We start from the raw sequence: 72,089 nt of genomic DNA on the forward strand, positions 1-72,089 counted from the left end.
GTTCATTTAAAAATTCATCAGTTTTTAGCTGATAAAATATTGTAAGTTAATCAGACCGATATTAAACAACATAAATATTTGGTTAAAGACCTTGCCTAATGGTGATTTCATTTATAAAATAAACATGAAATAAAGATGAGGGATAATGCTGGAGTCTTTCCTTCTCTTACAACTAATTCTCTATTACAAGGATATTGCCAAAAAAATGAGGTGTTCCAAACATTCACTCCATCTCACTCTTTTAAGGAAATAAATACACTTTAAAAATAACATGTGTTCCCATTTCAAAAAGCTTAAATAATTCATGAAATGCATGTGAAGCATTCCTTCCTTTAGCTTTCTCATTCCTTTTCTGACGCATTTTTGTAGATAAGTTCTGAATTTAGGTCTATGATACATTTTCCTACATTTCCAGCTGCCCACGTGCCACATCCTGCGGGGGCACAGCAGAGGTCAGCTTCTTTCCAAGGCACACATGTTGGCCTAGGTTTCTATCGTGTTCCCTTACCCCACTATCCAGTCCACTCTGATTCTGATTTCGCAGTGTTTCTCTTCTCTGTCTTCCCTTCACTGTCTGAACACCATGTCCCGGCTGGAGCCCACAGCTGATGTTCTCTTTGGTCCCAGTTACGAGGGGATTTTCCCAAATGGTCTCATTAATCCTGCTCCTCTGCTGTTATCAGTGCAACCTACTTCTCACAGTTCATCTTCAAAGAATGGAGCTCCTGCACATTTCTCTGGTCATTGTAGTCACTGGCCAACTGCTGCTAAGAACCCTGGTCCAACCCACAGCTCCAGAGAGGCTAGCTCGTAAAGAGGACCCTAGGAAAGACACAGGGATAGCCCAGCAATGGAGAAATGGATGAGATCTATGTGAGCAAAGTGGGGGTAAGGGGGGGGGTGATGGAGGGTAAGGGTCGGGGGAAAGAGAGCTTAGGAGAGTGGGAGATCCTAGTTGGATCAGGAACAGAGTGGGAGAACAAGAAAAGAATTACCATGATAAATGAAGACATCATGGAAATAGGAAGAAGCAGAGTGCTAGAGAGGTCCCGGGAACTCACAAAGATGACTCCACTATAGACTACTGGCAAAGGTCAAGAGGGTGCCTGAACTCACCTACTCTGCTGATCGGATGGCCGAACACCCTAACTGTCATGATAGAACCCTCATCCAGTGTCTGATGGAAGCAGATGCAGAGATCCATGGCCAAGCCCCAGGTGGAGCTCCAGGAGTCCAATCGATGAGAGAGAGGAGGGATTCTATGAGCAAGAGTTATCGAGACCATGATTAGAAAAAGTACAGAGACAATTAGCCAAACTAGTGGAAACACATGAACTGTGAACCAATAGCTGAGGAGGCCCCATGGAACTGGACTAGGCCCTCTAGATAGGTGAGACAGTTGTTCAGTTTGAAGTATTTAGAGGGCCCCCAAGCAGTGAGACAGGGACCTGTCCTTAGTGCATGAGCTGGCTTTTCGGAATCTAGGGCCTATGCTGAGACACTTTGCTCAGCCTTGGTGCAGGAAGGAGAGGGTTGGACCTGCCTCAACTGAATGTACCAGGCTCTGCTGACTCCCCAGGGGAGACCTTGCCTTGGAGGGGTTGGGAATGGAGGTTGGGTTGGTGGGGGAGGAAGGCTGGGGGGTGGGAGGAGGGAAGACAAGGGTATCTGTGGTTGACATGTAAAACGAATAGAAAATCTCTTAATTAAAAAAAAATAGCCAGCAAGATTTAAAAAACAAGAACCCTGGTCCACACTGATATCCACTGAGTCTTTACACAGTGGAGCTTTGCTGGTTATTTCCCACGTCTTCTCTTCATGTGAGCAAAGCACCTCCTCTCCAGCAGCTCTATTGTGTTCAGTGTATCCTTGTCATGGGCCACGCTGCCTCTTTCTGCACACCCTTCAGGCCCCACTCAAGAGCTACCCTTCCAATTAACCTTCCAGCCTGGACAAGCTCTTTTCTGACCTGAAATACCAACTCAGTGGCACAACTCAGTGGCCATATCACATTTATCACAGAATGCTATCATTATTTCTGTATGGATTTTATCTCCCTCCCTACATCAAAATCTAAAAACTATGGAAAACAGCATCTTGTTGTCTTTTAGACCTATTGATTTCAGGGACTAAATTTAATGACTTTACACTTATGTTTTTGCATAAACATCATAGATTAGCTATAATTAGTAACTAAAAATGTAATACTATTTTTTATCAAGAAAAAAGTTGACTTCTTCAGTGTTTGTCCATTCATAAATGGTTAGAAAATTAAAATAAAAGTATCTTCTGTACTTCAATGAATCAAGTTAAGTTGTGAAACATAAAAGACCTGTTACTAGTTTCAAATCAAATTCAAAGCATTAGACCTGCCAAAAATGCTGTATGTCCTTCCTACACAAGAACACTGCGTATTTTATAAAAATACAAACTTAAAATTATGACCTTGACCTTACAAATCAATGAAAAATAGGAATCTTTTTTAACAGATGTGTATCCAAAGATAAAATATTGTACCCATTATGATTAAGAGGGTCACAAGAAGAATGAAAAGGTATGTAGAAAGGAACACTGGCCAGATGAAACAGAGTGCTAATAAATATTCATTCAAGTCAATTGGAATGGGCAAGTTGAGTAAACATTGCCTGTTTACTTGTCTCTCACATTATACAGACTTGTGTTTCAATCATACAGACATTTCTGCAATATTTATAATTGTAATGAACCAGCCAACTTGGGAACAGTCCTCTTTGAAAACTATGCAATTCCAACTGTCATATGTGTCATCCTTACATATTTGAAAATTTGTTATATTTTTGTTTCTATTCCTATAGTTCTACAGAAAAGTGCACTTCACATAAAATGTTTTCCAACTCTCCAGACAATGATTATATTGACCCAAATCCCTAGACAAGCACAGAACACACTTCTGTCTCTACTGTCAAGGATAATGCCAGTTCTTCTCCACAAAGTATTCTCTGCATGTCCCTGACCCACACTCCATTCTGTTCTTTTATTTAACAGATGATTTCCAAGATTTCTTTTGCATTTACATGAGAGAGAGAGACAGACAGTGTGTGTGTGTGTGTGTGTGTGTGTGTGTGTGTGTGTGTGTACACGTGAACCTGAGAGAGAGACAGACTGTGTGTGTGTGTGTGTGTGTGTGTGTGTGTGTGTGTACACGTGAACCTATACTACAGCCCACATATGGAGAGAACAGGATCGTAGGAGGTGGCTCTTTCCTTCCACCGCATTGGTGCTAGGGAATGAACTTGGTCCTTCAAGCTTGGTTGAAAGTTCCTTTGTCCAATCAGCGATCTCACCAGCCCAGTTTTTAAGATTTTGAAAGGAGTATAAGTTTCATGCTCCAACCCGAGGCAGACACCAGATGGACAAAGTGCTTGCAAAGCATGCCCCCCCCCACCCCCCATTCCTGTGCCATTTTCTATTGTGTCTGCACTGGGAATCTCAGGTCCTCTGTTTTCCTCTGGACAACTGCAGGTGTGGCCGCCAACTCTGAGTTATGTGGGTTTTAGGATTTCTCCAAAAATGTGCCATTGTCTAAAAGTTCCAAGAAAAACTAATACTCCACTGAAAACCCCAGTGAAAGTTGAAACTTTTTTTTAGATCTATACAGAGAATACATTTCTTGGTGTGTGCATGTGTGGCCTGTATAAAAAGTAAATACACAAAGGCTATCTCCTAATACTAGTCCTTTGCATGATAAGGGATAAAAATGTGTGCCGTATGTTCATTCCTGATTTTGATTTGACCACCTGTACTGGGAGACTGAGTCCAACCACTGGCAAAGAGAGTCAATTTGAGCATAAGAAAACATCCAAGTGTGGCTGGGTTTTGCAGAGGAAGGGATGCTTTCCAAGGATCACGTAATACGATATGTGTGCCCACTCTTGGGGATGGAAACCAGTTATATATTCAAGCTTTTACTATTTTTTTAAGCAGAAACAGAGACGCGATGAGTCCAACTCATAAAAATTCAAGAGAATATATATATTTTTTAACAGATGTGGTGGCCTGCTATTTCAAACAGCTGAATGAGAGCAACTTGGCGCACAAACCCAGCTCCCCAACTGCCTCTCTGAAGCCAATCATATAAATGATTTTAATTGCCACTGCGTAAGTGGGAACTATTGAACAATTATTTGGATGTTACCGCGCTCTTGCTGCTACTGCTGGCCCCACACACAAAGGCTATTATGAGCACAGTACTGCCCTCCACATTCACATTGGCATGACAGTCAGCCCTGTGGGGTCAGCCACACAGGTCCAACTTTAAGGCACTCTCATTGTGCCCGCCACACCCTGGGCCACACGCTTGCATTCTCCACTCATCCCCACCCTTCTCACTGTGCTGGATAGAAAGGAGGGAATCTGATAAACTCACAGAGAGGTTTGCATGATTTATGGCCCCTCCCCCCCACGGTGTTTGCATTTTATAGGGGTCAAGTGTGTAAAGCCTTCATCTCTCGGGGTTGGAATTTCAGGCATGACTGGCAGAGCAGAGTTGGAGAGTGAAATCGCAGCCGCTCCCAGTCCTACCCTGCAGTCAGCTCTCTCTTGGCTGGGCTTGCAGGTGAGAACCGCTCTGCGGGTTGCCCTGAGAGGGGCGGCAGTAGGAGAGGCCATTTTGTGCGCTTCTTTAATAAAGACACGTGGGCAAATGCATACACGCAATTGCTCCATGGACTCCTTATCAATAAAAGGTCCCCCTCTCCTTCCTTTTTTTCTAATCCCTCAAAAACACACCGTCAGTCATCATACGCTGACACTGCATGGAGGCTCTTCCTGTCATAGACAGAGCTTTGGGCCTGAGTCGACACACAAGTCTCTGTATCACTAAGGGTACAGAAGGCTTGATCCACAGAGGAACTGGGAGCCATTCTTGAGGAAGTCATATCCACTGCTCTCACCGGCCGTGGTAAGTCATGAGTGGCTGAACTTCACCCATAAATGAGACTCTTTCTGCCAGATCAACTATCTACTCAGCACCTAACCCCCCTAGACTGACAAGCTTCCCTCTCTGTCTCACAGTGCGGGTTTCCAGGCATCTCACCGAAACCATATGGCTTTTGAAATCATAATCCATATAGCAGAAATATGTTGAACTTAATATTTAGAAAGAAAATGTTAAGAACAACTATAATTTAAGGGGAGGGTCTACATTTTTTAAAAAAAGACATAAGAAAATAATAGATATAAAATTAACATTGCCTCAAGATTGTAAACTAAGTTATCTGCTAATAAAATCAAGTCAGTCATACTAAGAATAAACTATTATCTTCCAGAGATGAAGGCTGTAGGTGTTTGTTTCACCCATCTGTTAGGAGAAGAGTTTGTTCCTGGCTTCTTGTCATTCTCCCCTTATAGACTCATCTCCAGATGAAAACAAAGTAATATTTTCCACATGTATTATACCATGGCTCCCTATTTCCCTCAGTGAGTCATCTTAATATCCTCTACACACTTTGTTCAAACCAGACTTCTCCCCATGTGTACCTCCTCACTCTAGACAGCCAGGGTCTGGAAGAATATCTCTTACCACACTGCTCTGCCCACTCAAAGTTTCTGCCCTTCCCAACTCTCTGCTCAAAATGGTTTGCCACAGGTAACTTCATGGCTCACTCAGATACTGAGTCTTCTGGTCAAATGTCACTTTCTCCCAGGACCTTTTCCTGGCCAGTCTATTTGAAATGGCACACTGCTCTGCCCAACCTCTTTCACCCTGCTCTGTGTTTCCCTGCTGACATGGGTCTATTAGTGTACAGAACTGGAGCAGAGGAACTACGAGTGTTCGTTTTCTCTACCTTTAATGCCCATGCATAACACACAGTGGACGTTCCATAAGAGTCGATGAGTGAACTAATGAACAAGTTGCCATTGCTGCATGCACCACTCCTGCAGAAGCTGATTTTGAACCCTTACCATGGTCTGGAGAGGTGGCCTCTGACAGCTTAGGGCATTTTCCAGAGGAATAAAACAATCAAAGGGTTAGGCAGTGATAGAGTAGATTTGCTGGGCTCTGGCATTTATACTCCTAACCACTAAACAAGACTGACAAAAACAGAGAAGAGACAAATCACAGGATGTGATACACACACACACACACACACACACACACACACACACACACACACACACACGTCTGGTCAGACGCCTTGTTTGGCAGAATTTGGTTTCAACCCTCCAAAGAAAAGTAGAAAACAACTTGAAATTGTGAATTTTCTCCAAACCATCTACAGAATATTAGGTCTAAATGCAGTTACAGGTTTCTGGGGGAAAGAAAGATAGCCTTGCGCAGGGGCCTGTGCGAGTGGATGCTTGTAGAGGTGGGGAAGTGTGGAGCAAGGGAAGAAAAGAGAGAAAACGAGAAAATGAAAAGAAGAAAAGAAACAGCCTCCCATGCCAGATGCACAGAACTGTCAAATATGGCAAAGCCTGTAAAATGGTCCTCTGCTGTAGGCCATAGAATAGAACTGTAATAAACTGACCCATAAAAAGTCATGTAAACATTATAACCTGTTTTTACTAGGCCTTTAAGCATGGGGAGCAATTGATCTAAACCAGCTTGGCTCTCCTTGGTTCCTGAGTCTCCGTGAGAATCCAGCCTCCAACATGGGTGTTCAAATGCCTCTGGCACTACAAGTCAAAAATAGGAATGAGCTAGAAAATTGCAGCTATTTAGCTATTTGCCTTGGGTGGAGGGTTGATTTTTTTCCTAAGAGCAAAACACCTAAAAGGAAAAGTCTAGAGCCATAGTTTTTGTTTTTTGTTTTTTCCAGTAGTTATCTGCATGGGCTACTTTAATTCTCAGTGTCTCTACCTAAAATAAATATCTTTGTGTTCCCGAGATGCCACTGTGAGCTGTCCCCAACAATCAGACGGAGAATGTCAGTCTTCCGCGAGTATTGGCACATCTGTGCCTCAGGAAAGATCAGCGCCGACTGTCTCTCTGTAACCCTAACACTTTAAATATGAAATGTAAATGTGGAAATTTCAAGTAAGATTTTTACAGGTGTCAACATGAACAGTCATTCCATTACCTCCTTGTGGAATGCTCGTTAAGCCACTCTTGAAAATATCCCTTTCTCTTTCTAAATTCCTACCATCTAAATGCAGGGAAGGCTAGGGGCAATTAGGCATGAAGCCTACAGCTACATTCACAGACTGTAAATTTTCAGTCTTGTTTTTGATTGAGTTCATCTCAGTTCAAAAGGAGATGGTCAGGTGGCCAACAACAGAGTTTTGGGGGTTCTTGGTGATACAGTTGTCAAACATGGGAACTCTGAGGGGATATACCCAAGCAGAACCAACCGTCTTAATCTCACTTTGAACTTGACAGCCCCTGCTGGGTAACTAGTGGCCTTGTAGGCAGTCACTCTGTAGCATCCTATCATGGATGAACTGATTGATTCTGGCCAACATTTCAGATTCATGCATCAAACACAGCTCTATAGCTTCCCATGAAAAGCCAAGATCTACCATCTGCTGCTAAACTGATGAATGATGAGGTCTATGCTCAAAAAACTTACACAACTTGGGAACATCTAGAGGAGGACAGGAGTCAGCTGCTAGTGAGAGACTCCCATGAGTGCCCTAGACAAGAGGTTTCTATGTTCTTGACATCTGATACATGAAGGAACAATGTTGAGAATGCTTGCTAAGTAGTCAGAGAAAACTGATATTAAATACAAAAAGTAAAGCAAAATTTGAAGTAAGATTTTTCTTATTTAAAATTATAATTTGCAATAATTTTCTCAAATTTGAAGACACTGAAGTTTGCCTAAATGCATGTGTTTTACATAAATACGTTATTAATTAAGATGGCAACTGTCCCTAAGGAGGACTTATGTTAGAAAAAAGTTTTTAAGTCATAGAAACTAAATGCATCTCTATATTTTTAAGCATCCCAAGAATTTAACAACACACTCACTAAATTTAAAGAGAGGAAATAAATTCCTTCCATCTTCTGGGGGTAGAAATGGAATGCCACATGCAACTCTTCAAAGCCTGAATAGAAATACAGAAAGAACAATCAGATATTACATATGTCTGGTGTCTGCAGATCATGCAAATAAATGATGCATCCGATCTCCATCATAATCCCTGGAAGTTGGCTCATCCTGGCATTTTCTCCATTTGAGGATATGCAAAGCTGAGGGAGAGTTATTTTTACCACAACTGTGTAGTACAGTCGGGTTCTCAAACCCTTCATTTCCTTGCAATATGAAAAATTGCATGACATCCTTCACTCCCTTTCCTGGTTCCCTTTCCTAGTCCTGTGGCCCTCCCTTCATTTCTCCATCCTTCTCGAGAGACACAAGTTGAGAGCGGAAAGCTACCTCTCTCATCGTGATAACCAAATGCCTCATAGAAACAATTTAAGGGAGAGACTTTTACTCTGGCTGAGAGTTTCAAACGGTGTCATGGCTTTGTTTGTGTTGCTGTGATAAAACACTCGGATCAAAAACAACTAAGGGAGGAAAGATCTCATTTGGCTTACACTTCCAGGTCATAATCCATCACTGAGGTAAGTCAGCGCAGGAACTCAAGGCAAGTGAGCTAGTTGCTGGCTGGTTGCCAAGCCCATGCTTAGCTGGTCTTCTTACACACCCCAGGACAACCTGACCCAGGATGAGCCGCCCGCAGTGGGCTGGGCTCAGTCACATCAATTAAAAATCAAGACCATTCTCCATAGACATGGCACAGGTCGGTCTGGTCTGGGCAATCCTTCAGTTGTGATTACCTTCTCAGATGACTCTAGACTGTGTCATGTTGATATTACTCACTAGGGTGGAGGGAATAGACCATCATGAGGGAGACATCAGAGCAGTAGGATCAGGGGAAGGTGTTCTCAGGAAGCAGAGAAAGTTATGCCCAACCAGATATGGGTATAACTTTTAGAAGTCTACCCCCAGGGACTCACCTACAGCCAGATCCTGTAACCTCCCAAAGCAGAGCTAGTCACTGTGGACTAAGTATTCAGACACAAGAGCCTGTAGTATTTCACATTCAGACTGCAATAGAAGGGCCCCTTGCCTTTCATTGAGTATTCCTCCCCACTCCACACATGGTATCATTAAAAACCCTAAAGAGAACAGTATTCCTTCTGGGCAGGTTTGCAGTCTTAGGAAGAAAGAAGTGTGTCGTTATCCTTATCAAACAGAAAGACATGGCCACAAGGCTGGAGAGCAAACAACACAAGCATTTATGACCCCAGATATGACACTCCAAATTGCCTCCCTGTACACCTCCCCTCCTTGAGGGCATAAACACAGTGTATCCTAAAGTGAAGTCACAGTTCTTTCTGCTTTTGTAATCTTGTAAGATCACTCTCTCTCTCTCCCAATGACCAGAGACAGTGAGATCGAGAGTGATGGCTAGCAAAGGCAAGGTGGGCATTCTGCAGCAGCAACCTGAAAACACTCCTTATGGGCAGGAGGGTTGTGACAGCAGACAGGCAGGCACACACTGACAAATGACAGTTATAGTCTCACTTAGGAGGGAGGCTATGGCCGACTTTTTTTGGTTGTAACACTCAGTCATCGTCTTGTCTGGAATCTAGTAGGTACACTTGTGAAAGGCTTGCTGATTAAGTCATCTGAAGTGGAAAGAATGATCCTAAATGCAGGCACCATCATCCAGTAGAAGGAGGAGGAAGAAAAAAGGTTAGCCTTTGCCTACGTTCCTTCACTCTTGCTGGCAAGTTCATCTACTCTGATGTTGACTCTGCTTCATTCCTTCACTGATATTGGAAACCAGCCTATTTAGTTTTCCAATGTGAACTGAAGATCAGTTGTTTTCCAGGAAACCTCCAGACCTTTAGTAATAAACTGGATATGCTAAGACAGTCTTTGACAGACAGCAATTTCTAAGCTTTCTTCAGTATGAGACATCCATAATAAAATTAACTAGACTATAGTATGGAGTAGAATCTAATAAATCCCCTTTAATATATATTCATTTTGTCAGTTCTGTACTTTTAGAGAAATCTGACCAATATAACAATATGCCTGAAGCCTGACAATTTATTTCTTTAAAATGTTAGTTTGCTTAGCTCACGGCTCTGTAGGCTGTGAATTCTGAGATGATGGTGCCCACAACTTTACATGGCCATAACTTTCTTACGATGCCATTTCATGGCAGGGTCTGCTGCAAGGCGAGACAGAGGAAAGATGCAAGTTAGGTCTCCCTATTCTTATAAGACCACTAATGCCACCGTGGGATCTTCACCTTCTAGACCACATCTCATCCGAGTAAACCCCGACCCAACCCACAAACAACACTGAGGGATTCCATTTCCGTAACTAATCCCTCGATTGAATTGAGGGATTAGGTTACCAGAACAGCTTTGTAAGGGACAAATTTGGATGCTAGCACTTGTACCCTGAAGGAATCCAGCCACAGTTTATTTGCCATGTTACTGAAGAGAGCCTTGGAGAAGAGAAACAGGGGACATGCAGACAAGGCTGGTCTACAGCTCAAAACCCAGTGCCCTCTGGCTCAATGGCACCCAATAGACCAAAGACTGCTATGTCACCATTAAAAATACGTTCACAAGGGGGTGAAGAGATGGCTCCACTGCAAGCATGAGGGCCTGAGTTCAATCCCCGGACTCCCTCATCCCCAACACACACACACAAGACAAGAATGGAAGCATGTTTTGTAGTCACAACTCTGGGGAGGTAGAGACCAAGGAATCTGGAAGAGTCCCTGGTAATCCAGCCTCATCCACTTGGTGAGTTCCAGGCCAGTAAGAGACTCTGTCTCACTAAATAACAGTAGACATTATCAGAGAAAAGATAGGTGTGGTTGATCTCTGACCTCTCCACCTAGGTATACACACCTGCCCACAGAGATGTACATGCACAAAAAGAGCAATCTTCAACAAAGCGTGCAGCTGGATATGTCTGATGCCTGGCCGGAATCACAATTTGCATTCTTCCGCATTTTCATCGTGTTTTACAAGAGTTTTTATTTATTTGTTTTATTAGCATGTATATATAACATTTATGAGAGTGTGGGCATTCAGGTGCCACACCACTTATACAGAGATCAGAGAACAACTTTCGGGTGTCGGCTCTTTCCTTACAAATGGGTCTCAGGGGTTAAACTTGGGTCGCGAGGCTTGGGTGGACGGCCCTTTCACCTGCTGGGCCATCTCACTGCCCTGATACACTTTTAGTTTTTGCTCCCAGTACTTTCTGTAGCCTGTGTGGTTTTTCAAGTTAACCTTCCTCTTCCTGCTGGCTGGAAAGGAAGTCTTGATGAGGCATCCTTGCTGCATATATCATGAATCATAACACTAAGAAAACTACAATATTCACACACTGGAGTTGTCAACCATCCAGGGCTGGAAACTTGCAGTCAGAACCACCTGAGCAAGAAACAACTGCAGTTCCTCCTGTGGACTGGAACCGGTGGACTTGGAGCTGTAGGTGGAGTCATCATCCCATTGGTTGGATGGTAAGGGTCAAAGGATAGGTGGCTTTGTCATTACTTCCCAGCAAAGTGAAGAGACAGTGATGCTGACATTTGTGGTGTTGGTTAAGTGACAGACACAAGTATGCAAACATCACATGTATTAACAGCTACCACCTCCAAAGGGAGCCAAGACTTGGGGAAGAGTTCTAATTCGTGTGCAGTCCACCGTGTGTCATCTGGTGGTGCATCCTGGGATGTCAGCTGCCCTACACTGCCATCGTTTCATACCCTTTAGAGAAAAGTTCTAGGAATTTGTTTGTAATTAGACATTCGTCAAATTTAGATGTCTAGCTAGGTTTTTAATGTGCTAACTTCAATAATGAAAACTTCAAGCACTGTCTACAGAGTCGAATAACAAACACCCTTGACAGACAAGACAGTTAGTTACTTTGCTGTTGCTGTGATAAGACACCGTGACTAAGGTAACTTATGGAAGAGTGTATTAGGGGCTTATCATTTCGGTGTTTGAGTACACGACCATCAAGGCACGGAGCATGGCAGCAAGCAGGCATCACTCTGGAGAAGTAGTGGAGAGGTCACATCTTAAGACACAACCACGAGACTGAGAGACGGTCTCAGAATGGTGTGAGTCATTTGAAATCTCAAAATCTTCCCCAGGTGTGGTGGTATTGTGTTCCCCAAAATATTGTGCATGCTAATAAACTTATCTGGGGTCAGAGAAGAGAACAGCCACAATATTAAACAGAGAGGATAGGCAGTGGTGGTAGCACATGCCTTTAATCCTAGCATTTCAGAGGCAGAAATCCCTCTGGACCTCTGTGAGTTCAAGGCCACACTGGAAACAGCCAGGCATGGTGACTCATGCCTTTAATCCCAGAAAGTGAGCCTTTAATCCCAGGGAGTGATAGCAGAAAGCAGAAAGATATGTAAGGTGTGAGGACAAGAAACTAGCAGCTTTTAGCTGGTTAAGCTTTCAGGCTTTGGAGCAGCAGTTCAGCTGAGATTCATTCTGGATGAGGACTCAAAACCTTCCAGTCTGAGGAAACAGGATCAGCTGAGGAACTGGTGAGGTGAGGTAGCTGTGGCTTGTTCTGCTTCTCTGATCTTCCAGCATTCACCACAATAACTGGCCTTAGGTTTGATTTAATTAACAAGACTCTTTAAAATTCATGCTACATCCAAGTGACACACCTCCTCCAATGAGGCCACACCTCCTGATCCTTCCCAAATATTTCCACCAACTGAGGACCAAGCATGGACTGGCAGCCATTCTCATTCAAACCACCACAGCAAGTGTTCCACATGAACAGAGACCCACAGTCAGGGGTGATCCCGGCAGGACATTCACCAGGGGGAATGAGGCCCCATGGTGGAAGTCCTGACAGTCCCAGGACCTGGTCTCACCAGAGATGAGCATGCAGTGACTCTGCCACGTTGTCCAGCATCAGCTGCACCTGCCTTTGCGCTGGCAGAGGGACACACTGGATCCCAAATCTTTTTAGCGTCAATGCATTTATTCCACCTAGAATTCCTGGGCTGTTGTGATTAGACAGTGAGTCTGGGAACACTGGCTAGGCTCCAGTCCCGTGGGAAGGAGTCACAGATCGTAGTGAAAGGGGCACTCTCCTACTACCTTTGTATCTCTAGAGAGGAGCACTAGAAATGAATCAGAGGAACCGCAGGAAACTGAAAGCATTCTTTCTGATCTCAACCCAGGCTGGAATGTACTCCCCCAGCCTTACTCACCTGCAGGAACTGCCTGTAATCACAGTCTTTAGCACTGCCTGTCTGCACCAACATGAACCTGCAGCCCATGCCCAGAGGCTCCCACCCTCAATAGTCCCAGCCTCACATCCTGGCTCATTCATCTCTCTTCCATTATCTCTCCCTTAGTTTCAGCAGCTTAGCAAGCTGGGTTCATGAGGCATGGAAGAGGCTTTATCAGAGTAACTCCCAGTGTTGTGAGAAAGACAAGAGACACAAAGAATGCCTCCCTGACTTACAGGTTTCCTCCCTGGATTTGCCTGACTTTAATTACTGGATGACGTCCAAGGCAGAGACTGTCTGGGCTTGTCAGAGGATTCCTTGTATATCAGAGGTGCCACCATCCACACACTGAGCCAGAGGAGCCCTCACGGAAAGAAATCAGGAACAAAAGGATGTGCTCAGAAAACTTCATTGCAGTCTGGGCTCTGGGAGAAAGCCATTGCTCACTAGAACGAAAGTCCACGGACCAAGCATGCAGCCAGGTTTTGTTTTCCACGTTCCCATCCCTGTCAGCAGAAACAGCTCCTCTTGCTGCTCTGCAGCTGCTTCCTCGTGTCTCTCTCTGCATGCGCCTGTGCCCTTGGGCTGTTGTTTGTGGTGCAGGGGGAGGTTCTAAACAACGCTCTGTAGAAAATCAGACAGAAAGTAGAAAGCATTGGGGGCTAGAGAAATGGTTCAGCAGGTAAGAGCATTCTAGCTGCTCTTCCAGAAGATCCAAGCTCAACTCCTGGCACCCACATTGTGACCCACAATCCTCTGTAACTCCAGTTCCAGAGGATCGGATACAGTCTTCTGGTCTTCTGGCCTCTGTGGGCACCAGGCATGCATGTGGTGCACAGACACACATGCAGGCAAATACACCCACACACATAAAACAAAAATAAATTCTAAAAAAAAAAAAAGTATAAAATTCTGGCATACGAGATACAAATGCCTTTAGGTACTGCTATATGTTCTCTGGTTTTCATGGTGCCTTCACCTGGATGTTCATTTATGTGGAGTTATTAGTCTGTGGCCAGGACGTTAAATTAAATTGATTTATCTGAGGGAAAAAAAATAATACATAATCTCAGTGTTGAGCTCACACCAGAGGTATCTGTATAATTACAAGACACCATGTGTATCAACCTAGATGTTGACAGTGAACTTACCATATCTTCCTGGAGGCTTGTGGAAAGGCCTTGTTCCTACACAAGCCACATTAAAGGACATCAGTGATGCCTTTCTCAACAGTCTAAAGACTTATTCCCGCAAGATGTCTTATATCCCAGGCCAACAAAAATGTCACTGGAATTTTCACAAAGCCTAAGCTCTAATTCTGGCTCTGTGGATCTGAAGACTTTATTAACTCCTCTCCCTTCACAGTAGCTGATTAACGTCGTATAAAAAGTCTTTATGAAAACAGCATGCAAGCCTTCGAGTCAAATAGCAGCATTTATACCTGTTTCACATCTTTTTAAATATTTCATTCCCACACTATTGCTTTTCAAGCTGTATAATTCAGCAGTAAAGTACAATTGGCCTACAGAACACTCTCCATATAGATACGTCCCTGACACGCTGTACCAAAAGGAGTCTATAAAATAGACGGTATTTTAGGCTCTTATTATTAACTTGAATTAAGTTTTCTTTGGCTGTCATATGAAAGATATTTTTAAGTATTAACTGCATTTATCTTGCATTTTTCTCATTAAATACTATTTCATAAGAAAAATGCCACACTAGGGGAAAGGGGGTTTTGCTAAACTGCTATTCTATTTGGGCAGGCATTGCAAGTATTTACAGTCTAACAGAGGATAACATAGCAGGCCTTGAAAAACCCACACAGTATCACAGACTCCATCTCTGCTAGCACCTTGGGTGGGCTTGCATGAAATACAAATTGTACTATTAAATCCGGAAAAGCTTGGGAAAAAATCCGGAATAAATTCTGGTTATTCAAGACTTGCTTTAAGCCATTTTTTAAGATGAAGAATCAAATATCCCTCTTTTAATGAATTGATGTCCTGTCATTACATTAAAAACTATAACTAGTAGGAGCCTAAGATTTATTTCCATGCAAAGTGAGTCATGTGCATATGAAATTTTGATGGTGTGAGGGCCTAGATGAGAAAAAACAAGCACCAATAGGTCTGCTTTCCTCAGCAATTTTTATTTTCACTGGGGAGGGTGCGGGTGGGGGCAAAAAGAAAAGAACAAAATGTATTTTGTTTATTTGTCTTAGGATTTTATCATGAAGGTATCAGTTTATTAAAGTAGCAAAACCATGTAATTATTTTGTAAAATAAGTTTGTTTGTAATTATTTTCAACTATCCCAAGTCTCCAAAAGTTGTGGTTTTACCAGCTCCTTCTTTGGCCTGGTGAATTGGTCTATATCACAATAAAAACAAAACAAACAACAAAAGAAAAGAAAATAGCCAAAACCTCATCTAGCTTTGACTTCCAGCCAGAGGCTTGAGACAGCATGAGAGAAAGTTTCAGTCCCTCATGGTGCCTTCCTGACTGCTTCTGACCTTTTCCTGCTCCAGCTATCCATCCCATTTTATACTGTTGAAGTCCTTCCTGCTAAGCAAGGCTTATGTATAAACTAAGGCTGGTGAATTTATCATCAAAGTTCAGGAAACCTTTCCTAGTGCCAGTGTTTGCACAAGCAGAAGAATTGAACTGAAGTCCAGAAAAGGGTGCCAGCCCCAGCCCCAATGGGTGGGTTACAAAAAGTACTTCCAGGGCACCAGCTCCTATCTTAATAACATGAACATCACCTTGCATATTCCCTATGCAGCTACACTCAGAAAGTTCCTGCCCAAATCATCCGCAGAAGCAAATGAATAGAGACACCTAGATGGCTAGGCTTCAAGGAGTTGGCCTCTGTGTCAGGCAATTTTCAATTGCTCTCAGTTTGTCAACTCAGACAAATCTGAGGAGAAAAGGTGTGTCCTGGTCCACCTTAAGTGCATGGTTGCTTGGCCCAGTAACTTTTGAATCCAGGTTAAAGCACAGAAGATAATGAAAAGGTGACAAGGAGGAAATCTGATCACTTCATGGCAGCCAGAGAACAGAGCTGGAGTGAAAGCAAGAGGAAGAGGAAGAGAAAGGGAAGAAGAAAAGGAGTCGGTAAAGGAGATGAAGAGGAGTAGATAAGTGTTCCCTCAGAGGTATGCCCTTGATGACCCCCTTAAAACTAAGCACCGTCCCTTGGAGTTACCACTACCTCACAATAACCCATCAACCTATAAATCCATCAGTTGATCAATGCACTATGTGGTTCAGAACCCTCAGGATATTGCCACCCCCTTGGGATCTAGCCTTCAACAAATGAGATTTGGGGGAACATTTCAGATCTAAGCCAAAGCAGGATCCAACCCCCGAAATGCAGACAATTTCTCCTCTTCCTCCTCCTCCTTGCTTTTTTTAATCTTTTTTTTGACCTCTTAAACTTTATTCAGAAATGTCCTTTGACTCAGTCAAGACTACCACAATGAAGAACAGCTGAAAACGTCAAGTCTTTCAAAATTCTCAGAGAACAATGGAAGGAACCAAGGTGAAACTACAGTCAGACTTGATTCTTCCCTGTGTGAGCTGTGGATTATGGATGTCATTTCCAAACCAGTCCCTCACTAACTGCCTATCTGTCAATCAGAAAGACAGTAAATATGACCACAGACAGGGATGTGCTACATATGTTCTCCAGAATAAGAGGTGAGACATTTTTGGACTGGATATTTGGTTGGTACTGATCTCAGCACTACTGCAAAGTACCAGGGAGAATGACCAGGATGAGCCCAGGTCCACATCCAGGTGCCATGGGTCCCATATCTTGTAAGAAGCTACAAGCCCTTTACCCCAATATTCTGTATCTGAGTAAATACTACTGTTTTCCTGTTGGCCAACTCACAATGAGAAAAATCAACCTGAAGATTCCACAGGGGTGGAAATAATCAAAATGGTAACTCTAAAATGTAAACCCTTAGCCAATTGAGGGTGAAGAAAGAAAATGTTGGCACTGAATGGAAACATAAACATGGGTTCCTAAATGGACACAGAAATTGACCAGCATGAGTAGTTTGTCTAGTAAGAGGTCATCATTGGCAGTCATTAGAGATGGATGACCCTATGTCACAGTAGATAGACATGTACATAAGTTCTATCAGTAGTATTAAACTTACCAGAGCAGAAACATGTTCAAACAAGCCATAGTCTATAAACCAATGCAACTTGCTACAATAAAAATGATCATAAGGCTGATGTTTATTTAAAAGAAGACTCTGCATTGTATACCATGCTAGAAGTCAAGAATCATTAAGTCTGCCCAAACACACTTTGTATATAGGACACATCTGTATTTCACTACAAGTTAATAGTGGAGGCTTTTAAATATAAGCACAGAATAGCTTTGAGTCCTCAGTAGAAAAGTAAATGGTTCCAATATGGGCATTGAAGACAAAGAGTAAAAGAGGAACTCACAGTGCCAAAGATGAGGATTCAATAAAACCACCAACCACCACTTATCAGGAATAGCCTGGCATTAACATTTGGATCTGTCCACATGAGCCTGACATGTTTTATTCATATCAAGCATTGAGATATTGTTCTCTTTCAACAACTGGACTACCCTTGCCAGTTCATTTCTTAGCTGCAGTTAACTATGATTCTCCAATTTGTAGAATTTGGGTTTGCCTGTAGTTCTACAAGCTAATCAAGCAAATGGCTTTTAGAAATTTTTATTTTAGCTATTACCTAAAGCTTCAAGCATTTTAAATACTCTGGTAGAAGCGTAAAGCAGTTAGGTTTTCAATAATTGCTAAATGGGTTCTGAAACACAGACATCTTACCCATGACTTATTAATCTTATCAAAGAAAAAACCTTTTGTGAATGCACTGTTAACACCATGCAAATAATAGGGTGGATAAAATCTGCTTATAATTTGTCACACGGGCTCAAGTAGTTTAGATGTGGGTATAAAAAGATGAATGGGTGTGGATATGTGGGTGTGCATGCTCACATAGGTACACACATATGTATGTGAGTGTACAACTTTGGGTGTTGTTCCTCAGGGATCATCCACCTTGTCTTCTAAGACAAGGTCTCTTATGGCTGGAGAGATGGCTCAGGGGTTAAGAGCACTGTCTGCTCTTCCAGAGAACACAGATTCTCACAACTGTCTGTAACTCCAGTTTGATAGGATCTGACACCTTCACATAGATAATACATGCTGACAAAACCTGAATGCACATGAAATAAAAATAATAAATAAATTATTTTTAAAAAGACAAGGTCTCTTGTTGGCCTGGAACATATCATGTCAGCTCTGCACCCCCAACATTTAGGTTACAAACAGGTACAGCCATGCCCGGCTTTTTATGTGGTTCCGGGTATCGAACTCAGTTCCTCAAGCTTGCACTTATGTGAGTGATTTATAGGGTGAGCCTTGTCCCTAGCCCTCAGATAGATTTTGAAATAGGTGAGTTTGTTTCTTTTTTCTCTTATGGAGGAGTTCTCTCAATCTAAATTCCTTGGCTTTGACATAAGAGGACTCCAGAGCCAAAATAAATACATTTCTGATAATGGAGGAACGCTCTTTTCTCTCAAATGGAAATTTCAAAATATTTGAGCCAAAGGTCCCAACCCTTTCTGCAGGCAGTTGAACAGGGCATCATTAAACCTTGAAACAAGCCCCAACAGAAGCAACATGGTATTTTTCTTTCCTTGCCCGATAATTCATTGCACTCCACTGGGCTTCAGTTTCAGTAGCTGAGGTATGCTGACTCCAGAGGTGTATCTTGTCCTTTGACACAGCCACCTCTCAGTCACACATCTTCTTTATTGAAGAGTCCAAGAATCCTGCCCACCCACTGTCAGTGCATGTCAAACATCACTATGGACACGTAGAGTATTTTAGGACTAACCATTTAGCAGCTCTACGCTTGTCATTCAGAAGCTGACCTCTAAGGAGAGGCAGTGGGCTTGTTCACAGTGTAATTAAGTGTCAGGGCCAGGAGGTCAGACGGCTGTATTTTCTCCAGCCAAAATAATTTGGAACCTTCATGTGGAGATTTATGATTGTGCTGCCTAGCCAAGCATCAGGACCATAGCTATCTTAACTCATCCAAGACCTGAACGGAAGAGCTAACGTCTGCCTTTGATGGAAGTCCCTTTATTTGTAGAGTATCACACATTCCCAGACTGTCCCTCACCAATTACCTTGGTTGGAATTACTCATACTGGCTTGGTTGAGATGTGTGACTTTTACAGCAGCCTAAGGCAGAGTTATTGTTGAGAACACAGCCTTACAATGCTCCATTTACACTATCAATGTGTTCTTTACAGGTGCCTTACAGCCATTGACACCTTCTTGTTAAACCAAGCCACACACTGGCTTTGCCTGGGCACTACAAGGCAAGCCTTTTCCCTAGCCTGCAGATTTCTCTCTGAAAGGGAGATGATGCAAACCTCTTTTGTTCTGACAAGCAACAAATTGAAAAATCCTTCATTTGTGTATCTGTGTAACAATCAAAATAACATCACAGGCGCTGGAGAGATTGCTCAGTGGTTAGGCGTCACATTGCTCTTACAGAGGCTCCTAGTTTGGTTCCAAGCACCTGTGATAAGCAGTCCACAACTGCCTATAACTCCAGCCTTAGGGGATCCAGCACCCTCTTCTGTTCTCCAGTGGCACGTCTACGTGCCCATGCCCCCACACAAACATACACACATGTACATATGATTTACTTATTTTTCTTTAATTAAAATTAGGTATTCTTTTCTCACATACTATATCCTGATTATGGATTACCCTCCCTCTACCCCTCCCAGTTCCTCCACACTTCCTCTCCTTTTCTGATCCACTCCTTTCATTCTCTCATTAGAATACAAACAGACCCTTTAGTAATAATAACAAAATAAAATAAAACTAAAACAAACATATCAGAATTGGACAAAAACAAACAAGAAAAAGAGCTAAAGAGAAGGCACAAGAAACAGATACCCACTCATTCACATACTCAGGAATAAACAATTTTTAATTAAACCAGAAGCCATTATATTTATACAACAGACATGTTACAGATCTGTGAAGACCCTAGGCACGTTGCTTCAGTCTCTGAGTTCAAATGAGCCTTGATCACATTGATTTAGAGGACCTTGTTTTCTTGGTGTCCTCCATCCCCTCTGGCTTTTACACTCTTTCTACCTCCTCTTCTACAGGGTTTTCTGAGCTCTGAGGGGAAGGATTTGATGTAGATATCCCCTTTAGGGATGAGTCTTTCCTAGGTCTCCATTTTCTGCAAAATGTCTGGCTGTGGGGTCTCTCTATTTTGTCCTACCTGCTGAAGGAGAAACTTCTCTGATAATGACTGAGCAATACACTGATCTGTGAATATAGGAGAATGTCCTTAGGAGTCATTGTATTGCTTCTTCTTTTTCTTTTCTTTTTTTTAAAAAAGTAGCATTTAGTTCTACCCTGGATCCCTGAACTATCTAGTGTCAGGTTATTGATCACCCAAGCAGTGTGAGGCATAGAGAGGGACTCACATCCAATCAGATGTTGGTTCCTTCCACAAGCTTTGTGCTACCACTGTACTAGCATAGCTTACAGACTGGACAGCATTGTAGATTAAAGGATTTGTGGCTGGGTTGGTGTTTACTTTCCTCTTTTGGTAGCCTGCAAAGTACCTTTCTATAGCAGAGCTGTTAGAATGTAGGGGTGAAGTCTCTATGTAGACACCAGTTCCACTTCTCAATGTTCAATGAGTTATGTAGGGGTTGATGACTTCAGCAGTGGGGCCTTGCCATCAGTTCGTGGAGAGAAACCTATTGTCTTGGCAACAGCCTGAGTTATTTGGAGATTCCCATGGAATCCCATTGGCCAATAACCCAATTGGATGTAACATAATCCCAGTGCTAGAAGCTTCATGGCCAGATGGGGCTCTGTATATCCCATTATTTGGTGATTTCATTTAGATCACCTTCATATATGTATATATTTTAGGAAGCTTCTACTGCATTAACTTTTCATACTACCCCTTTAAATGGCCCTTAATTTTGGCTCTTTCTGTATTTCCTCATTTGTCCCCTATTCTACTCACTCTCCCCATGTGATCCTACCTTCTAGTCCCCTCATCCGTCCATAACTATTTCTCTTTCCTAATGAGACCTATCTTAATTACTGTATATCTAACCTCTGTGGGTCTATGAATTACAGCTTGCTTATCACTGACTTACCACCTAATAGCCACATATAAGTAAATTCACACCATATTTGCCTTTCTTGGATACATCAGGATGATTTTTTATAGTTCCCACCATTTACCTGCATATTTCATGATATCATTTTTTTAACAGCTGAGTAATAATACTCCATTGTCTAAAAGTACCACATATTCATTACCCATTTTTCTGTCAAGGGACATATAAGTTGTTTCCAATTTAAGGCTATTATGAATATAGCAGAAATAGACATGGTTGAGCAAGTATCTCTTTGGTAGAATAAAGCATCCTTTGGATATATGACCAAGAGTGGTATAGTTAGGTCTTGAGGTAAATCAATCCTTATCTTACTGAGAAACCATCACACTGATTCCCATAGTGAGTGTACAAGTTTGTACTCTCATCAGCAATGGATAAGTGTTCCCCTTACTCCACATCCTCAACAGCATGAGCTGGCACTTGTCTTACTGATGTTAACCATTCTGACAGGTGTAAGATGGAATCTCAAAAGTAGTTTTGATTTGCATTTCCCTGATGGCTAAGGATGTTGAGTATTTCTTTAAGTGTTTCTCAGCCATTTGAGTTTCCTCTTTTGAAAGTTCTCTGTGTAGATCTGTACCCCATTTTAATTAGATTATTTGGTTTTTTTTCATACCTAGTTTCTTTAGTTCTTTATATATTTTGAATATTAATTTCTGATCAGGTGTGAAGTTGTTCAAAATCTTTTCCTATTATGTAGGCTGCTGCTTTGTCTGAATGACAGTGTCCTTAGCCTTCAGAACATCAGTTCTCAGCCTGTGGGTTGAGTGCCTTTGGGGGTCAGATGACGTTCACAGGAGTGGCCTAAGACCATCAGAAAACAAAGATATTAACATTAATATACTTAACAGTAGCAAAATTACAGTTATGAAGTAGCAACAAGAATGATTTTATGGTTGGGGGTCACCACATGAGGAACTTTATCAAACGGTCACAGCATTAACAAAGTTGAGGACCACTGCTTGAGAAGCTTCCCAGTATCATAAGGTCTCATTTATTAATTGTTGATCTTAGTGCCTGTGCTAACAGTGTTCTGTTCAGAAAGTATTCTCCTGTATCAATGAGTTCAAGGCTATTCTCAGCTTTCTGTTATCAGGTTCAATGTATCTGGTTTTATGTTGAAGTCTATGATCCATTTGGAGTTGAGTTTTGGGCAGGGTGATAAGTCTCTATTTGGATTCTTCTAAATGCAGCAATACAGTTTGACAGCACCATTTGTGGAAGATGCTATCTTTTTTTCCAGTGTGTATTTCTAGGTTGCTTTTTTTATTATTATTATTACCAAATATCAGGTGTCCATAGGTGTGTGGATTTATGTCTGGACCTTCAATTTGATTCCATTGATCAGTGTTGGTTTTGGTTTGGTTTGGTTTTTGTTTGTGTTTTTTGAGACAGGGCTTCTCTGTGTAGCCCTGGTTGTCCTGGAACTCGCTCTATAGACCAGGCTGGTCTTGAACTCACAGAGATCCACCTGCCTCTCCTTCCCTAGAGCTGGGATTAAAGACATGTGTCACCACCACTGGGCACAATGTGTCTTTTTATATACCAATATAATGTAATAATGAAGTTTTTATCACTATAGCTCTGTAGTACAACTTAAAATTGAGTGTAGTGATGTCTCCAGCAGTTCTTTTATTTTTCAAAATTGTTTTATGCTATCCTGGGTTTTGTGTGTGTGTGTGTGTTTTCACACAAAGTGGAAATTATTCTTTCCAAGATCTGTGAAATACTCTATTGGAATGTTGATGGAGATTGTGTTGAATCTGTAGATTGTTTTTGGTAGGATGGCCATTCTTACTATATTAACTGTGCCAATACATGAGAATGGGAAATCTTTCGATCTTCTGATATATTCTTTCATTTCTTTCTCTGATGTCTTAAAGTCTTATCATACAAGTCTTTCACTTGCTTGATTAGAGTTTCTCCCAAGGTATTTTATATTATTTGAATATACTGTGAAAGATGTTGTTTCCCTGATTTCTTTTTCAGTCTGTTTGTCATTTGTATATAGGAAGGTTGCTGATTTTAATGAGTTAATTTTGTATCCAGCTCTTTGCTGAAAGTGTTTATCAGCTATAGGAGTTTCCCAGTGTAATTTTTTGGGTCGCTTACATATACTATCATGTCATCTGCAAATAATGATGTTTTGGACTTCTTCCTTTCCAATTTGTATCCCCTTGATCTCCTTCAGCTGTATTATTGGTGTAGTTAAAACTACAAATACCATATTGAATTGACAGGTAAAGAGTAGACAACCTTGTACTGATTTTGGTAGAATTTTTGAGAGTTTTTCTCCACTTAAGTTGGTGTTGGCTGTGGGCTTGCTGTAAATTGTCTTTATTTCATTGAGGTATGTCTCCTGTATCCTTAATTTCTCCAGAACTTTTATCATAAAAGGGCATTGGATTTTATCAAAGGCCTTTTCTCAATCAAATGAGATAATCATGTCTTTTTTGTCTTTCAGTTTTTTATATGGTGGATTGATTATATTTATTGATTTCATATGTTGAACTATCCCTTCATCTCTAGGATAAAGCTTACTTGATCATGGGGGATGATGTTTTTGAAGTGTTGTTGGATTGAATTTGTATTTTGAAAATTTCTGCATCAGTGTTCATAAAGGAAGCTGATCTGTAATTCTCTTTGCATCTTTATGTGGTTTGGATATCAGAGTAACTGTGACCTTGGGAAAAGAATTGAGCAATATTCCTCCTGTTTCTGTTTTGTGGAATAATTTGAAGAGTATTGGCATTTAATCTCCCTTGAAAGACTGGCAGAATTCTGCATTAAAACCATCTTTTTGTTGTTGTTGTTGTTATTGGCTTGGGATGCTTTTAATTGTTTTTTTTTTTTTTTTCTGTTTCATGAGGGCTTAATAGTCTGTTTAAATTGCTTATCTAATCTTGATTTAATTTTGGTAAGTGGTATGTATTAAGGAAATTATTCATTTCTTTTAAATTTTCCAATGTGGTGAAATAAATATTTTTAAAGTTTGCCCTTCCGATTCTCTGAATTTCCTGAGTTATGGATTTCCTATTGTTATGTCCTACTTTTAATTTCTTTTTGTTTTATTTAAAAAAAATTTATTCACCTTACATACCAACCACAGATCCCCCTCTTGCCCCTCCTCCTGCTCCCCCCTCAACTTCGCCCCCAACCCACGCTCCCATCCTCTCCTTCAAAAAGTCCTTCCATGGGGGAGTCAGCAAAACCTGGTACATTCAGTTGAGGCAGGTCCAAGTCCCTCCCCCCTGCATCAAGTCTGTGCATTTGTTAGTCTAAATACTTTCTCTCTGCCTTTTAGTGAATTTGGATAAGGGTTTGTCAATCTTACTGTTTTTCTCAAAGAACCAATTCTTTGTTTCATTGGTTCTCTCTCTCTCTCTCTGTCTCTCTGTCTCTGTCTCTCTCTCTCTCCATCAGGTTTGATTATAGCTTTTGGGGTTTTCTGCTTCTATTGATTTCAGCCCTGAGTTTGATAATGTGTTGCCAATCTACTCCTTTTAGGTGTGATTTCTTTTTTTTTACTCTAGAGCTTCCAGGTGTCCTGTTAAGTTACTAGTATGTGGTCTCTCCAATTTTTTATAGGTACTTAATGCTTTGAGCTTGCCTCTTAGGACCACCTTATTGTGTCCCGTAGGTTTGGAATTATTGTGTAATTGTTTTCATTCAATTCTAGGAAATCTTTAATTTCTTTTTAAATTTCTATCGAGCCAATTTTCATCCAGTAGTGAGTTGTTCAATTTCCATGTGTTTGTAAAATTTCCGTTGTTTCTGTTGTTGTTGATATCTAGCTTTAATTAGTGGTAGTCTGCTAGGTTGCAAGGAGTCATTTCAATTTTCTTGTTATCTGTTGCGACTTGCTTCGTTTCCAGATATGTGGTCAAGTTTGCAGAAAGTTCCATGAGGTACTAAGAAGAATGAATATTCTTTTCTGTTTGGGTGAAGTGTTCTGTAAATATCTGTTGGGTCCATTGGCTTCCAACGTGAGTCAGCTTCAGCATTTCTGTTTAGTTTTTGTTTAGATCACCTATCTATTGGCAAGAGTGGGTATTGAAGTCTCCTACTATCAGTATGTTAGGGTTAATATGTGTTTTAAACTGTAGTAGTGTTTCTTTTACAAACTTGGGTGCTCTTGTGTTTGGGTAAGAATTGCAATGTCCTCTTGGTGGATTTCCTTTTGATGAATATGTAGTGTCCTTCCCTATCTCTTCTGATTACTTTTGGGTTGAAGTCTAGAAATCTATTTTGTCAGATATTAAAAGAGCTATACCAGCTTGCTTCTTAAGTCCATTTTCTTGGAATATCTTTTTCCTTCCTTTAACTGTGAAGTAATGCCTATCCTTGATGTTAAGGTGTATTTCTTGGATGCAGCAGAGGATGGGTTCTGTTATCACAACTATTCTGTTAATATATGTCTGTTCATGGGGGAACCGAGACCAATGATGTTGAAAGATATCAATGAACAGTATTTGTTGATTACTCTTATTTTCTTATTGTTGTTGTTGTTGTGGTGGTGGTGGTGTGTGTGTATGTTTCCCCTCTTTTGATTTTACAGTTTGGGATTATTTATTCCCTGTGTTCCTTTGGTGTGGTTAACCTCTTTAGGTTGGAATGTTCCTTCTAGTGCCTTCTGTAGGGCATGAATTGTTTTATCATGAAGTCTCATAATCTCCATAGATTGTGATTGAACACAGTCTGGGCTGGCATCTGTAGCCTCTTAGCTTCTATAGAACATCTGTCTAGGACTTTCCAGCTTCTAGAGTCTCCATTGAGAAATCAAGTATTATTCTAACAAGTCCGTCTTCATATGTTACTTGGCCTTGGATGTCAGATACAGAGGTAGGCTTGGATATGCTACCAATAAGGTTGTAGACTCATTTCTCTTCATACATATAATTCCTTCACTCACAGGTTTTTCTTTTAATGAACAGAATGTCTTAAACTTGATGCAATGTTTTTTTTTAATCATTCTGTAATAAATAATGACATTAAGGAAAGCATACCTGTCTAGAGACCAGAAAGAGATGCTTCTAGGTTCTATTCTGAAAGTTTAATAGTTTTGTTGTTTATACGTTAATATATCTGGGATTGAGCTTGGCCAAATTGCAAGATGATTGTCAGTTTTGCTTTCTTCCACAGGACTGTTCTGTGCATGCATGCTTATGAACTTTATTTCCGTCGGCTTGTTCCTATGTTCCTATGTTTTCTGTGTCACTTCCTTTTTATGGAACATTTTTATATCGGTCTGATTGGATAGTCCCACTTGATACAAACACCTGCTTGTTCCTGTGCACATGCACACATACTCCACATATATGCACCACACGTCATATACATATACCATACATGTACACAACTACAAGCAGAGAGAGAGAAAGAGGGGTGAAGGAGAAAGGAGAGACAGACAGACAGACAGACAGACAGAGGTGGGGAGAACGGGGGGAGAGAGAGAATTGATTTTTTTCATTAAATTAGACTATAAAAATTTATTTGGAAAAGTATGTCTTCAAAGTAGTAAATCTATCCTATTTAAATAAATATGGGATATCTGTCCAATTACTTAAGCCACACCAAAGCTGTACAATTTCTTTTGTGAAGTATTTCTTGGTGTGAGGGAGATGGCTCAGTTGGGAAGAGCGTTTGCGCTGCAAACGTGAGGCCTGAGTTTCGATCCCCAGCACCTATATAAAAAGCTGCACATTGCTATGAATGCCTGGTGGGCATTAACGATGGAGACAAGTAGATTCTAAGAGCTTGCTAACCAGCTTGCCTACAGTGAGCTGCTGGTTTGGAGAGATGCTATCTCATGGGCGTGAGGTAGGGAGCAAAAAAGGAAGATACCTGACTTCGTGTTCCTGCCTCTGCAAACTGGTGCATAAGTACATGCACCCACACATACCACACCCCATATACACACTTTTTTTTTCAATTTTTAGTTCTGTATTCAGGTTTATTCAGATATGTGGATTTGACATGCTACAGCAAATGGTCCTCTTTCTATAAAAACAAATAAGTAATGGTCATTAAAATTTTAAATACTTTAATAAATTTATATGCCCATTTCTTTTAAGTTTCAACAATAAATTCCCAAGACAATATTCTAAATGCCCTTTAAAATGCAGTCACATCAAGTATAAAGCCATGTTACCAGTGACTGCCAGAGCCCCTGAGACCAGCCTTTCTGGAGGTCGGGGGCTAGAAATCAATTGCCTACTGTGTTAGAGGCCAAACTGCATTGGCAATGTGGCTCGATCTATCTTCAAAACACCACTGTGTGTTTCTGCAGAAAAAATGACACACAGACACCAAATTACAGTAACTCAGACAAAATGAACTGGTGATTTTAAATTCTAATTTTAACATAGTTTAAAAACTGTATGTTGCAAGAACAAAAGAAGTCTATTTTTCACCTGACAATGATAAACGATGGTGAGTATAGAAAAACAACCCATCTCATATACTGGTGCCAGTTTTGTAAATTGCTACAAATTTTTTTGGAGAGCAATTCAGCAATTTCTATAAAAACATAATATGCTTATACCCATTGTCCCAGTAATTCCACTGTTGGAAACACATACCACGGATATGATGCCACACCGCATAAAGAGAAAGAATGAGGATGCTCAACGTAGCTTAAATGTTCAATCCACCAATATGAACATGAGCCACATCCCATGTGTCCATATGCAGCATGCTCAGATAAGTAAAAATAATGAGGGGGAATCCTGTTTGAGAATAGTAAAAGAATAAAAACAGTTAAAACCAATGAGTATAACTTTGCTCCTGTGAGATCACTGTTTAAAGATTAACTACATAATAGATAATCATGGGTAAACAGAGACTTTCTAGAGAAATGAAGCCAAAATCATACAATGGCATAGAAAAAGATAAAGAAGGTAGACAGACCGGAAGAAAGTCACACAAAGAGAGACCCAGTCTTTGCTTATGAATGCCTTCAACTGATTTGAAAAGACCCACTCTCACTGTGGCATATAAACCTGTTTTAAAAAAAAGTTTACTGAATTAAATGTTAGTAACAGCCATAGCATCTAGTCCAGGGTTGAACAAATCAACTGAGAACCATGGTCTAGCATGTTAACGTAAACTATCAGAAACAGAAACACATATGTGGATAGCCAGATATGCAGCTAGAAGAGAAACATATGCATGAATAAATTATATGAGTAGAAGTATCTGTACCTTCATGGAAAATTCTTGTCATGAAACCATTAGCCATAGGCCCAGGTGAAGCAGTATAGTGAATATGAAGGAGTGGATTTCATCATCATTTCTGGTGCCTTGTTTTTGTTTTGTTCTCTCTCTCTCTCTCTCTCTCTCTCTCTCTCTCTCTCTCTCTCTCTCTCTCTCTCTCTCTCTCTTCTCTCTCTCTCTCTCTCTCCCTCCCTCCCTCCCTCCCTTTCTCTCTCTCTCTCTCTCTCTCTCTCTCCCTCTCTCTCTCTCTCTCAACACACACATGCACACATTGGATCTTAACAACTACTTAACATACCAAATAGCATAAAAGTAATTAACATGAAAATACATGGAATTACTCCTGACTTGTGAGTCCTTTCACTCCATCCTCCACCACTTCCTTTAAGACTTCCCTGCACCTGTTTCCTCTGAGCTTTAAAATGCTGCAGCTTGGGGCTGGCAGACAGCTCAGTGGGGAAAGGTTCTTAGAGTGCAGACATGAGGACCCAGGTTTGAATCTCCAGCACACATGCAAAAAGCAGGCATGGCTGTGCGTGTCTGTGACCCAAACACTGAGGGGACAAGACAGGTGAATCCAAAGAACTTGCTGGCCAGCCAGCTTATCCCAAATAGTGGGATTCCCAATCAGTGAGAGACAATAAGGCAGAGAGTGATAGAGAGATACTTGAGCCCTCAACCCTTTGCATGTGCACACACTGGCCACCACACCTGTACACTCACTTGCATGTCCCACACATGCTCCTTCCCCCACACATCATTTCCTCATAGCCTTCCTGTGACTTCCCCAAGTCTGCATTTCACCTCTGTCCTTGCTACCTTCCCTGTGTGGACTTCTGAGTATGTTATGTTCTTTCTTGTCCTGATGGGCACATGCATGGCTTCCATTAGGGTATGAAAGTGTTGGCTATTTGTCTATACCACCTGAACCCTTTGCATTGGGTTTCCTCCAGTGGGAGCCACTGGGGATAGCAATTTCTTATTTATACCTGGGTCTTTCTGTTGCCATCCAAAGGCACGCATTATGCCTTATCGTTACCACATCTGCTGCAGCATCTGGAAATGTATTTGAGGTGGCTGTTTGAACATCACAGTTCTATGTACTCAATTCTGGAGGTTCTGTAGCCCACAAATTGGCACATTCCAAAATAGCCACAGGTGGCAACTAAGCTCCTGAAGATTGAGGGTGCTTAGATCAGCTAGTGCCTGAGCATTCAGCGTCCCATCCAGGTGTGTTGATCACATGTTCTCTGCAACAGGTCTTCTCTGTGCACACCAGCTGTCTTTGTTTTCCCCTTTTCTGAATCTACCATTTGTTAAGTGTCTACTTAGCTGTATTGGACCCACTTAAAAAACACATATTAAATAGCCTTGAACACTCACAACCCTTCCAGGTGAGTATTGCTTTTGCTGCTTTGAGATGGAGATACTAAGAGCAAGAGAGAAGATTCAAGCATGTGCACCGATGGTAACATTAGTAGAAGCTATGGTAGACCCCACTGAAACTCAGCCCATGGGTTCTTTCTGCTGCTGCCTGTACCCTCTGCTGAGACTCTCTCCCCACCAAGTCCTGCCTCACCACCACAGCGGGATGTATTCAGATTTCTTTCAGGAATTCATCACTCCCACCCACTCAGTTCCTTCTTGCCTCTTACATCCATAGGAGGTAGAGATCTAAAGGGCAGCATCCTTCAGAGGCAAATTCATCTTCCTGCCTTCAGTCACCACAGTGAGGTGAGTAAGTCTGGCATCGACACTGAAAATCCAATGCCTTCTTTGCAACAGATGATTTGGGAGAGCTCCCCTTTCTTGAGTATGATTATCATTTTTCTTCTAGAAATATATAGGTCAGGGCATCTCAGTTCTAGTACTACTGACCCTTGGGCCAGATAGGTCTTCTCTTGAGTAGTGTTCCTGACCTCTAAGCCCATCCAAGTGTGACATGCACAATATTCCCAGATCTCGATAAATAATTTCTCTGTGGGAAGGATGGTTGGCACAATTGCCTCATTTGCAAAATGTAGAATGCCACCTGGATGTCCTACCAACCCTTGATACTCACTTGGCTTAAACTAACACAATGATCTTCTCCCAACCATCTTTGTATTCATCTCCTAATTCCTACTAGTGAAACTGTATATTTGCAACTTTGCCCTTGCTATGACAAAAAAAAACTGATCAGAACAATTTAAAGAGGGCTGGAGAGATTGCTCAGTGGTTGAAGACCATGTACTGCTTTAATTAAGTTTCTAGTACCCATGTGGGGCCACTCAGAACTACCTGTAGCTCCAGGTTCCACCCTCTTCTGATCTCTGTGGTTACTAAATTCACACACACACACACACACACACACACACACACACACACACACACACTAAAGAAGAAAATACTTTGGCTCACAGTTTGAGATGATAAAGTCCATTGCAGTAGAGAAGACAGGTTGGCAGGAGCATGGGGTAGCTGGTCATATCCAAGCCATAGTCAGGAAGCAGGGCAAAATGAATGCTGGTACTTAGGTCACTTTCTCCTTGTTGTTCAGTTGGGGACTCCAGCCCATGGGATGGTACTCCACACATTCAGGATAAATCATCTTTCCTTAGTGAGGCCTCTCTGGAACCATGCTCAGAGACACAGCCAGGAATATCTCCTAAGTGACTTTGACTCCATCAAGTTGACAGTCAAGATGGATGGTCGGGAGAAATCACTTTCCTGTAGTCATTCAAACTTAGCAACTCTGGGCTGTGACATACTCAGTCTCTCCCCACCATGTCCCACCAATTACAAGTGCACAGGATGTTGACTTTAATCCCCAAGTCTGTCTGAGTCTGGCCACCATGAGCACCCACTAAGGCCTACAATCTTCATACAACCTCACTGGATCAGTCTATTCTGTGCAATGATATCAAGAAAAGATTTCTCTAAGACATCTTGAAGGACACGCCTTCTCTTCCAGGCTGTTCAGTGCTTCCCTGCCATAGACCAGATGAGGTCCACATTGCTTGACCACACATTTTGAAGTCTCCAGCATATGGCACCCCTGGGTCTCCAGCCTTGGTTCAAAACTCATTGCAAGGACCAACAGGGCAGGTTGTTGCTAGTCAACACTGGGCTGTGCATGTGGCCTGATGCCTTGTCCTCACGCTGTCACCTTTTTGGGAAAATTTTCCCTTATGGCAGTCTTTAAGGAAAGACTCTTTCCTTTTGAGATCAAACTGAAACCTACACTGCTCACAAATGTTCACTTCCCTGGCTAACCTGGAATATGATGCTTTCCCTGTTGAAGCAATATGGATGTTTACACAACCCCCCCCCCCTTCATCTTCTGGATAGACTGTGTGGGCTAACAGCATCTTCCTTGTTGGACTGCAAACTTAATGATGGAAGACATTTAATCATAATAATCATATTCTTCTTTATCCACCTGACAGAACCTCCCACATCCATTTGCATTTGGGTGCTCTTGTTTGTCTAAATATACAATAAAAGCCAAGTTATTCCCTGCTGTCTTAAATCAGTTACTGCAATTGCTCTCTTAATTGAGCTCCTGACTCCTCTCATCTCAGCCCATCCTTTGCTGCTACAAAAAGGAACTTTCCAAACCCAAGACTGATCATACTGATTCTGACTTAGAACATGGAATGCCTCCTGTTGCTGTAGGATGGGAGCAAATTCTTTTGTAGGGCATAGAAAACCCTTTGTGTTCTGATTATCCTGATGTGTCCCGGGGGTCCAACTTCATCATCTTCTGTGGCATGTTGACTAGTTTCCAGAGATAGCTGTCCTACCAGTCTTCTGTCTTCAAGCCTTCCATACCTCTGATAGCTCTGTTCCTTTACCTAGAAATGGCTTTGCCCAGCTATATGTATGTACCTGCATCATTAGTTCATCTGCCACCATTGTGCAAGGACAGCCTCCAGTGCTAAGTGGTTGTAGTTCTTGTAATGTTTTGGTGAGCTGACCTTTCACACAATGGAATACATCACTACTTGATAGATACATAGACAACATGAGCTATGCTAAATGGTAGTCTTTCTGATGCCTGGAATAATGCTGAAAAACAAAAGAACTTGAGGGAAACTGGCTTATTGAGGTTCTGGATGGCCAGAGCAATGTATATACATATGTATATAGTGTGCATGAATGTATGGATGTATGGACTTATGGACATATGGAGGAATTCAAATCAATACGTTTGTTTACCAATGAGAAGTGTAAATAGCTTCGAGATTTATCATATCAGTAAGTAAATGTGACCACTGAGATCTGTTTAATCTGAAACATGAACATTTGACACTACTGAGAGAGGGACATCTGAATGAACGGCTAGTCTCTGCATCTGTCCATTTTATATTTAGACAATTCCAAGCTGCCTATGCACTGCCCTTACTCAACCCACTGGATACTCAGGAAGTATCTTTACTCTATGTCATGTCATGCAATGAAAATGCCCCCATGTGAGCTGTGCTGCCTGTCCACAGATGCCTTAATGGAGTCTGTCTGTTGAGAGGCACATTTGCCCTTGCTCTGACTCCAACAGGTGCTACTTCTCAGTGCTGTTTGCATAGCCACTTAAGCATCTCTCCACCTTTCCCCTTCAGCGCTGCTTGACCCCTCACCTCTATCTTGCATCAATCTTATAAATCAAGAGCACTGCCAGGGGGGTCCAGAAAAACCCAGTGTGTTAAATCACACATATGGCCCATTTGATTGCTAAAACAACACATCATAAACTAATGAATTTATAAACAATATATTTACCTCTCACAGTTCTGGAGACTCAGAAATCTGAGACCAAGTTATCTGCAGATTCTGTTCCTGGCAAGGGCCTGTTTCCAGGTCCAAGGATGACACCTCATCATGTCCTCACATAGCAAAAAGAAGGAGCTATAAAGTACTCTGGGGTCTCTTCTATAAGGGCCTGAATCCCATTCAAGAATGCCCTGCAATCACAGTCTCATAACTTCCTAAAATCCAAATATTATACACAGGGGATTAGCTTCTACTGTGCAGCCTCGGTGTGGGGAGGGGACAACACATTGAAACCACCGTATATTCTAATAATGTACTTTTCTTATCGATAGGCACTGCACTGAGATGCTTGCATTTCTGTCCTCTAAATGAACACAAATGGGCTCTTTCCCTCATATCGCAACGACTCTACATATGCATGTCTGTGTTTGAGCTCTCCCAGAATGGTTTTTGTTTGACTTAAAGGCAGAAGGTAGCTCAATATGAGCATCTGTCCCTTGTGGATGCAAAGTAAGCAGCCACCTCAAGCTCCTGTTGCCCTGACTGAACCCTGGAACTGCGAGACAGAAGGAACTTTTCCTTCTCTAGGTTGCTTTTGTCTGAATATTTTATCATAGCAACGAGACCAGTGACTGATACAGAGAATAGAGACAACTGAAAATAGTATGAAAAGACAGTTACTGGCTAAGAGAGGACAAAGAACCTACCAATGACATCGAGTACAATGTAAAGGTAATTCTATATACATTATAGCAGTCAAGGATTGGGTAGAAATGAAGCCTGAACCAGGTGTGTGCTGGCTTATACCTGTAATCTTAGAACTAGGAATCTGGGGCAAGGGGATTGACATGAGTTTGGCCAACCTGGCACCCATAGACAGTACCAGGCCATCCATGACTACTGCCTTTGTTAGGGTTTTTGTTGCTGTGGTAAAACACTATGACCATGAGCCACTTGGGGAGCAAAGGGTTTATTTCATCCTTCAACTCTCAGACAACACTCCATCACTGAAGGAAGCCAGGCCAGGAGCTCAAACAAGAGAGGAACCTAGAGGCAGAAATTGATGCACAGGCCACAGAGGAGCGCTATTTACTGGCTTGCTTCCCCTGGCTTGCTCAGACTGCTTTCTTATAGCATCCAGGACCACTAGCCCAGGGGTGGCATTCCCACAGTGGTATGGGCACTTCCACATTAGTCATCTTTCAAGAAAGTGTGCCATAGGTTGCCCACAGACCAATCTGTTGGGGGCTTTTTTTTCAATTGAGGTTCCCTCTTCCTAAAGAACTCCAGCTTGTGTCAAGTTATAATCTTAGCGAGTACCACCACACAGCAACTCTTTGCTCAAAGTAGGCAAGAAGGAGAAACATAATAAAAAAGAAAGGGGAAGACAGTTGCAGTATAGGTATAACTGTGACACATGGTTAACAGAATAAGTTGCTGGGCCATGAAAGGAAATATAATCTCACAGGAAGAAATCTATCCGAAAGAAAGGACACAAAGAGTCAGTCCAGCCTGGTCTCTGAATGGTAATAATTAATACTTACTGTACATGTGCTTCCCAGCAGGCCCAGACAAGGCACCTTCCGTGTATTATACCATTTAATCTTCACAATAATTTTAAGGTAATTATAAACCCTTTGCCTATTTAAAGGTGAGAGGCCCATGTGATTCAGTTATCTGTTTGCAACAGAATACCACATTCATATAAACAGCCAGGTGACTACAGCTGCCTGCAACAATAGCTGTGGGCCCAGGAAGGGGTCCAGATAAGCCAACTGGGCTCAAGTCCCACACACTGTGCCTGCACCTGGTAAGGTGTATGTGACAAGTGCAGATGATGAGTCCTCTGTGTTTGGGGGGCAAGAGAGATGGCAGCTGTTCTCCAGTGTCCTCAGTTCAGTCTGTATCTATCCTGTGGCAGGCTAGCTCAGTCATGTCCTTCTGCAATGGTGATCAAAGGAAAACTTACAAACAGGAACTTGCAGATGCTGTTGCAAGCCACCACCATCACTCATGGGTCACATGCAGTCAACGTGCCAAGAGCAGAGGCAAAGTGGGCATGTGTGAGAAGGTAACTTTGCCCTGTAGTTTTATGTCAACTTGACACAAGCTAGAGTCATCAAAGATCGTGCAGTAGACAAAACTGCAGGGCATTTTGTTAATTAGTGATTAATGGGGAGAGTCCAGCCTATGGTGGGTGGTGCCATCTCTTGGCTAGTGGCCCTGGGTTCTATAAGAAACCATGCTGAGCAAGTCAAGGGAAGCAAGCCAGGAAGCAGTATTCTTCCATGTCCTCGGTATCAGCTCCTGCCTCCAGGTTCCTGCCCTGACTCCCTTCATTGATAGACTATGAAGTAGAAGTAGAAGCCAATAAACCCTTTGCTGTGGGATGGTCTTTGTGTACGCTGTGAATATGTGTTACCACCATTAGTTAATAAAGAAGCTGCTATGGCCTATGACAAGGCAGAATAGAACCAGGCAGGAAATCCAAGCAAAGATACAGGCTGAAGGAAGACAGAGTCAGGGGAGATGCTGAGCATTGCCAGAGGAGCAAAATGTAATGGAACACAGGTAACGCCACAAAGCCACCTGGAAAAACATAGATTTAAAAAAAAACATAGATTAATAGAAATGGATTGAATTAAGTTGTAAGAGCCAGTTAATGATAAGTTTGATCCATAGGCCAAATAGTTTGTAATTAATATAAAACTCTGTGTATTTACATGGGACCAAGCAGCTGTGGGACACAGGTAAACTTCCAGCTGCAACCCTTTCCTCTCCAAGTTGCTTTTGACTATGGTGTTTCATCATTAGCAATAGTAACCCTAACTAAGACAGTTACCTTCTAATGGTGGTAGTTAAAAATGGAGTAAAGTGTGATCTCCTGCAACAGAGAAGATCTGTCAGGCTAGGTGCCAAGGCCATCAGCAGTTAAGTGTCAGGACTTGGATTCAAATTTGAACAATATGACTTGAGCTCATCCTGTAAAAAGATAACATAATCAAGAGAGGTTTCCATATATGAGATTATGAAAGCCTACAGAGTGGTCATGGACAGCATGCCTGAGAAAGTGTGGGAATAATGTGAACTTAAAAAGCTGTGTTGGGTTCAGATTGTGCCCTGTTACAAGTTCCTCCATATTGTACAAAACAGTGAATTTGCATGCTGTGTCTTACCCCAGGAGATACCCTTCTTCAAGAAGTTTCATTTTGAGGAAGAAGAAGGACCATAGACCCAAAGTAGATCCAGAAACTGTACTACCCATCTAACACAGTTGATAAATGGCTCATTCCTGGGAATAGAAAGTTGGCTACTCTTTAAGCTTATTGGGGTGAATTGAGACTGTGGGGACACACAAGCACATTAAAAGCATATTAAAGAAACCAAGCCAACTTCTCAGAAACACCAGACCAATAAATGTATAATTCCATTAGCTGAACTCCATAAAGGGATGGACAGCTAGCTCTCTGATATAGTGGTGCTGGAGACAGGTGGCTGTAAGGTCATTCATGTTTAGACAACAGGGCATGAATATGGATAATCAGAATGGAACAAGATGGCAAATCTAGACATCCAAAGGCTGTGAGTCAGCACAATGGTTAACACACTGGATATCTGGAGATCTCAAAAAGTGAGCAGTGATGTGTATTATGTAACTATTCCTGCAGAATGCCACTTTAGTGGGTTATATATAAATATGAGGCCTTCCACATCCACTTTAACCAGCCTGCGTGTGTGTGTGTGTGTGTGTGTGTGTGTGTGTGTGTGTGTGTGTGTGTGTGTTAGACCTCTGTGCCTACCTCCATGGACTTATGTGTCTGTTGGTAGCTGCTTACCTAGCCACCTTCACCCAGAGGGAACAAAGTATGTTTTATCTGCCCTCTAGTCCTTGCAATCTCTTCAATCTCCTGGCCTCTTACAACTGCCCCCTGTTCCTTTCCTGGCATTAGAACAGGGACTTTGTACATGCCCCTACCTATCATCTGATACCTGGCATGCACAGGATCAAGGACTCTCCAGCTTGGTCCCCTTCTACTGATGCAGCCCGTTTTATTCTTCTGCTTACCTGTCCACCTGCTCCTCCATCTGGACCTGGACCTGACCGGCTGTTTCCTAACCCTCACTAGCTTTGGCCTTTCACCCCACAGTTGGACTCAGAAGCTTTGCTCCCAAATCTGATTCAAACAGTTCCGACGGGAGCTCCATCCTGACACTGGTCTGGTTTACTCTCTCATCAATACGGACTCCTGGTCTACTTCTAAACCCTCTTGAACTTGGCTGCAGCCTCTTTGGCTTACATTCTTTCTGTAACTCATAAATATGTATAGAGATATAAGGATATGTTTATTAGATACTGTCATGTATGAGAGTTAATATTAGTAATTAAGATTGCAGGAAAGAACATGCATTCACCTTGGTCAAGCTACAGAGGTAGGTGTAATACATGAAAGGTTGCTATCATTGGAACCACATTGTGAATTCATTGTTATCCGATATCATAGGTAGATACAAACATGTTCACCTATATTTCTAACACAGCACACTTATGACACCTTGATTTCAACTTAAACCATCTTATTTTAACTCTTCCCTACAAAAAGCTAGAGTATTTGGGAATGTCCTTCATGTATGGGATTATGAGAACCAACAAGTAAGTCTTGAACTTATCTAATGAAGTATGGGAAGAATATAATCTTTGAGAGATAGAGTCCAAAATCCAATTTTAAGAGAGGAAGAACAATTAAAACCAGATGTCAGATTGTAATGATGGATGAACCAAGGTGGAAGGCTTTGGGACCATTGCTTCTACAGCCACAAGAACATCCCTGTCAAGAGAGGAAAGCATGGAAGAAAGAGAGGACTCTAAGAACATGTTACAGCGTTTATATTCAAATGTTACTCACTTCTTAACTCTATTTTGGTGTTGGTTGTTGTCTTAGGGTTTTATTGCCGTGAAGACACCATGACAATGGCAGCACTTATAAAGGAAAACATTTAACTGGGGCTGCCTTACAGCTCAGAGGGTTAGTCCATTATTGTCATGGTGGGAAGCATGGTGGCGTGCAGGCAGACAAGGAGCTGGGAATTCTACATCTTGATCTTCAGGCAGCAGAAAGTGAACTGGCATGAGCTTCTGAGACCTCAAAGCCCACCCCACTAGTGACACACTTCCTCCAACAAGGCCACGCCTACTCCAACAAGGACATACCACACACTCCAACAAGGACACACTTCCTCCAACAAGGAAATACCTACCCCAACAAGGACACACCTACTCCAACAAGGACATACTACACACTTGTTGGGGAAATACCTACCCCAACAAGGACACACCTACTCCAACATGGACACACCTACTTCAACAAGAACACACCTACTCCAACAAGGACACACCTACTCCAACAAGGACACAACCACTCCAACAAGGACACAACCACTCCAACAAGGACACACCCATTCCCACAGGGACACACCTCCTCCAACAAGGACACACTTCCTCCAACAAGGACACACCTCCTCCAACAAGGACACACCTCCTCCAATATGGACACACCTACTCTAATGAGGACACACCTCCTAATAGTACCACTCCCTATGAGGCAAGTATTCAAACACATTAGTCTCTGGGGGCCATTCCTATTCAAACAACCACAGTTGCTGAACATTCTGCAAATGGATTTTATATTCAAAATGTTGTCTGAGGTTTATTAACAAAAGTGCATCTTACAGAGTGCAACTGGAACAATAGTGATAACAACAAAGACAGACATCACCATCTTTTTTACATTTTGCCTATTTATTTTGCATTGAATAAGATTTCACTATGTAGCCCAAACTGGGGATCCTCCTGCCTCATCCTGTCTAGTGCTATGATTACAGGTATGTACCTGCATGCATAGCCTGAACTGGTTTTTTCCTTCTGTGCTTTTTTATTGCATGTTGTGTGTTTCCATATTCATTTGTGTGTGCACATATGTGGGCAGGTGTATATACACAGGTGAAGTCAGAGAGATCACCTTCAGGTGTCTGCCTTTACTGTTCTCTGTAGCAGGAATCTTAACAGTTCTTATTAATAAAATCAAACCCGAGGCCAGGTATTGGGGTCCATGCTGGAAGATCAGAGAGACAGAACAAGCCACAGCTACCTCACCTCGCCGGATCCTCAGCTGGTCTTGTTTCCTCACCTGGAGGCCTGAGTCCTCATCCAGAATGGGTCTCAGCTGAATTGCTGCTCAAAAGCCTGAATGCTTAACCAGCCAAATGCTTAACCAGCCAAATGCCTTTAGTTTCTGGTCTTCACGCCTTATATACTTTTCTGCTTTCTACCACCACTCCCTGGGATTAAAAGCTCGCTTTCTGGGATTAAAGGTGTGAGTCACCATGCTTGGCTGTATCCTTGAACACGTGGATTTCTGCCTCTGGAATGCTAGGATTAAAGGCGTGTGCTACCACTGCCTATCTTAAGTATCTAGTGGCTTTTCTGCTCTCTGACCCCAGATAAGTTTATTAAGGTACACAATATTTTGGGGAACACAGTACCACCACAGTTCTCCACTTTATTTTTGAGACAAGATCTGTCACTGATCCAGAAGCTCACTGACTGAGCAAGACTACCTAACCAATGAGATCCAGGGATCCTCTTGTTTCTGTCTCCCCCCACACCACTGGGGTTACAGATGCACCCACCACACCTGGCTTTCTACATGAGTGTTTGGCGGTCCAAACACAGGCCCCCATGTTTAAACGCCTGATATTTTGCCCACTCCTCAGCTCCTCCAGCCATCTTCACAAATGCACTAGTCTGGCTGGCTGACCTTAAGCCATCTTCTGTGTTTAGAATTTTATATGCTTTTGAAGAAAATATCGCAGCCACAGTCAACAAATATAACTGATGACAACTTTCTTAACAGTTACCAGGGTGGCCCTTTAGGGTGGCATCAGGTGTGAATAAAAGTAAAAGCAAAGAAAAGCATCGTATGTGTTACTTCATCTGAAAGGAGCGTTTGGTGAAGGCAGCTCTTGGGGTCCTTGCCACCCACACTGAGCTTCAACACTGAATAAAGAAGGACAGGTAACATTTTTTCAGCACCGATGAGTGACAGTGAATTTGATTTTCTCCCGTGGCTAACTTCTAACTCTGTGTCTCTGCTGACAGGACCATTTTCATCGCAAGGCTAATCTGGATGTCACGGTAACACCCGAAAGCATTCATGCTGCCATGATTTGTCCTTTCGCCATTAGCTGTACTGTTCCGACTCCTTGCCTTGAAGTCTATCCCTGTGGGATAGCATGGGATTCTCTCTCTTAGGGATCCTTGCAGAGGCTGGAAAGAGTCAGAGCCAGGTGCTGAGATAAGAGACTGACTGGGAGGGGAATTCCACTTGCTATTGTCTACTAACTCATCCACAGGTGTTTTTGTTAGTCACCCTGACATTGTCAATCAAAATCCTCAGAGTTATCATCAACAACCCTTTGAATGTTGACTTTGGTGGATGTGTTAGTTCCTTTTTTATCATGTTGGCCAAGCAGGACAAAAGCAATTCATTGGAAAAGCAGGTTTAGCCCCCAGTTTCAGGACTCAAAGTTCATGGCAGAGGAGATGGGGGGAGCTGCTGAATGGAGGCAGGAGAGTGTGTCTGAGACTCGTTCACATCTTAGTTGATCAAGAGAGAAGTCAGACAGGAAGGAGCAGTCTGAAGACCTGCTCCAAGTCTCCCATTTCTCCTCACCATGTCCCATGGGCTCCCAAAACAGCACACCATGGGGACGCCAAGTGACCCAAGACAGGATACTGTAAAGGACATTTTACATTTGAATGTAAGATCATGTTATCCACAGCCCACATCTACTTCAACCCGAAAGACGTTTCTGTTTCAGCAGCTCCAGCAGGTCCTATTGATTTTTCACCTGGATAGAACCTAGAAACACCTTGAAGGCAAATTTCTGAGCAAACCTGTGAAGGATTCTCCAGCTTAGGTGGGAAAACCCACCGTACATGTGACTGACTCAGTTACCCAGGTTCAAGTCATAGGCTGAAAAAAAAAGGAAGTCAACTTAGCACCACTGACCTCTGTTTCCTGACTGTGGACAGCAGCCAGCCCTCCCTCCCAAGATGGACTGTGTCCTGGAGCTGAGACAGAATAAGCTTTTCTTTCAGTCATTTTGTGGAGCACTTTGTCACAGCCAACAAAACAGTAAGGAATATGCCATCACCATGCATAATTTAAAAGCAGGGCAGCAGTGGTTTTAAGTGCTGTAATGACTGTTAGGGGCACAGCCCAGGCCTTGGCTCCGTCAGCTCCATTACCATCTATGCATCAGAGTCTGTGGGAGATGGCTTCTTTTTTTTTTTTTTCACTTTTGCTCTTGATTTTGTTCTCACACCTTAGACTTGCAAAGATGCAGCCATTTATCAAGATGATTCTAATATTATAGATTCCCCGTGGTTGTTTTTCACCCTGACAATGCCTGAAGCTGTGAGACAAGCGCTCTGATGTGGGGGGAGGGGTGCAGAAGAACAGAATCCAGGTCTGGCCTTCTGTTAAACTGCCCATGTGACATGAAGCAGGCTATTTCCCCTTCCCAGCTGGGTTCCCTACTTCTAAAAATGAAGTGACTAATCTTTGCCCGGCCTCCCCTCAGGGTGTGTCATGAGGACCAACAAGGACAAAGTAGATGATGTTCTTTGTAAACTGCAGAGCAATGCATGCATGCTATACTGGTTTCTGCCTCATTAATCTCCTACTGTGGTCTTGGAAGAGCTGTGTCCTGTTCTTTTTGCCAACAAGGCTGCACAGCTGGACAGTCAGGCTAATATCATCCCACCTTTAGCTAGGCTCCCCTCCCGCTGACCCTCTGCTCTTTCCCATGCATGCCGATGATTTATCTTTTAGAAGCAAAACAATATATCCTGATGACTTCTCTTCTGCCCCTGCACTTGTTGCTCTGGCCTGCCTGCCGAGTTCTTTCTACAGCGTGCAAGGAGCTGGAACCAAATGCAAACATCACCACCAATTAACACATGCTTACATCTCCTGCAAGAGACACACTCCTCTCTCTCCCCAGAACTCAAACAGTGTGGCTTCCCTCTCTAAGTTTTTTTAAGCGCTATGCAAACACCCAGCTACATGATGCTGAGACTCTGAACTTAGGAGCAAGCTGTGACTCTTGGAACCATGGGGCTTTTTAAAATTATGAGCGCTGTCCCTGGGATCCCAGGGAAGCACGGTGAAATACCTGTTTGTCTTAAAGCGACCGTGTTAGAAGCTGTCTGACCAATCTCAACCCAGTACATAAGCCGCTCTCTGTCCACAGAGAGAAGCAAGGACAGGTGGTGACCTGTGCCTGTCTCGTTGCCAGCACTGAAATTTTACATCCTGGGAAAGTCCACCCATCTTGAACAAACCACACAATTAGTCATTCTAGAAGAACAGTTCTCTATTTAGCACCGACTTGAGGCACAATGAATAATTTTTAGCTACCTTTTACTTGTACAAAGCCATTTTGGGGGAAAAATGTTTAAAAACAAAACAAAAACATGAGCACTTCATTTCAGCTCCTTCACAGACCCCCTCCCTGGTCTTCCTGGGAACAGTGGCTGACCTGGAACACGCACCTAAAGGCCAGCCTGGCTTCTTCCCTGCGTATTCAGTCTCCAATCCTCTCAATAAATTGTCAGCCGGTTTTCATGTTTGCAGATCTCCCAAACAATAAAGCAAGAATGTTTGTCATCCCCAAAGTACAGCTGCAAGAAGAGTGTAGGAGTGACAACTGGCTGACACCCAGGGGTGGAAAAAACAGGGAGAAGATTTCCCCCAAGGAAATGGAGCCTTGGAGAAAGGAGGCCATCAGCTCGGAGGACAAGCTCCTGGCCAGCTGGGGCCCCTCGCCCTTCCTCCTACAATGCCCACCTGGTGCCAGCAATGAGGTTCCCGCTGCAGCATGCTCCCAGGTCCCAAGACGCACATCACCTGCCAACACAATGCTTTCTACACCTGGTGGCGGTGGTGGCGGTGGTGTGGTTGCCGCCGCCGTGGCAGCCTGAGGGGAACTTCACTTCTGTGTCGAAACGGGCCATGGAGCTAGAAAAGGCCAAACACCCTTAGCCCCACAAAGAGGCCCCTTTGACAGGGAGGCTTTGATTCCAGGAGGGGTTGGGGTTCTCGGCGACAGGCAGCTGTCAGACAGGGCCTTTGGCGGAAAGGCCTCGGGAACATGGATTCCCCATGAAAGGAACACTGCGAGTGTTTGATCCTCTTATCCCTGTGCATCCCACTTGGATGCCTCATAGACAATGGTGTAGCTCAGGGGCGGCTTGCACACAAAGAGCCATTTATTCTCCCTGATCTTGGCAGGATCGGTACCGCCTTTGAACATCGTGTTGAGGAAAATCCAAAAGGTTTAAAAATCATCCCACTAGTTTTGACTCTTCCCATGTAGCCTCTGAGACCTGAGATCATTCACATTAAGGTCAAGACAAGTGTATTCATGCTTCTCGTGTAAGGGTGTGTGTGTGTGTGTGTGTGTGTGTGTGTGTGTGTGTGTGTGTGTGTGTACAAACCTGAGAGGGGCGTTGGTTAAGTCCCCTGCGTAGTGAAAAGCTGCACAGCTTTACTCTGGAATGACATGCTATGCGAAGCCTACAGATAGCATCAGTACAAGGCTGAGGGAAAAGGAGGCAGAGGCCACGGGGTTTGAAGGAAGGAGCCACAATGCTATAAAGAGAAGAAATGGGGGACTTGACTCAGGCTCCCTCTGCTTACTTACCCTCTCTAGAGAAGAGAAGATGCTCTCCCAGCCAGAAGGTGGAGCACCATGTTGATATCTTGCATGGTCTCTGAGGCTACAGCTTCCATCATAGAGGTCTGGATTTTACGGACTACAGACATTAGTCAGTGCATAGAACAAATCTACAGCAAGCAAGAACAGAAGAGCCCTCTGAAGCTCAGAGAAGGTTCTGGAAATCCCTGGGATGTGCACCTGGCTGCAGGAATATAAAGTGGACTAAGTGTATATGGTCTCCTCACTACCTGGCATAGGAATTCTTAGTCTTGGCCCCTCCTGGCCACTGAGAATGTACCAGTTAAGACCTGTCTTTGCCAGTTCAGTTGCTATAACAAACTACCAGAAACTGGGGGTAGTACTGGGCTCCCCATAGTACTGCAGGCACAAGATCAAAGTGACAGCAGATTCCATATCTGGTGAGGGCCCAGGTACTAATTGGCAAATGAGCATTTATTTGTGTGTTTCAGCCCGGGGAGTAGAGAAAGAGAGAAAGCGAGCAAACACCTGTGTCTCTCCTCATCCGGACACTAATCCCCTTTCCTAAGGGGTACACCCTCATGAGCTGATCACTTCCGAGAAGCTCCCTCCCAGTGTCATCACAGGGGAGACACAGATTTCAACACAGAAGTATTTCCAGAGGACATGAACTCTCAATCCACACCTGCATCTTCCATGGAAACAGCACCAATCTTATGTGTGTGTGTGTGGTCCCGTGTTTCCACTGTGAAAAGCTTCAGGCTGCACTCTTGACATCTTCAGGAGATTGGATAAGACGCACACACTGAGTAGTCTGCCTCACCAAGTCACCGAAGGAAAGGTATTAACCAAATATATAAAACGCCTTCACAGCAACACCAGCATTAGTGTTTGACCAGAGAAGTGGCTTCTACAGCGTAACCATGTGGACACCTACATTAGGCCTTTTCAGGGATTCACCCAGTCACTCTTTACGGAGTCCAGCTGTCCTGTCCCACCAATTGCAGGGCATTAACAGCATTCTTGGGTTCCACCTGGCACATTCCAGGTAGTACTCATTCCAGTTGTGGCAATCACAACCCCCCACCCACACACGTACACACATTGCCAAAATCTCCAAGGTATGGGAAAATAATCCATTAAGTTGAGAGCTGCTTTCCTAGGACATGTGGTAGAAAACTTGGGTTTTATGTGTCGTACCACAAACAGTTCTGCGCTATTCAAAGAATAATATAAAAAGCCCAATGTTGGGCCAGAAAAATAGCTCAGCAGATAAAATCACTTCCCATGTAAACCCAATGACCTCAATCCAATCCCTGGAATTGGCATCAAGATGAAAAAATGGGAAACACTCCACAAAATTGACCTCCAACTACTACGCTTGCACTGGGACATGCAGAACCATACATGTACATCATGCACACATAATAATAAATAGAAATAAAAATTTTAAGAGTGGTGACATTTCTCTTTTTACATACTTGTCTTTTCACTTGAGCATTGCTTTAGTGCACTGAAGGTTAATCACCTTAATTAATATTAATTATTCTTAATTGATATTCTCTTGTAGGTTCTTAGCCAGCAAAGCCCCATCTCTTGTAGGAGCCACCCAACAGAGAGGAGTGATCCACCTCTGCCTCAGGTGCCATACTGAATGCTCTCACTAGAGTGACAACAGCTTTTCTCCTAAGAGTTATAATTAAAATCAAGTCATATGGCCAAATTGGGAAGGAGGAGCTTCCCAGAAGCTATAGTTAACCCTTACAGGCCAAGCCTTGACTCTCTAGTCAAAACTCTGGAAAGGCTTAATATCCTAATTTTATTTGATATTTCATTAAGATGAACTTTTTTTTTTTACTTTGCAAACACACCTTTGTTTGAAAAATTCCTTTGAGCTTAATGTAGATGAAGGCAAAGTGACAAACTCATCCTAAATTATGGCTCTTTCCTTTTTCATTGTGCTGCTATTAGCAGATTTGTATGTTCCCCTTCTAATATATGTGTATGTATATAAATGTGTCCTGTGCTCTTCCAACCATCTGGAGTGAAATGACACATGGGTGGCAAACTGCTATTTTAAGCACTGAATGCATTATCTACAACTAAGCATGATTATCTCCTGCATTGTTAATTTCCTGCTGGGTCCATGTAATTCTGGTATCTTCATGGTCCATGCACAAGCGTCTTACAAGCATCCATGTACATTAAGGGAGGAAAGCAGAGAGTTCTTTAATAGTATGTTAGCTACATCATTCTGGTGCCAGAGTTGCAAGACAAAGACCCCAGGAGGCTAGTAAACCACTGTTTGCAACTGAAGAATACCTGTTTATTTAGCTGCTTCAATCGAGGCAAAGAAAAGCATCCCATTTGGGTTTTCAACCACTAAGCATTGTAGCAGGATATAGGAATTTCTTCCTGGCATTCCTCTCTGCTGATTTCAATCAAACAAAGAAAGGAACAGAACCTTTTTTTTTTTTTTTACTGGACTCCTAAGTGGCTGCATCTTCTCTTTTACAGTGTGGTCAGCTGAGAACCAGATGCTAAATGTGTGCACCGTGAAGTACATCAGACCCTGCATGTCCAATAAAGTGTTCATTCTGCAAACCTAGCAGGAATGGGCTCTACAGACCCAGGCACAAGCCAACTCTGAGGTTATTTCTGGAGAGAGGCTCCTCACCTACCTGGACATTAGCATGGGGCTGCTTACCAACACAGCTGAGTGCTGACACGTGTTCTCCTCTCCTCCACGTTTAAAGAGAAACGGTTCTAAAGAACCCCAGAAGGAGGAGACAAGACAGTGAAGGATTCTTTTTCACCTTCACCCTAATCTTCTCTGTGTGACCCTTTTCATCCTGCCTTATGCCAAAATGAAGTGAATTGTGAATCCTAGGGCCTTTTTCAAATAGAAATCTGTGTTCTACATTACTTCTCCAGTACAAACTTTCCCTGGTTAGAAGTTAATCTACACACGCATCAAAAAATGTGTCACAGATTGCAGATCCTAGTCCGTCTGAGACCTGGAACTACACAATGATCACTCCCTATTCACCTGGGATGTCAGTACTTGGGCCCCGCCTCCTCTCAGGAACATGCACTCTAACAAATTAGGATTTCACTTTCCTTTCTGTTAGATTTAAGAACATTCAGTCTTACACCCACAGTGAGAGAAAAATGGAAAACAGGTCTGGGCTCATTCTGTGTGAATGTATGCATTTATCCCCTAAGACGGCAAATAGCCTTTTGTCCTGTTTGGTTTGCAAGTTTACCATAGCTTGGGGGTGAAAGTGAGCAGCCTAGACTTGCTACTTTGTGTGCTTGTTCTCAACTGTTTCTCACAGAAAATTTTAGGGTGGATATAATTATTCACATTTGTCTATACATATACTGATTGCATTTTGTAGATTTATAAGAGGGGAGATTTTAAAAATATATCTGATTATTAAGCCCATGGTCTTCCTACTTAAGTACGACACATAATAATTAAAATTGTGTGTGTGTGTGTGTGTGTGTGTGTGTGTGTGTGTGTGTGTGTGTGTATGTGTGTGTGTGTGGTATGTATGTGTTTGGGGTGTGTATGTGTATGTCTGGTGTGTGTGTGTATCTGAGGAGTGGATACAGAATGTTGTTTTTGTGCATGCTGGGGCATTGTTCTATGGCTAAGCTAGCTTGACCAGTTTAGGATTTATATCATAATCTTGGACAATTACAATTGTAACTGGGACACAGATTCCCAATATTCTCTCATCTGTGAGTCAAACCAGTTCTAAAGTTATGTTAAATGGTATAAATGATAGTAGTAAATATCTATTAGTGCTGAATGTGGTAAAATAAGAGACAATGACTACACCCATGCAGACTGGGCCAGTGGAGGATTGGGGGAAAGTATTCCCATAGTAAGGCTGAGAAGGATATGTCAATTTTTACCAATAAACCCAGATACTTTTTCAAACATCCCACTCTGGAGTCTGAGCTCTTTCACAGAGTACTGGGTTCAGGTTCATGGAAACAAGCAAAAAAAAAAAAAAAAATTCCAAATATCCTCATCTAAACATCATCCATCACATCAAGCTGGGTATTGTTGCACATGCATGTAGTCCCAGAATTCAGGAACCTGAAACTGAAGAACCAAGAGTTTGATGCCAGCCCAGGTTACACAGTGAAACTCTGTTTCAAAATAAATAAATTTAATTTAATTTTAATCTTCCATTATACCCAACTACATCCTCATTCTCCAAGCATGCATATCCAGCCAACATGTTATTCTTATTTCTTGTTAAAACTTGAATCACAAGCAAGAATGGGAGCCAACATGAGCTAGGAAACTACCTCTGAATGCTAATGTCTGGACAGTTTCTCACACAGAATCCCAATAGGCTGTCTGTGGGTCAAAACATATTTAAAGCTACTATACATGATACAAATGCTTAGTATTGAGTGTCTCAAAATGATGAGAAATAATGCCTAGTAGGATAGAGCAATCTTATCTGGGTTCTAGTGCCAAGATCAGTTGCTGGTTTCCAAGAAGTATCGAGTCAGTATTTACTGAATGGTTGAATTATTATCAATGAACCTATGAACAAACCGTTTCATATCAGAAATTCCAGAAGCTTCATATTCTAACTTTTTAACCAACGCTTACAAGAATGGGTCGTCTGGAATGACCGTATAAAGCAAAGGTGGTTGAGATTTCTCTCAGGCTACAGGATTGCCAGCATATAAGAAACACAACAAACACTAAGTGAAGGAAGAGACAAACTGGACCTTGTGGAAAGGATGATTCATGTAACCTCAGTTGTCCCAATCAAGCTGCACCGTAGACACAGACTCACCTTGTAAATGAATAGTTGGCTGCAGTAGAAAGGGGAGATAAGACAAGCCTTGAGGTCCTGCCAGCGTTCCCACTGCTGCCCAGCCGTCACCTAGTGTGAAACGTATAATTGGTCTGGGAGATGTGGAGTGGGAGAGGTTCTAATTATGGACAAGCTAATGATGCCCAAAATAATTGCTCCAAAGCCTTTTGCATTGTGTGGTTTCCATTTTATGGTTTTAAGAAAAGAGGATGTGACATTCATCATGGTCAAGTCCAAATTCCTTCAAGATGATAGAAATGTAATACAACTTGACATGAAAGAATTCCACTCGGCAGCTCCATGTGCACCGCTCCTGACAGACTCCGAGGCTCTCCCGTTCTTTGTAAGGGCTGTCAACCATCTCAAACACCGCATTGCATTTATTCTGCTTGAAGAGGCCATGCTCTGACTCTCTTCATTTCCTCCCCACACCTTATATCTCCTAGAACATTACCCAGCCAATTTTCTGTTTATCATCTTCCCACTATGTTATATTTCCTGCGTGTCTTGCCAGCCTCCTAATAGGGTGCATACTCTAAGCCCACACCCCACAGACAAACTCCTACAGCTTAGATTCCTTCCCCAGAGTGTTAAATGATAATGCACTCATTAATTCTGAAGCGGTCTTCTATTTTTCTCGCTTCCTCTTTTTGTTAATTGCTCTGCCTCTAAGCTCATATTTCCCAGATTGCCACATCAGTATGCATTTTACATGTCAGATTGCTTTACTGTGGGGGGAATTTCTACCAAAAGAAAGAGGAGCGTCCCTTCAGTGCTGTACTCCCACTCAAGACTGTGCAAAAGTGCCGTGAAACAGAAGGAGGGGATGTTCAAGCACTTCCTGATCAAGAAAAAAAAATGGCTCTCCAACTGGCAAGAGGGAAGAATCTCCCATACTGAGGCCCTGGGTTAGTAAAGAAACCAAAATACCTGGAAGAGTTTAAATGAGCCGCTGTAGAAACATTTGGGGAGGGGGGATCCCTTCCATCTTGTCTCTTTCCAGGGTTCCTTACAATCAGGCCTTATCACTCCACGGCAATACTCAACACATACCAGTTATGCAGCTATGCAACACACTTTAGTAAGAAAATAAAAAAGATGTGAGGTGACATATGTGTATAAAAATACCATAGTGAAACCCAATACTTTGTACAATGCCCAATTCAGAGTAGATGCTGGCAGACATTTGCTGGGTGCCTGTGAATGAATCAACTGCTTTAGATGCAGACAAACTAAAAAAAAAAAAAAAAAAAAAAAAAAAAAAAAAAAAAAAAAAAAAAAAAAAAAATGCTTAAAGAAATCTGACCAGAAATTGAACTGGAGATTGAAACTCTCACATTTGATCACATTCTATGATCATAGACGTTTTATCAATCAACTATGTAAAAGCCTTCAATGGGCCTTCCTATTTCTTTGAGGATTCCTTAGTGCTTACCACATACTTAACACAGAGATCGGTCTTGCTCACAACATATCAATACATTCCTAATTCTGTACTGTGTGTGTGTGTGTGTGTGTGTGTGTGTGTGTGTGTGTGTGTGTGTGTGTGTAAGTCTGTGTGTCAGGTTTATTGAGGTAAAATGAACACATAGGGAAACTCACCCTCTTTGGTTAGTTAGTTGCAAGGATTTTGATAAGTTCACATGATTGCAATCATTGTAACAATAAAAGTATGCACAGATCCAGTGCCCCCAGAGGTCCTTCTTATCTGGATAGCCGGCCCCTTTTGTCAGCCTCCGCATTGGTAAACACAAGTACATTTCCTTGCCCCATAGTCTTGCCTCTTCCAGAATGTCATGCAACTGTGTCTTACCATGTTTAGTCTTTTATTAATGTATAATATCAGAAGACATGAGAGCCTTTGATAGAATTCTGAGATTCCAAAGATGTCAGAGAAAAGAGACTGGTGTTCATGGTCTGCAAGTAAAAACTGTACAGAAACAATTACTCTGCATTCAAGGAAGAAGACACAAGCACTTGAAGAAGGGTCTTAGAAATCACTGTGGAGGTAACAGAGAGAACAGAGACAGAGTTAGTGTGGCAGCACAGAAAGTAAGGAAAGCAATGAAAGAGGCAGAGGGGAGGAGAAAAGAAAGGAGAGAAAAAAGGAGAGATACGGTGTTAACAAAAGAATAGAAGAGAAGCCAAGGTCCCATGCTATAGTTGCGGCAGAAAAATAAATGCCTAACATGTCAATATACCATTCAAAGTGAGACACTCAGATTGCCAAGGGGATGCAGACTTCTCGCCCACCAAGGGGCGCCCTCCTTTCTCTCAAACCTGCGGTTTCTTCCTGTGCTTATGGCAGTTCTCAGAATGTCGCATTGATATGTAGGGTTCTGCTTAATTTCATCTTTCTACTGTGATTTTTTAACTATGAGCATGAGAGGTGGAGGTTACAGTAACGTTGTGACTACCTCGATGGCAAGGATTTTAACGTTCACCATCAAGTCTCACCCAGTACTTCCCATAGTGCTTCATGCAGGGTAGATTCTGGGGGCAGGGGGCGGGGGTGCTAAGTGTCTGTGAATGAATAAACTGGTTAGGATGCAGACAAAAATGTGCTTTAAAAGCTAGGTCTGAACTAAAATTTGCAGCAAGTATATTTTATTAAAAATTTCTTTAGAGGAATGTTTGCATACCGTGCCTTGTATTATTTCCCCCTTTTGGCCATTGAGTCCATGTAAACAATAAGATAATCCACAAATTAGTCCACAGTAAAAAGAGATCAATAGCAGACACAGACAGAAGAATACACCTCCGAGAAAATTGAGTCGTTATGGTTTGTGAACTATGAAATTACAGAACACCAACAGGCATATGCCACAGAGTTTTTCATGTGATGTCCCTTCAGCAAGGCACCATTAATTTCTAGAACTCAGTGAATGGAGCCACCACAGACAGCCATTTGTTTTGATGTTCTCCAATTACATTATATTATTGCTACATTCATAAAAAATAATGCCTCTGACCCACCATCAATTGGCCATGCATGGGAAGCCGCTTTCAGCCCCTGCAAATGGATCTATTTACCTGAGGAAGACAGCCAGGGCAAGCTGTGGTCAGGAAATACCTGAACTCAGCATGGATGTTTCCAGATGTCAAAGAAATTGCAACTATCTCCTTCCACACTTAACCCCATAGATGGTTGACTGATAGAATTATTATAAAGCTTTCACTGGGGTGGGGAGTGGTGCAGGGAGCTGAGAATCTGGCTTTCCTTGAACTAATATGTAGAAATTAAAGCCTACCTCACCCTCCTGCAAGTCGAGGATACAAACTGTGAGGATATGGGTTCATAGGACTTGGATTTCTCAGGCAAGGCCAAGCCCTTTGAAAAGAATTAGGTGTTCTCTAAAGAGGATCTTGTAGGAAAACGATCTGTCCAGGGTTTCTGAAAAGCTGGGTGCTCACTCAGAACCTCTGAATGTGGGCTTATTGTGGGAAATTAATAGGTTGTAATAGATTAGGGTATTTCCAAGGAGGAAATGGGCCACAAAGATTCACAGAGAATAGGATAAAGAGACTCTCCCATGACTGATGTGATGCAGATATAAGCCATGGATCAGCAACAAGCTAGAAACTACCTGAAGCTAGAAAGAGGCCCAGAAGTATTTCCCCCTCCATTCACTGTGTGTCTCTAAGTTAAACCCTTGATTTCAGACAGCTAGTCTCCAGAGATGTGGGGTCATCAACCGCTAATGGTGGAACCATTGACCTAGGTACTTTGTTACAGAAGCGGTAGGAAGTAACACAGGATTAGCTTTGAAGATTGCCAGGTCTCGACGCCCAGGCTCCAAAGGCACCATCATACATTAGCAGCAAATGCCAATCACATGTCAGAGAAATGCTCTACGAAAAGATGAGGAGCATCTTGGCAAGAGGAAGTGTGTGGGCTTCTCAAGGATACTTGAGGGGTGGCAGAGGTTCAAGGGAGACACTATTCACAGCTGTGGGCTCTCTGGGTCTATGTGTTCTCATTGCTAAAATAAGGCCAAAAAAAAAAAAAATCCTGGTTTTCCCACATGGAACTTGTCTCTACCTAGACATTAAAATGGTCAAATGTGAAAATCTTCAAAAGAAATCATATGCACCTTATGAAGGGCAATGGAAACACTGGTTACCTTTATTAATAACCTCAAGGAATTTCATATTCCATAGAGAACATTGGTATTTTCAAATGAATAATTCAGGAATGTTTAGAAATTATATCTATTCAATTCTCTAGTAATAAGTTATTTATCCTGGAGCAGAAGTATAAGTGAACATAGTAAGAAGGAATCAATATTAAGAATAAAAAAAGAAAATATTTGCAATCTAAAGTCAAAGATTCAAGGAGATGGCTCATTGGGTAAGAGAAGACCTCAGTTTGAAAACCCAGGTCCCACATAAAAAGCTGTGGGTAACTATACACACCTGTAATGCCAGCTCTGGGGGGCAGAGACAGGAGGATTACTGAGATTTACTGGGTGGTAGCACAGCTCCAGGCTCAGTGAGAGACCCTTCCTCAAGGAAGGAAAGCTGAGAATAACATAAGAGGACACCTGGGATCCTTGCCTCGGCACATGTGTGTACAGGCGTACACATCCTCATACATGTCTGCAAGTATTATACACACGCATTCACCAGAAATATACATCCCCAAAATAAAATAGTCGATATATCTCTATAAGCAACCATATATTTGCAGATAAAAAAAAGTCTACATGGATTAAAATGGTGAAAACAAAAATTTAAATATGAGCCATGACATCTTAGAGTGTGTATAAACATAAGGAATTCACAGAGACATAAGTACACACAAGTGTTCTTACATGTGCACTATGGAAGCATTTATGTACATCATGTATATCTGTACTTGAGGTATTTATTCTCTAATGCCAGGAGGTTCCACTCATCTCAATAGTTTTTACACTGAAAATACAATGGGAATTTGATTTGTTGCTGGAGAGCTTCTCTCCAGGTTCCACCAAGCCTCGTAGTCCCACAATCCACGTATAAAATAATCACTCAGATGCTTATATTACTTATAAACTGTATGGCCATGGCAGGCTTCTTGCTAACTGTTCTTATAGCTTAAATTAACCCATTTCTATAAATCTATACCTAGCCACATGGCTGGTGGCTTACCGGCGTCTTTACATGCTGCTTGTCCTGGCGGTGGCTGCAGTGTCTCTCCCCCTTCTTCCTGTTTCCCCAATTCTCCTCTCTCCTTGTCCCACCTATGCTTCCTGTCTGGTCACTGGCCATCAGTGTTTTATTTATATAGAGTGGAATCCTCAGCACTTCCCCTTTTCTTCTTTTTTTAAAAAGGAAGGTTTTAACTTTAACATGGTAAAATTACATATAACAAAACAATTATCGAGCAAGAATTACAGTTACAATATTAAAGATGTCCTATCTGTCTTATATTTGTGAGTTTAAGGTTTTATATCTAACTTATCTTTTATCATAACTGAGGAAATTACAACTATCTAGTCTTTAACCACATCAAAGACCTCAGAAGGATATAATACTACCTGAGAAATGAGAGAAGGATGCAAGCAACTTTTGGGAGTCTTGTAGGGTAGACAGAGACAGCTGACAGCCTGGACAGTCTTCCAAAGTTTTCTTATAAAGTTGGGGCATCTGTCTTCAGCTCACAGGCCTAGAGTCTCTCAGTCACTTCTCTCTGTGTCCTGTAGAATGTCTGGCAGTTTCCTCTGTGAAGCAGGAACCTGAAGGACCATTTTGTCAAGCAAAGTTCAGTGGTCACCTTCCTATGGGTCCTGCATGTCCAGTCGATCAAGCAGTCCAGGCAAGAACAGTTTCTTGCCCAAATGGCTATTTTTGCCAAGGTGAAGATAAACTCTATATGGAGTGTCTTCGATGCCCATCCTCCTCTCTGAAGTAAATCCAGTGCTGTCAGGAGCAGACATGTCTCACTGTCCAGAATGTCTAAATTTTTAAAACATTTTAAATGCCATATTCTGTAGGTCTTTGAAGTGTTTAAAGACTACCTATCTATTTGAAATATATCTATGTATACCTAGAAGACTTAACTAACATGGCTATAAATATGATTATCATAGATGACTAATTATTAATCTATTTCTTAATTATCCATTACAATTTTAAATGAGTTACATAAACATAATACCTCAAACAAGAATAGAAATATATATACAGTATAACAAAATTAACTTCAAGTTTGTATCAATAAACTAAAATTTATACCAATGTAAAACATTTTAAACATAAACTAAAATCTATACCAATGTAAAACATTTTAAACAAGTTGTTGTTCTTTAAAAGTAGGTTCATTAATCTACCCTTCTATCTTATCATCTCTATATGCTATATATCTATATCATATCCCCTTTTCATTTTTAGAAAGAGATCACATTTATAATCAACCTGTTTTAAATAAAAATATTGGTTTTTCTCTGTCCCATACCAGAGAGCTCTTCTGATTTGGGACACAAGAATCTCTTAAACATTTTTTTTAAAGCAATATGTCTGGGTTTAGAGGGGGAGTGAGCCAATAGTACTAGCTGCCCTTGCAGAGGATTCAAGTTCAGTTCCCAGCACCCATATGGCAGATGACAACCATCTGTAACCCCTATTCCAGGGGGATCTGATGCCCTCTTCTAGCCTCTACAGGTACTGTGTGTCCATGGTGCATATTAGTACAAACAAACATTCATATACATAAATCTTTTTCTTTAAAAAAAGGGAAAATGTCATGTGTTGTTTCACAACTAGGCTAAAGGTTTTATGCATTATTTTGCCCATCAGAAATGCCTATCACTTATTTCACATATTTTACTTTGTTATGTTTATAGTTAAAAACTAGGATTGGGTATTCCAAGATAACTCCACATTCCACTTCAAATCCTAGAGACCAAAAACGGTATTTCCAAAAGTGAATTCCCTGTCTTTCTCAAGTGATACTAGCTATATTGGCAATGGAAACAGGCACTCAAGACGAAACTCAACTCAATTGGTACTCAGTGGGAAGCACATAAATTTAGAGGTTGTAGCTCGTGGAGTTGAAGGGGAAGACTGGATATGTTTATGTACACGTGGACAATGCATATTAGGCTCCCATGGTACTCAATGGAGCTGTCTCTTAAGTTCTGGGGAACTCGATACCCAACACTAGTAGCTACCCACAGAGTCCAAGTAAACTCGGATCTTTAACGTCTTTCTCAAGGACTTTAGCCTCAGCACCTGAATTCCACTCTAGCACCATGTTCATTTTTAGACATAGCCCAGTGTGCTGTCCCTTCTGCTACCTATCATGGGCATGACATCTCAGCCATGAGTAAACTTTTATATACCCTTAGAACTTGCCTGGAGCATGCTTCCTGCCCGTGCATGGCCTGTCCTTCCCTGCTGTCTGTCCATAGCAGTTTCTTGCTCTAAGGAATTCTCATTGAAAACTTTTCAGCCAAATCACTCTTGGAAAATCTTGAAGGCATCTACCCACCAACTCTGCAGGCAAGCCTCAATCACCTTACCTCTGTGAGGCCTGATGTTTCCGGATACAGGCAACTAACACAAGCTCCCCTCTCAGTCCTGGCTTGCCCATCTCCTGTCTTGCTCACCCATTCATTCTGTTCAAGGTTCTCTTCTTTCTGTAACTTTGGCTAAAGAACAGTTACCTCCCGTATTTGGCTACAGCCTCTTCTCTTGTGTTGCTTCAGATATTCATCTTGTCCTCCTCAGTTTCAACCTAACTCAGGTTGAGGAGCCATATGTCCAACTGCTTGCAGGATTGTCTCCAAAAAGACATTGCTTTCTCTACTATCTACTTGATCATTACTTTAAAATTTTGACAATGAATTTCATTACAAGAGAGTTGAGTCTGGGGCCTAGAGAATTGACTCAGCAGTTAAGAGCACAGCTACTCCTCCAGAGGACACAAGTTTGATATCCAGCACCAAAATGGTAACTCAAAACTGTATGTATCTCCAGTTTCAGGAGACCTAAGGCCCTCTTCCGATCTCTGCAAGCACAAGGCATGCATGTGGTCCACAAACATATATGCTTGCAAAACACTCACACATAAAATAATTAAATTTCTAAAAGAAAGAAGTTGTGCCCAATTGTGTGCAAATTAATTTTGATCTACCTATTTGGGTAGTTTTTTCGGTCTTTAAAATACATTATCAGTAACTCCTAAGCTATATAGCAGGTACATCAAATTTCTGTCTAAATCACACCAGTTTATTTACGTAAATTATGCCAGATATAAATTTATATTGATAAAATGAAATTGAAATAAGTAGTCCTCATAAAACATTTTATGTAGTACCCTGTCCTGATGACATGAGGTAGAGGGTGCAGAAACCAATCAATCCCAGCAGTGTGCTGGCTGTAAGTGCCATCCCACACTCACATCACATGTAACTCTGCTCCTACCCAGATCCCTCTCTCATTTCATTTTTAAACACTCCCTTTGGCTACCTCTTCATCCCATTTACTGATCAGATTTGGCCAACACTGCTGGAAGGCAAGCAGGAGACTTTCAGTTGGCTACCTGTGGCATTGGGCATATTTTAGCACAAATGATGGTGCTGTGGAGACAGAAGCTATAGGTAAAGAACATGTGGGGTCATTAATTCCAAGTCAATGCTCAGTGGTTCCCTATTAATGGATGAATGTTGGAATTGCCCAGTCAGCTACCAAATCCAATCAGATGTCATTGATACTGAAAGTTCACTGTGAATTCCTGTGGTTCTTTCATCTCACCCACAGAGCTCTGGAAGTTCATGTAGCTTCTCTCCTCTTCTTGGCAAGGGAAAGATTTTAGAGGGAACATGACCCTGCTGCCTTCTCCAGATTATACTGCGAGACTGCAGAACCATGAGAAAACAAACCCCGCCGTATTTTGGATGTCATGACCCTGACCAGCCCTCAGGACAGATAAGTAATTTTATACAAACAGGTAATATTTTGGAAGGCAGGGGAGGCTTTGAGTGATGTTGACCCCATCAACCTCTTCTCTATCAGCCCTATTAAAATTAATTAATTTTTCCTGTTGTATATGTTAGGCACTTACTTTCATCTTACTTGAAGTCATCCTGGATAAATCTCCCATGTTGAGAACACAGACAAAATTCTGAGCAAAAGTCTCCATAGACCAATCCCATTTCCAAGCCTCTGTGGTGGTCATTGACCTTCCCCCAAGACAGTAGTCTTTTTCCTGATTCCCACCTTTCCCAAAAAGCCACTTCCCACACTTGACACAAAACTGCCTTTCCCCTTGCTCTACGGAGTAGACCTCTTCAGCTGCCAGGTTTGAAGTGATGGCTTTTGCAATCTACTTTCCTCGGGACAAATTTGTATTTCCCTACCTCATAAAAGCATATGTCAATGCAGTGCTACTTCATTTATAACACTTAACACATTCTGTCCTGTGCTGTAATGAATTGTAAACATATTCTAGTTCCTCTATTGGCTTGCATGTTTCTTAAGGGTTTTTATTTTTGCATGCCTTGAGTTGCTTTGCATACAATACACACTGACATTGTTGGATGACAGCAGCCAGATTAGAGTAAAAATGAATTGAGGTTATTTGAGTAATGGTCAGTGACCAAATGTTAATCAAATAGCAGTGCCCTTCCTTATCCAAAGGACTATCCAAAAGACATACTAAGTTCAAGCATCTATACAGAAGTTGTCAAATTACTGATCATGTATCAGGTGGAAGAAAAGGTACAGATTAAACTGCCCTTAGTAAAGAAAGTTGTTGTTCACTTTGAATGTGTGTGTGTGTGTGTGTGTGTGTGTGTGAGAGAGAGAGAGAGAGAGAGAGAGAGAGAACCACTTTTATTTTCTTTCTTTTGTCTTTTGTAAATAACAAAAAGGAATATATGAACACATGCATACGCACAGGCACAAGCATTCTATACATGCACAAATGAACAAAAAATGCACTCAATATACACCTAAAATAAAATATACATGGCTCATTTCCCCTTCAGAAAATTGTAATAAATATTCTCATCTGAAAACAGAAATTGAATCTTTCTTGTAACCTGATTTTTCTGTGTCACCTTTAGACTTATTCAGCTAATGCCTGTTGTAGCCCACAATGGACACAGATTTATTTTTGTAACTTATAGTGACCATCTGCTGAGTCAGGGCACTGAGTCACTAGGGAATTACCATCTAGTAGGAGAGTTTCCCACACTGAAGCCCTCTTGGTCACTGTGCACTTAAGTATTTTATTGTTTCTGTATTTCTGTCCTCTTTAAGGTTTTTGGTGGTGGTGGTGGTAGTGGTGGTGGTTGTGGTAGTGGTGGTGGGGAGTGGGGGGGAGGGCAGCAGTGGTGGTGGTGGTGGTGGTGGAGGAGGAGGAGGAGGAGGAGGAGGAGGAGGAGGAGGAGGAAGAGGATTTGAGAAAGGATCTCACTATGTAGCCCTGGCTGGCTGGGAATTCTCTACGAGATCCACCTGCTTCTGCCTCCTGAGTGTTGGGATTAACAATATGTGCTACTGTGGCCAGCATCTCTCTAAGTTCTTTATTGCTTCATGTTCTATGAATTTATCCTGGCTTATTTAATTGACACCTTCTTTTAAGTGCAGAGCAAAAGGTGGTTGAAATAAGAATTATTTTCCTGTGTCTAGAAAGAATGAAAATGAAAAATAACTGAAGCAGGTTCTGGGAAGTGGGGATGGGGGTTCACAAATGTGCTTGCAAAAAATTAAAAATCCATATTATTTCTATTAGGTCAGTGTCTAGCAGGGACTAATAGTAATATTTGATGAAAGTAAAACTGATTCTAAAATTCTCATGTAGTTCTAGAAATATGACATTCTGTGTTCAAAAGGAACATTTATTTGCCTTGGCTTATAAAAATAGGATAGCGTACATTCTGGTGATAAAATTTGGATATCGTTCCCGTTAGTTTCTAATCAGAGGGTTCACCTGAAACTGTTGGGCTCTGCTTTTCAGGCAACCACACTAGTGGTTTAGAACTTTTTGTCCTCTGATCTGCTTAGAGCCAAGCTCCTCATCACTGCTTGACACTTGTACGTTTCCAAGGAAGCCGAGTTTGTAAAGTTCCTACAACTTTCAGTGCAGTGTGTAAGTCTTCAAAGTTTGAACCACCATGATGACCTTCCCATCTTGTAATTGTTACTGCTTTTCTTTAAAAAAATAAATAAATAAACAGGACCTGTCCATGGTGCAGGAGCTGGCTTTTTTGAGCCTGGAGCCTATGCTGAGACACACTTTGCTCAGCCTTGGTGTAAGAAGGAGGGCACTGGACCTACCTCAGCTGAATCTACCAGGCTGGGCTGACTCCCCAGAGGAGACCTTGCCTTGGAGGAGGTAGGAATGGGGGGTGGATTGGTAGGGGAGGCTGGAGGGCAGGAGGAGGGAGGACAGGGAAATCCATGATTGATATGTAAAATTAATTATAAAATAAAAATATTTATAAAAGAAATAAGCGTAGCCTACACTTAAACCCGTTGGCATATACTGGCATGGCCTAGACAAACCAGTGAGACCCTGTCTCAAATCAAAGAGTGAACGGAAGACTGGGGCTCTGGTGCTATGCTGGAGGGCTTTCCTAGCATGGGTCCCCCTGTGCTAACATTTCAAGGAAGAGAAGGAAGGGCTGAGGGAGGGACAGAGGGGAGGGAAAAAAAACAAGGACATTAATGCTATGATAGTAATGGAAATTGAGCGAAACTGAAACAGAAAGACCAGATTTAAAATATTTTGATTGCCATCCAGTAATATGAATACAGATCCCTCAGCGGCATCAAGCTGAGGCCTGTACAGTGAACATCAGCTCATTTCACACCAGGCAGGACTGGCTTCGAAGACCCTGCAGACATACTAATTCACCCTACAGCTTTATCCACCCACTTTTCCTGTCTGTCCTGAATGTATCTTTAGAAGCTGCAGAAATTGGACATTAACCTCCTCTTTAGAAACTCGGGGAATCATAATAAAGTAACACAGACTTAAAACAGAGGGTTGTTTTTGCCCTATTAATTTTCCCTTTATTAAATTTGTTCTCTGGGAATTGCACACAGGTAGTGTATTCCAATTACTCTCACCCTCACCTCTCTTATTTCCCACTTACCACTAACATCCATCCCTCTCCCTATAGATTGCTTCCCACATTTGTTTCTTCTTGTTTTATGACCCACTGAGTTTAACCAGAACCATCTGTGTGGCGTGGGGTTTGGAACTGTACATTGGAGCATGGTGGACTCATCAGTAGGTACACAACTGAAGTCAATGTCTGTCCCTCCCCTAGAATCCATCAGTAGCTGACAGCTCATCAGGGAGAGGAGAGGTGGCATGAGCTCTCTCTATCTATAGTTGACTAATGACAGACCTGGTAGTGTGCAGGCTCAGAGCAGGCAAATACTGCTGTCATGAGATCATGATTTCCTTGGTTGTAGAGACCCAAAAGGTATTATTTCAGAGCTCTTCTCCCTTTTCCCTGTCCTTTACTACTCAACATACTTTGCCTAATCCCAAGTAACAGAATACCATGCTGGCAATTTCACTGCAGCATGTAATTTAAATTTCAATATGTTTATTTCTAGATGATCAAACATGGGTATAATCAATGAAGTTTTTGTTTGGGGTATACAATTGCCTGGACATGACTTCCTACTCATCCAGTAAGGTATCTGAGTAAAAGTCAGACAACTGTAAAGATAAAACATTATCCTCATGGATGCTTACCATCTTTGTGTAGTATTCACATCCAACTTCAGGGATTATCTACACAATGATCCAATTACCATCATGCATGAGTGTGTAAGGAAGTGCCAATGTTCATCATGACTTCAGCTGCAACGGCAACTGGCAATCCAGGCTTTTGAATGACTTATTCTGGTATCTTAGACTAAATCTTAAACTAAATCCCAGGAATGACTGCTTCATACTTTGGATTTCATCTCCATCCTAGCACATTCTTTTGTGGGTCTTCTTTGTAGGGCTCTTCCAGATGCATCATGGTTTATGCATCTCCAGCTGTGCGACTTTTTCAGTTACCATTTATTTGACTGTTAATAACCACCCAAGCACTTAGTATGTTAGATTTCAAAGTACAATGATAGTTTCTAACAGCTACCCTTTTCTATATTGTCTTTATAATGAGCACAATAAAAATATATATTCTTCTTAACAAAATAATAAATAGAAGAAAAATGACAAACTCCTTGGACAATGGAAAAAGTCAACATTGTAAAACAGTAAGGACACAAGTGACTTCAAAGCTAACAGTAAGCAATAAGCTGATTTGTAGACACTGTAATTTGAAATGAACACAAAGGAACTGGTATTTTCAAAATGAACATATGGTATCTTACCCTTAATAAATTGGTGTTAGTATCAACAGCAAAAAAAATCAGAAGAGAACACTCGTTTGAAACCAAAGTCAAATTGCAAAGGAGGAAAAATAGACTAAAGAAGTGCAAGAAGCTCAAACTCAGAATCTGTTCTTTCTGCCTCTGTTAGCTAAGCAGAAAAAAACTGCTTAATGTTGTTATAAAGAATGCAACTATCACATAGGGAGGAATGTTTTCAGGCAGGTAATATGATACAATTGAGTAAGACATGTTTGTCTTTGCTTAAAGGATCTCCTTTCTGCAAATACATCTCATTTAACGAGGTCAAAGAAACAGCTCTGAAAAAGAGAAACCTTGAAATACTGAAAATCTATCTTCAGGTTTGAGAATAGGTCTCCAACAGAGCACAGTTCATCCAAAAGAGCATGGTTCACCTGCCACCTGACATCTAAAGTTGGTCATTTGCAAGTGAATCTTAAAACAATGAGTTACCTTCAAGAGTTGAAGAAACACTGGAAGATGTTAATGGTGAGTCTTCCCTGTGCCAAACATGACTCCTCCTTGTGGCCACTACACCTAGAAATACACATTATGAAAAGTACTGAATGTATTAATGCATCAGATGGAATCAGGCATCTTAGTGAGAGTTTCTATTGCTGAGATTAAACACCATAAGCAAAAGCAACTTGAAAAAGAAAGGTTTTCACTTATATGCCCAGGTAATAGCCCATCACTGAGAGAAATCATGGTAGAACTCAAGGCAGTAACCCTGAGGCAGTAACTAAAGCCAAGGACATGGAGAAATACTGCTTAATGACTTGCTCCCCATGACTTGCTCAGCCTGATTTATAAGAAATCAAGGCACTCAAGGCAACCAACCCAAGGGTGGCACTGTCCACAGTGAGCTGGGCCCTCTCACACCAATCACCAACCAAGAATATGTACCACAGGCTTGCCTACAGGCCAGTCTGGTGGGGACACTTTCTCAACTGAAGTTCCTTCTTCTAAAATGATGCTAGCTTGTTTCAACATGACAGAACACTAGCTAGCACACCAGCCAAACTACTGAGATATCAGAATGAAATCAGAAAGTATTAAAGTACATACATATATACATTGAGAGAGAAGATTTTTTAATTTAGCAATACTTTCTATGGTTGCTCTTAAATTGATTTTTCCCCAAATTTATATTTACAAGGGATGATAGATCATAAATGTAATCAGCACTCAGAAGGTAGAAGCAGGAGAAGAGCAGCCTAAGCTCTGCAATGAGATCCAGGACAGCCTAGATTACAGTTAGACCTACCTCAGAAAAAATGACAACAATAGTTAATCAAATCTTTCGAGGCCTACCATTTCATGAAGGCTTCCTATATTATCTTCCTTTGAACTTCGTGTTTTTGAAAAAACAACTTTTTTTTCCAAGAATTGCATACATTTAAAATTCATTTTTCTCTTACACGAATCAAATACAAATTCAACCAAAAGTACATTAAACATGACACGAGGCCAAGAAATGGGAAAATTACTTGTTTAATTAAATGTTGTTTATGCTGAAATATTTCAAAGACCTGCATGCAGTTTGGATTCTGAAAGCCTGTGTTGGACAGGGCTTACTCAGGTACAGGAGAATTTGCCACAGGGCTTGCTCTTGAGTCTACTGTCTGTATGTCCTTGAAGAAGCATTTAATCCCTCTTTGGGAACTTCAGTCTCAGCTAGCAAAATAAAAGGACACCATTATACCATCGTCCCAGGGTCACAAATAAAAGAAAACATATAAAATGGCATCTATAGAAATGCCAGACATATACATGTGTTATGTGATTGTTGTCTAGATTAGCATGGCTTGGCTTATCCATATGAATCATAAATAATTAGATCATATCAAAAGTAAAATGAAAGGGATCCATACATTTTTTCCAATGAAAACCAAGAAATAACACAGTGGGATGAAGTGAAATGCAGAAGTGCACAAATGGCATTACCGCTGAAGTCAAAAGTACAGAATCCAGAAATATCCTAAGCAATCACTGGCTTAACCCTACTTATGTTGTATTTTACGTCAATAAGTATGGAATAATAGTGATTAAAAACATGATTTTTCTACAAATCAGTGTATTTTCTAATTGCAATGGCAAAAACAGTCAGAGCAGAGAGACCAACAACATGGGAGTAAGAGAGAGGAAAGCTTCAAAACTGTTCCTAGTCAAAAGCATAGATAAGCTCTAATATCATCTGAGCTGAGAGTATGATCTCAGGCCGTAGTTTTATGATATTATGTTATGAATAAAATACATGAATCTCTATGTGGCTACAAAAGAAGTATTTTATTATACCAGCAAAAGGAAAATGAAGCCTTCAAATACCAAAGTGATGATTGGGTAAACAAAGACCCAAGCTCATGCCATGTACAAGCCTGTCCCAAGTACAGGAGGATCAGCGCTAAGATAAAGAAATGACTTCCAGCCCTGGCAAGGATGAGGAGACGACTCACTTGCATATTTCTGGTAGATAAGCACGTTACTACAGCTTCTTTGAAAATGTTCTAGGCATATCTTCTTAAATTAATGATACTTAGTGGTCTTTGACTGTTTCCCCCTTTAAAGCTGCTCGGCACAGAAGAACAGAAGATGCACATATAAGAATATTCACTGGAGTATTTCTAGGACGGCAAACTGACAACAGTAATGATAACAATAATCTCTAAAAACGGGGTAGTCACCACTGAAAAAGCAGAATTTAAACATATTCGTTGAGGGCCAAGAAGGTGAATAAGTGGGTAAAAGTGTTTGCCTAGTATGCCTCAGAGCCTGAGTTCAATATCTAGGACCCACATAAAGGATGGATGTGGGGAACATGCATCTGTAACCCCAGAACTTAGAAGATGGGAGACAGAGACAAAGAATAGCTGGAGGATCGCAAGCTAGCAAACTTGGGAGAATGCAGTGTAGTGGTAGAAACAAGAGAGACCCTGCCTGAGAAAACACCATGGAAGGAGAAAGCTGAGCCCTGAACCCTGGAAAGTTGTGCCTCTGCAAACATGCTGTGGTACACACACACACACACACACACACACTTTAAAAACTATTTACTTCTCTTATTTATTTTTGGTGGTATGTGTATGTGTGTACACTGAGGGCTGGCAGGATGACACAGTGAGTAAAAGTGCTCATCCAGCCAGAAAACCTGAGTGTGAGCTCTATGACCCATATTGTAGTCATAGATAACTGACTACTTTGTCTTTCTGACCTCCACATCTATGTCATGTCATGCGTGCGCATGCATGCATGCACACACACACACACACACACACACACACACACACACACAAAATAAATAAATGTTAAAATTTTAATACATATATGTGGATTTTGAAAATAATGTTATATCTATATATGTGAACGTGGAAGGAAAGTTTATTATAATTTGCCCAATATAAAAGCAATAAGCTTCAAAAGAATCCTTTTGATCACCCAATTAGCAGCATTTGTTAACTGAAACATCACGCGATAGCAGCTGTTTTTAATTTCCAGCTGTATCCTGAGACACCAGGCATTGCTGTAACAATGGGAATGATGGCATTTTAAAGCCCAACTCTAAGACGATGGAGGGAACCTGAACCGCTCAGCAGGTGAAACCTCTTGACCAGATCGAACCACATCAACCAAGGAACGATCCTTGGTGGCACCAAAAACTGAACTGGAAGGGATTTGGGTAGAGTTGTGTGTATTTTTGGTCACAGCCTTTCAAGAATATTCCAGACCAAGTGAGACTAGAGGCAGAGGCTGAGGCTCACCAAAGGAGACAGAATACAACTAGAATAAAATCTGTTCTGTTTAGTGTACTAACTCTGGACAAGCCAGAGTTACAAGTCTCTGCCCCACCTAAACTCTTCAGAATTCATCCCGTTAAAATGTTTGGCTGTGTCTAATTTTTGCCATAATTTCACAAGCGCAGGCATATGTGAGAGACAGCTAAAATAATCTAGAGGAAATAACAATATATCCATTAGCATTACTAAATCAATTTCACTGAACAGTCACCTCAATCAGGGATATCCTAGATATTTTGGGAAATCATGAACAACTGCAGAAGAGTCTTGTTAAGAACAGGACTTGAGGCACTCCATCCCATCCAGCCATCACAATCTTCCCACCACCTCTTCTGCATATTCCCATGAGCCTGACCAAGACATCCCATTCAGGACAGAGTGCTTCAAATTCTCTCGCTTTTTTACATTGTGCAGTTGTTGGTCTCTGCATTAGTCCCCATTTACTGCAGGAGAATCTTGTCTCATGATGGCTGAGCAAGACACTGATCTATGGGTATAGCACAATGTTGCTTGGTGTTATTTTATTGCTGTGTTCCTTTTTAGCAGAATGGTAGTAGTATTTGGTTTTCCCCTAGGTTCATGACTTACCTAGTCTCAGATTATTGACACCCAAGCAGTGTCAAGCATGGTTCCCATCTCATAGAGTGGGCCTTAGATCTAACCAGATAATGGTTGTTTACTCCCACGGTGTTTGTGCTATTACTGCACCAACCTATCCTGTAGGCAGGAAAGCATTGTAGATAGAAGGGTTTGTATCTGGATTGGCGTTTAGCATTCTCTACCGGTAATGTACAGAGGACTTTCCAGTACCATGAACATCGGTGCTCACTGGCCATCTTAGTCTACTTAGTGAGAGACCCTGTCTCAAAAACAAATAAGACAGTAACATCAAAAAGGTAGACAGTACCTGAGGAACTACACCTGAGGTTGTCCTTTAAAACACACACACACACACACACACACACACACACACACACACACACAGCATCTTTCTCTAATGAGTAATTTCATAACATTTTCCTATATAATTTTAGTGTCTCCAATTCCAGGAGAGTCAACCTGCTAAGTAAACTATCTTTTCTTTCTTCCTTTCTTTCTTCCTTCCTTCCTTCCTTTCTCTCTCTCTCTCTCTCTCTCTCTCTCTCTCTCTCTCTCTCTCTTTCTTTCTTTCTTTCTTTTTTTAATCCACCAAGATAGATTACAAACTACCCATAGTTTGGTTAACTTAGAAGTCTGTGAGCAGACAAACATCACTTATTCTTATTTCACAAAAATATACGAAACACATTGATTTCAATATCAAATAAATGTTTATAGGTCCACTTATGCATTCTCATCTAAATTATAAAACCATGTTATCACATAAGGAAGAGTGACCCAATATGATATCTACTCCAATCTCTGAGTAAGCCATTCACCATGTGCTGGTCACAGTTTTATTTTCTGGTCATTGGCAAGACACTGTCTCAAATCCTCTTAGAGTCTATAAACACTATGTGCAAATATTTGCAAGGCAATTTTCATCAGTTACATGGTACTGGAGAAGTGCCGCCAACCACATACAAGAATATTAAGAGACTCTATGATTTGTAAACCAATTTTATCTAAATAGTGTATCTAAATTGCTAGCAAACAAGTTTGCCCAAACATGTTCGTCTTCACACTAAGATATCATCTCCATTGTGGCTGGCATTGGTGTCTATATTAAATAATGTCTTGTTTCAACAATTTGCTTTCACCGTAAAGTGTTTAGGCCAATGGACCACAAGATACAAACAGACTAGGAAGTGTGCTTTCAGACTGGAAAAGGCTTAGTTTTATAGCTAATACCATCTAAAGCTTCAGAAGATGAGAGCCAAAATTAATGATTTCTGGTGACTGCTCCAAAACCACATATACAAGGGGAAATGTGTCATTTATTCAATTGAGAAATGCCTTTTCAGGATCTCATTCACCATTCTACCCTATGACACTGATTATCACCATCAAGTGTCCTGAGAGAAAATTCCAAACTTGGATTTCTTCCACCTGGCCCCCTCATTTCCGACATCTGCTCTCTTAGACAGTCCTTTCCTCTGGAGGTTTCGAGGTTATTACTCTGTAATGTTTCATGTCCTTCCACATAGACCAACCTTTGGCCCTCAGTGTTCCTTGCATCCTAGACTCTGCTGTGTTACCAGATCTCTGTCTAGTTTCTTCTCTTTTTCTTACAGCACACAGTCACCAGGGAGAAGCTCAGCTTTTTTTCCCCTGTTACTGTACCTTCAAATCTTCGCTGCCAAGCAAGTTCTCCAAATCACATGCATCTAATCCCTGATGGAGGTACTCACCTGAGTCTGGGAAGGCTTCCCTCCCAACAGTTCTTCACCACACCGACTTCCTTCCCTTTCACTCCCTTCCACACCTACTCACACTCTTCTAGTTACATGGCCGTTAGAACTCTAGCTAGACTAACAGTGTACCCAGGCCCCTGGTGTTTAAATTCATAGAAGACAGGAAGCATTTTAAATTCATGCTTGAATCCTTGGTATGACATGAAATATTGTTGATTAATAATAAATGCTTTTTGAAAGGGTTACAAGTGAATTTTGTAAAGAAGAAGGTAGAGTAACAGATAATATCCAAGATCATGAAGGGGAAACATTTAAACCAATAGGACAAAACCAAAACTAGGTTGGTTTTTGTTGTTTGGTTTTGAAAAGGGGGACAAAAAAAGAGATGTGTCTGTAGGACATTAAACTTGCAGAGAATATCTCCGATACCTGATAGCAAGTAGGCATCCAAGAAATAGATGTTGAGTGACTTCATGAGTAAGTGCTCTTATCAGGAAGCTGAACTTACTCTTTAAACTTAGAGCTGAATGACTGACATGTTTAGAATTTCTAATTTTGTTACATAATCCACTTCATCAAAACAATGCAAAAGACAATGCAGGCTACTGCCATCAGGAGGGTATGGATAGTGCAATACACCTACAACGGCACATGTGCTTCTTCTTGACTTGATTTCTCTGTGACCTTGGAAAGGCCATGTACCATCTCAAGCTGGAGTCTTCTCATTTACAAGGGGGTTTAATCATCTTTAATTTGCATAGCGAGGGCTGCATCAGAAAATTTCAAACGTACATGGAAACTGCTTCAACAAATGCACACAGTGTGGGAGCAAGATTACAGATTTCACACTGGGAGGCACCTGAAGACAGGTATATTTGAGTCTCTTATCAAGGTATGTGGCAGCAGCTCTGGGTATGGATAAGGTACCTGCCTTGTCACCTCAGGCTCTATCTGATGCTCACAAACCACTTGTTTAAGGTTCACTGGCTAGTGTTTGAGAATCGGGCAATGGGTTAGGTGCTGGCGATGGTGAGGAAAACAACACTAAACATCCCTTGGGCATACTAGAATATATAATTTATATGACAGATCATCCTCAAATACCACATCAAACAAGTCTAAAGTTAAACCGAGCCCAGTGAGAGGAAGGAGAGAGACAGCCATGATGAAATATCCATCCAGGCCACATCCATGAAGAAACAGATCAGTGAGGCCAATGTGTATCTTAAATCAACTTCGTCAGCCGTGACCCAAAAGAGGAAAAGAGCGGTTTTGTTTCAGTGTGAACATTCTGCCATCTGTGAAAGTATTCTTGTCAAATCCTAGACTGGATGTGTGCAGACACTGAGGCCAAGTTTCATACAGAGCTCAGAAGTGACAGGTAGACCCAGGAGGGATCGTGTCAAAAAACAACACACACACACACACACACACACATACACACAAACATTAGATTCTTGAACATGCTTCCAGTTTCAAGGCAGGGACATGGGCTGAAGACAAACAAAAGCACAGGCTGGTCAGCACGGGAGGAACAGGAATGGAGCATGTTCCACAAACTGTCCTCTGGAGGATGTGCCCTTCCAAGGAAATCCCAGAAAATACAAAGTTAAGGTTTTTCCAACGTCCATATCCTGAGACCACAAATTCCATATTTAAGAATTAAATTTTCAAGAATATCTTTAAAATTTGACAAATGTGTCTTATCATGAGATACTATTTATAATTTTACAAAAATGAAAACCAAATGTTTCACTCACAAAAAAAAATTTAAGTAAACATGATCTACCTGTGAACTGACATGTGAATAATCACTTAAAATTATAGAGATATGGGGCTGGAGAGATAGCTTGGCAGTTAAGAGCACTGGCTACTCTTCAAGAGGACCCAGGTTCAGTTCCCAGCTCCCACAAGGTGACTTGTAGTGGGTAGCCATTCCAGCTTTGGTCTGGAAGTTCCAACCCCCATTGAGGCTTCAGTAACGGTCACACCTACAAGGTGGGGCCAAGAGAGGACCCTGAAGACCCGAGATCTGGATTCACCACCTCTCTTGTCTCCTGGACCCTGGACGCAGAAGGTGGACCGAGCAGAGTTCTCCAGAGAACACCGCTGGACGGCACTACACCTTTCCCAGACCCTGCAACCTACCTATCCCTTCACTTGTAAGCTACCCCACAAAATAAACCTCCCTTTTAACTACATGGAGTGGCCTTAATAATTTCACCAATAGTGACTCACACTGCCTGTCACTCTAGTTCCAAGGTGTCCAATACCCTTTTAAGACCTCCACTGGCACTACACACATGTGGTATACACAGGTACAAGCAAAAGATCCATTCACACAAAAAATGAACATCGAAAAATAAATTATAGCAGTATTAAAGCAAAGTGACATAACACGTAAGACGGCATATACATACATATATTTGTACATGTATATGTGTGTGCATGGTGTTTGATCTGAATTCAGACAAATTCCAGCTGTGTATACTCTTCCTTATATGTGTGAGTTTCTGTGAGGATCTCTGCTCCTATGTGGAAAAAAATGCAAATGGGCAAACAATGGCTAACCTGCCTTCTAGCATTATTCCCTGCCACTCCCCCTTGAAAGTTCACCTGTAATAGAAAGGAAATGCAGAACAATGGCAGGTGTTTGTGCAGAGGGGAGAGCTTTGGGAGAGTCTTCTCTCTCTGGCTGACCCAGAGGCTTGAGAACAGCGAGGACTCCAGCCAGCTTTCCATAGAGCGACTGCAGTGATGAAGGTAACCCAGAGTCACTGCCATGGGGGAAAGGGCAGTGAGACCCTGCAGCCACCAGGCAGTCTTTGAGAAATGCAGAAGCATTGCCTTGTGTTGCATGCAGCACGTATTCCAAACGAGATGCTCATGGATCATTAACGCTGTTTCAAGTTGTTTAAAAATCTTATTTAAGTAATTCCAGGAAAATGGTCATGAAATTATGAGCATATTCTCTAGAGTAGAATAATTCTATTCTTCAGACATCTACCGTCCGGACTTCAAGAGGGACATATTGCCTTAAAGATTCGTGTCTACTTCTACTTTTAAAGACTTTTCTTTTAAAGACTCGCGCCTTTCTTCTACCTCACTAATGTGATTGCAAGCACGTGGCCCTCCTAACTGGAAGCCTTGGACTGTGTAAGTACACTAGCTACCCTCTCATCCACGATGAAGCCGCGACATCAGAAAACTGTCACCTAAGGACATCCCAGATTCCTCAAGGAGAGCCCTCAGGAGGCTTTCGGGCGGTGACAAGCCAGCAAAGAAGTTGGCCAGCCAGCCCGTGGAATGACGCTGTACACTTTCACATCAGGTCTGCGGAGGAGGCTGGGGCCCGATGAGCCCAGGGGGTAAGACACACAGGCTGCCCTCCCAGCTGGTGGCCATCTGCCTAAGTGACAGCTGCCAGATGGGGAGAAAGCGCTGAACTGGGGATCAAACAGTAAATAAAAGAGGATTTCTTGGAAAGTGGTACTGACACCAGCGCTTCATGTGACTTTTTAATGTCTTGGAAGTTTGCATTGGAAATATTTGGGGATGATTTTT

Source organism: Peromyscus leucopus, chromosome 16_21 (genome assembly GCF_004664715.2).
Source record: "Peromyscus leucopus breed LL Stock chromosome 16_21, UCI_PerLeu_2.1, whole genome shotgun sequence".
Taxonomy (NCBI): domain Eukaryota; kingdom Metazoa; phylum Chordata; class Mammalia; order Rodentia; family Cricetidae; genus Peromyscus; species Peromyscus leucopus.